Raw genomic sequence first — 72,089 nt, 5'->3', positions numbered from 1 at the left:
GTTCACAAAGGTGGTGTCTCTCTCAGACTTTTTTTTTTTTTTTTTTTTTACTTAAAACTAGTTTGAAACACCAATGGAATTAATCTTACCAGACTGTGATTAAAGGTTAACATTTAACATAAAACTGAATAAATATAAAATAAAAAGCTTGTAACAGCATCTCCTCACAGTGCAGATACATTCAGTGTAAGACTGGCTCTGAGCAGCTTCATTCTACAGTGCCAAGGAGCACAAGGTGTTTATTTAAATTAATGTTTTAATTGTCAAATTGTTTCCTATTTAAAATTACTACTTTTAGCATCTGGTCAAGCAATTGGAGTCTGTGGCAGCTTTTCTTCCAGCAAGTTCCAGGTCAATGATCAGGTGGCTCTAGCTCACCACAGTCGCAATCGAAGCTATCATCCATTTTACACTTCTGTAACCTGAAAAAAAGAAAAAACCGAGTTGTTTCCCTTTTGTCATTATACACCCCACTAAACCCACTAAAAATAGAAATAACCTTTTAATGGGAAGTTCAGAGGGTAACTTCCTGCAGGCAACAGATTTCGTTAAGCATTCATCTTCAGTACTTACACAATGCTAGCAATACCAATTCCACTTAAGACAGCTAAAGACTAAACAGATTTAGATTGAAAGGGAGGAATGTAAATTGGTGAAGGTGGTAGAATGTATGGAACACTTTTTTTTTTAACCTTCTTTAAGAAACTGATCTGGGTAACCTTTACAAAAAAAAAAAAAAAAAAAAATTGAAAAAAAAAAAAACTTACTAGCCACACACCAATTATATATCACTTAAGTTTAAAAAATAAAGTTCAATATTATTCCAGGAAATTACCAGAAATATGTTTCACGAGCTCTGGAAACTACAAAATGTGACGCCACAGTAGATACACCCTCACTTTAAAAAAAAAAAAAAAAAAAAAAAAAACTTACGTCACCATCTGATACTTTCCAAAACACCCTTAACACCGCATCGTTGGTATTTAATGATGATTATTTTTTTAAACATTATAAGCCATTGGACTTATTTTCAACATTTCAAACGGTTCTCTCCCACTTGTCTGAGCTCGGCACAGCGGCCACGTTGCAAGTTTGTAGGGTGGATTATATCTAATTTGCATTGAGCGCTGATGGCTGGACTGTTGCTCATCAAGGCAGCAGCACTACGGAAAATATTCAGAAAACTGACGACACATTCTTACATTAATGTAAACTACACCTAATGTAGCCATAAATATTCTGTGGACTTGCACACGCTATTCCTAAGATGTATTTATTTTATAGATTCATTTATTTAATTGTATTTTGCAAGTGAATTCAAATCATGATTTTAGGGATAAAGTTTTTTATTTTGTAATACCAACACGTTTCATTTGAGCGGTGTACTCTGTTCAGTACACAACTGTACCACGATGCAAAAACATGCTATACCACTACTGTGACTAAATGCATTAATAATAATAATAATAATAATAATAATAATAATAATAATAATAATAATAATAAATACCAAAATCTCACTGAATAGCTTTCAGCACCGAACAATGTTCACGCGAGAGATTACACTCCACCAACAATAATACCCATATCCAGCTCCCACCAAGAGAACGGCATCAAATGCGAGGCGAAAACCAAAAAATGTTTCAAAATACATACAACATTATTATTAGGGTTGTTGAACGTACGTAGCAGTCGCCTGCCCCTGCCTGTAAACCAAAGCGCCTACGCAACACAGGATAAAAATGAGTCGGTGTAACTAACGGTTCAATTAAAAACCATGTGTGTTTAATACATACTTTAAAATATAAGGTCCGACACATCAGTGTTTACAACAAATGATCTATATTGTTAAGGAAACGGAGTGAAGGTGGTCCGACGGACAAATACGAGGTGGTTATAAAAACCCAAGGTAAAAACAGGCAAAATTATGGCTAACGACGTCATCATAGTTACATATTAACTGCCATACTATATACGCGTACTGCAATAGCGTAAACATTTTCTTTTGCAGCATTAGTTATTACAAAATTGCCGAGACTAGAACAGAAACAAAAGGGCCCGTTGTGTGTTACCACGACAGCACAGTCATCACCAGCAACACAAAGGCGCTTGTTTGTCAAGAGCGATCGGACCGGCACATATACTAGAACACAAAACAGACTGTTTTACAAACACACCAGATACTTTTTGTTAAATAGTATGTTAGAAGAATGGCTTATCCTTCACTTACTGTACTTATCCGTCTCATATGTGAATTTTTTCGAACTGTAATTAGTCCAGTTTGTGCTCCACTCCCTCGACCCTGTGTGTCTGCCGCAATCGCCATTCAGACTGTATCGAGCGGCGTGCCAGTTGCGTCAGCCCTCGACCCTGTGTGTCTGCCGCAATCGCCATTCAGACTGTATCGAGCGGCGTGCCAGTTGCGTCAGCCACACACTCACAATGGGGGTGGTGCTAGCATGATGGCGGCAAATTCAAAACACTAGGCTGTCGCAGTGTGACTGGGAGACTTTTTTTTTTTTTTTTAAGGTATTGAAGTATACTTTTTATTATTACTTTTCATAATTAGAAACAAATACACTACATCTTTTCAACAGCATAGTTATAGGAATCACACGTAGAAAAGAAAACTACTGAACAGTTGCTTTAGTGGCTGTACATTGCGGAACTAGTATAAGACTAATACACCACCATATATTACCAAGTTCACACTTATAAATTCTTTGACTAAAAAATATACAGTAAAACCTGTTTAATCCAGACCTTGTAAAAGTTTTATTGTATAACCAGGTGTTCATGTAAGTGGTACGCAGGCATGGCCATGCCATGCAAACCAATACAAAAAAAATCGGACTTGAAAGCATTTTTCATGTGGGCAGCGAAGAGTGCATAATATTTGGCTGTGACCACCCATTTTTATTTTCTATTGAGTCTCTGGGATCTGACAACGATCTCTGGGTAACTTCACTTATTATCGCTGATCATAATTAAATACTAGTCCCCATATTTCACTTAATGCCACAGGGTTCCAATTCACCAAAAAGTCCATCCCTGCTAGTGTTATCATTAGCTGCTACAATTTGTAAAAAAATTGTAATAATTGCAATCCACACTCCTGCTTAAAGATTTATAAAATATTGTTGTTGTCTCGGATACGTCCATTAACCCTTTAAGGACGTGATCTTGTAAACACGATTATGATGAAATCATTCTGGGCACGTGATCTGGTAAACACAATTTAAAAAAAAAAAACGTTACTGGGCGACCATACCCTGCAGCACAGCTTGTTAACCATGGCGTTGGACAGGGAAGGGATGGAATTTAACATGTTTGTTTTTTCGTGTGACTTTCACTGAGACGGGCATTTAATTGTTAACGGGCGGAGACATTTCACAGCAGCACGCAGAGACAAAATATGACACAGGAACTTATTTACAGCAAAGAAACAATGGAAGCACTGTAAATCCAAAGATATCTATATATCCATATATCTATCTATCTATCTATCTATCTATCTATCTATCTATCTATCTATATATATATATATATATATATATTATATTATATATATATATATATATACCATACATACATGTTATGGTTCTGATACATACATACATGTTTTTTAAAAAAGCGAAAAGCTTTTATGGTTTCTGAAGTACTTTATAATGTTCCCCAGAGTGTTCTGAAAAAAGGACACCAATTCCAAGAAGCTACTGTAAAAAATAAATACATAAATTGTGAATTTTTATAGGAAGAGTCAACTACAGCCCCCAAAAAAAACCTGGTCCTGGGAGAGCATTCCACTGAAAAACACTTGGTCCTTAAGCAGTGCTGCTTGTGAAGGTGGATTTTCGCATCCATGTTATGCCCTGATGCATATTCATGTGCAAGATGACCACTGAAACCTTTGATCCTGAACCCAGCGTCCTGGATAGGGGTGCAAATCGTTTTGTAAACTGCTGCTACACTGTTTTGAAAGTTTAGTACCCGAGAGCCTACTGCTGCTAAATTATTAAATACTGCCTTAATCAAGCTCCCCTTACAACTTCTCACATGAATCTAGCTCTGAATTTGCACCCCTGATCCTTGACATCCCATTGTTTGAACTGTCGGAGGAGAAGGTTGAGCCAGATAGTGACTTGGATGATGACCCCTAATTTTGGTGAGTATCAAACCATTTCTGCTGGTAGGCCTACTCATGTGAAAACCTGATGATTAAACTTATGTGAACCCATGTGAATAATATTAAGGGAAAATTAGCTATGTTTTTAAGCCTATACCTGCACTGAGCTACAACAAAAATCTGAATGTGACTTAACATCTATTTTAGAATATAGATTGACCACGCCTGGGATATAGCTGCACACTTTTGTACGTGCCTCTGCATTGCACTTTGTATCATAGTAAAAAAAGCCACAGCGTCCATCATAGAATCTTCTTTGTTAGATATTTCTAGGATTTTTTTCTCCACTGCAATGCATCTTAATAAGCAAAGCGTTCTGACATTTTTGTTGACTCAACACTGCAGATTACTGTTGTGTTTAGGTATGCACCCATATATTGTGCATTTACCAAAACCAACGCAAAAGAGAGCTATGTGGAAAAAAATCTAAATTACATGGCAAACCATTTCAAACATTCTGAAAAGAATAGATGCCTACTTAAAATCAACACGAAGAAAACCTGAATAACAGCAGATAGCGCCTGAATCCCACTAGCCACTGCTAATGCCAGGTAATGAGGTATTGTTGTGTCTATGTTATGTATTATACTGACTACTGTGACAGAAATATAATGAGTTTTGGTTGTAAATCTCCCTCCTGACCTGTGAGGACGCTAAGTAGCGAAAGGGGAAGTCTTTGGACCGGCTGGCCTGACAATTCATTTCCAGGGTTGGGAAGTCGGTCAGCCTGAATGAAGGTGAGACTCTGGTGTAGGAATGTATTGACCCGAAAGGTAAACGATGTAGCAGCTGCAGGCAATAGAGACAGCTGCAGTCTTTTACCAAGGGGTCATGTGTGATAGCATAAAGGGGACGGAGAATCGCAAATCTTTTCCTTCGCTTGGTTTTTATTGAGAGACTGGAAGGACCGTGAGAGACATAGAGAGTTGTGTGTTAAGAGAGATATTTGTGAGTGTTTGTTTTGTTTGTAATTGTTAGTAACTGTGTTTTTTGAACCACCAGATGGCTAACACGAATCTGGAGCTGTCGTCTTGGGCCAGCACAAAACCGGATCACCATTGCACTAAAATTGTCACAAACTATTATAAATTGTTATCACCCACTACGAGCACTACTGCACGAACCGGGACGGGTGATCATGGATAGTATTATTGTGGGGCAGATAACTTGTCTTTATTATTTAGGGCTGCAATCCCTGTTTTCTGTTTCCGTGTTTTACATATTGCTGTGTATTACCAGAGTTTATTATTTGGTCACCAGGCCCAGATTATAAATCAAAATAAATCTTTCCAAACCGGATTAAAATGGTCTGTGATTATTCCTGCACTGCATCACCTCTGCACCTGTTCACAATCAGCAGCCACTTTGCCACACTATGTATAATAATAAAGTTAAAGTGTATCAAGTAGTTTTGTCATTTAACCTTTTGTTAGGTACAGTATTCGATTTTTTTTACAGTAACTCACAGAATAGCTTCTGTCAAATACCAAAAACTAATTTATTGCCTTCGATTGCCTGTCACTAGTATATATTAATACCAGATGTGTACATTTAATTATCCTGTGTGATTGGTCTACAAGATTTCCATACAAAGATACTGCGATGTAGTCAAGCATATCTACATGCAGTTGATTAAAACAAAAACACAAAGGTTATAGCATTACAGGTCATTCAATAATGCATGTTAGCTAATCATCAGGTTTATTATATCCTCTTTTGCGGTGAAGCTGACGCACAGTAAATAAGTCAAAATAGGAAACAATGTTTAGATAATTAGGACTTGATTAATCATCCCCAACCTAATCAGGTACAGCCACATTTAAGACCAATAGATCTGATGAAAACTATGTAATAGAAAAATCTATATGAACGTAAGTGTTATCTTCATGTTCTCCGCAGCTATGGGTGCATCAGAACAAACAGCAGTCCCAGATCTGTTATTGCCACAGCTGTCTGTAATAACCAAGCAGATCAGACTCCCCTGATTCCTTGACATAATGAACCTCTTCTCTGTTCATTCATCAAAAAACACCCAGTATCCACTCTTCGAAGATCAAAACATAACTGCTTTAACCAGGATTACCCGTTCCTATTGAGAATTATCCCCATAAACAGCATGTCTGTAAAAGGCAGTCCATCTGTTACCTAGATTTATGGAAAACAATTTGCAGGGAAGTTGTCACATCTGCTGCAATATTTTTTCAAATGGGATAAATAGCTCTTTGGTTAAAGATAAAAATAAATACGAGGAAAAAGATACTATATATATATATATAAGCTGAATGAAAACCTAGATGCTGCTGTGCACTTCCTTAAACTGATAATGTACAGTGAATTCAAATGGAAAAGCTATTAACAAAATGTGTTGACTGTGAAGCACCTCTGCTTTGCTTGCCACTGCAGACTCAAGATAATGAAACAACGCCAGTGGTGAACAAATTCTGAATTCAGAGCTTGTCACCAGCTGATGAATGAGCAGCAGTGAAAGCCAGATTCACATGACCGTGAGAGCTTTGCAGAGCATTAGCACAGATGGACCATGTGGGTGCCCATGTGCTCCTGAATGCAGCACAATGCTGCTACATAACCACTGGAGGAGGTCTGTGCTGTATACATGCGACAGGGGAGGACATCGACTGTGGGTGTACTGCTTTTAACCCAGGTTAGAATGCTTGTCTGACTGGATTAAGAAGGAAAAAAAAGGATGGTTATGATACATAGTGACACACACTGCAATATCAAGATCATGTACATTCTGGATTATATTGAAATATTTAACTCATTTAACTAACATATCTAATATGCATGCTTTATTATCTGTTCAGGCAGTGTCAATGATGAAACACAACATTATTTTATTCCTGAGACAGGCTAACAACACACCACTACAGTGTTACAGCTTAGATATGCTAATGTTGCTCTATTTAGTAAGAAAGTTGCCTCTGACCATAAAAGCAAGTGTTGCATATCCTTTGGGATTTGAATCCCTTAAAGATGCCTGGTGCTCTATAAGTGTAAGTTCTGCCGTATGCTTTTAGTTTTATGCAGGGAGCTGCATTTTCTGCTCATGTTACAGAACAATGTCCTCAATTCATCGGTGGTACAGTATATTTATAAACGGACCTAAAGGATTATGATGTAACCATTGAAAGGATTGGATTCTCTCCAAACGAAGACTTTACATTGTTGGCTCAGATGTACCCTGGCAATGCTTAATTTGATTCTTCCCAGTTGTGCTAAGAAGTTCATTGCATTTTCAGAGCCCTTTGTTTGTGCCTGTCAGCATGTCACACATGTTACTTGGAAAGCAAGCATCTTGCTGATGTCACTGGCAAGGTATCACTTTCTATGTGTCCTTTTCAAGCTGGCGCTGCAAAGCACTTTTCTTAGTGAATTAAACATTAGAGAGGCTTGACTTTTGAATATAATGTATGTTTATTGATTGTAATACACAATTACATAGATGTTTTTTTTAATTTCTCAATGGTATGGATGAATTTGAATGCGTCTAAAAAACACAAGTAGGTTGTTATTCAAATGGACACTGTGCACCTTACAACAACTCATTAACATTTTAAACATTCAAAAAGCTTTGTTTGTGTGAAATGGCTGGGTTGCCAGAGACCTGCTGGTTATGCTTCCAGCATTCAAATTCATTAATAGTATTATATCTGACTTAAAGACAACTTGGAATTCTCTTAATCTAATCAGGTCATGATTCCAAGCCATTGGATAAATGCCCATTGCGGTGCATCTCAGAATGTCATTTGGCCATTTCTCATTTGTTGAGTAAAACTGAACTTATGATTCAATACAGTAACTTTGATTTCCTGTTTTGTAACCAGGAGTTCAGTAGTGACCTGTCTAGTGGCTTGTGAATCAGTGTCACGGCTCCTTTAGATAGTAAGTGTTTAAATAAGTTCCAGTTGATTGAATGGTTACATATCTCTGGGCTGAGTAATGATTCCTATTTAGGTGTTCTACTGGACAACCAACAGAACTCAGGAGACAGACTCACTACCCTTACAGGGTTGCCTTACAATCTGGCAGTGTCAAGTGTACACAGTGTATTTAAATTATGCAGAGAAATGAAAATCAAAACCACTTGGTCCTTCTCAGAGAATTTGCTTGAGTCATCAAACCTTTGTTATTTTAACCAAAAGATCGCGTGACCTTAATTTCAGCCTTGTTAATTAGCAGATTTTCCATCCTTGATTGCACTGCCTGATTTTATGATTGTACAGCGTGTTTCTAGATTCATGCCATGACTACAGATGTCATGGGATAAAGATTGCAAGTGGTCCACAAGACACTTGTAATATAAACAACAGGTGTACTTCCAAACACAGGTACATTAACTACATGTACCTTTATACAAGTTTACCACTGTAAACACAGTAAGTTTGCAGTTTTATCATGCTTTTCTCATTATCGTTCTTTACATTTACCATTGTTTACCATGCTTTGCCATGGTATTCACTATGCTTTATTTATTACTAAGGTAAACTTTTATAAGGATAATTACAATGTTGTTACCATATAGAAATATTTACTGCATGCATGTAACACACAATTATGTGATTTTAAAGCTGAAACTCTACATTAAAAGCATGTATTAGTATTTTTTAAAAAAAAAACAACATATATTTGTCATAAGTATACGTATTAGTATAAATAAAGTTAATGTACCAGTATTTTGAAGTGAATCTGAAAAAACTATACACATCTTCCACTCTATAACTATATATTTTTTTGAAATCAAAACTCTTAAAGGATATTGTTTATCAGCATTATTAAGCTACTTCACAAACAACAGCTGTCCCAACTGATGTTGAATCCTCCATGCAGTAGTATATCTCAGAGCGTTTTAACATCATTTAGTTCAGTGTATGGAGAAGCCTGTGTGACTCTAACACCATTTTCACCAGTGCCATTTGAATGTAATGATACCCCCTCCTATTTCATTACAGTCTGCTTCACGCTGTTAGAAATCACACTGTCGTTACCAGGTTGTGAAATCCATCTAATATATATTAATGTTAGTTGATTTTTTACTAGCACGCTGCTAAGTTCTGCTATGAGATATGGCCTTTGATAGCCATTACTATGTGATGTGTGTTCCCAGAGCATATAAGTACTCAAATGGAAAAATATGAATATGAATAGTTCCACCACTAAAGACTTGGCTACCTTGTTTAATCACAAGCAAACTCGTCAAATAAGCAGAAGAGCTCATTCAAGACCTGGCAGAACATTGTGGAATCTCCTTACATTAAGACGTTTTAAGAGAAACCGTCTTTCAGCATTTCATTGGGTCAAAGTCTTGACGCAAACAAAGTAATTTAAAGATTTACAATAGTGATTGTAAGATATCAGGGTTCATAAAAGACACTTTGAAGATGTCTTGGAATCAATAGTGTTTGAAGGTTTATGTTTAATGAATAGATCCCCGAAGCCAATAGGGTGTTTGTTAAATAGGTGTTTGTTTAATAGGAAATGATAAATCTACAATGACATACAACAATCTAGTATTTTTAAGATGAGGAACAAGTACTGATTTTTAACACCTTTTGGATGTATGTGACTTTTTAAAAGGGGGATAATCAAATAAAATGACAGTGGAATATCACAAGAGTAATGTTAAGTAAGTGGTTTAAAATACATGTGCAGTATTTTTTTCTCTTTTTTCCATTTCTTGCTCAATACCTTTTAGTTGGATACAATATTTGACAAGATAACATTATAATGTATGCACAATCTGAAAACCAATAAAAAAGTAACAAAAAACAACCAAAAACAAAAACAAATACTTGTCTATGAATGAAACCAGTTCATGCAACCCTCAGGATTTTGAAAACCACAGTTTAACGTCAGTGTGACCAACAGTTCACATTGTTCTAGTTTAGCTGTAATTATGGAAACTGATTATTCTGTATACAGTGAACCTTATGTTTTAAATATGCACTGGCAAGTCGTGTCAAACAGAACTTGATCTCTTTAACATGATTGCTTACATTGTGCGATCTGTTTTATCTTTATAGTTTTGTTTCTTGAATAGTTACTGTTCAACTTAAAAGTGTGGTTTGCATCTAGCATTAATTGGTTCGTGAAATCATATTATAAGTCTCTTATAATATATTTTTAACATGCTCCACAAGTATATTTCTTTCTGTTCATACAGTAACCCCATTTTCACTTCAATGGAACACATTTGCTCAGCTTTTAATATGGCATTTAAAGAAAGTGGTGGGAAAGTGAACGCTGTTTAAAAGCCAGTGTATCAAATCTCAAATAATAAATCAAAGACGTTTATAGTGACCCCAGTAAGCAATATAGACTTTTAACTAACAACAATGTTTAGCCAACAGCATCTACTACCTGATGAACTAAAGAAATGGTCTTCTGATAAATATGAATTGAAAGTGCTTGTCATGCACAATATATATTCACTATATTACTATGAGCGATTATTATCTAAAGCAGATTAGGAAAGTTACACAGGTACTGTTCTATATGCAGCAATTTGTTCAACACTTGTGGGTGTTTATATTTCTGACATTTATAACAATAACACTTTCAATGTGAGGAAAATGAGCCTACAAGTAAAACTTATAGCAGTTATCAAATTATTACTATAGACCTATCTGTCTATGCAGGAGAAGGGTGAGTATAAAAATGACCCTTACCATTGTTTTTCTCCATAGTTCCTCCAATAGCATGAAAATCCTTTAATATCCCAATATGAATAAATAGCCTATTAATGATATTCTGGATACAGGGCAATCAGACGACTGGTAGCCAGAGGCTGAAGAAGTGATGTGTAAAGTGTCTGAGTGGGTGATGCTGTGCTCAAAGTATCATGTTCAGCTGTTGCTGTTGTAGTCCATCAGGGAATTAATATAGAATGGGAGAGGGGGAGGAGATTGTATTGCTCTGAGTTCCAGCCCCACTGCAGACCAGTCAGCACCTCTCTCTCTCTTTCTGTCTTTCACAGGCTGTCTCCACTCCTGCTGCACTCCTGAACGTTGAGCTTAATACCTGATCTTCCTGAGCAGCAATCAGGGCCTTGGCAAAATAAAGGGAAGCTGCATGAATGGGAGGAAAGACCTGTCGATTTGGATTGCTTCTGACTACAACAGCAGATAGCAAAGCTAGGCATTAGACCCAGCTGACCTGGCTGCTGTCATACCATGCCTTAGTGAATATCGTATTGCTGTTTATGCCATTTCTGTATTATTCCACTCCCCTGCTTTACCTACCAAGAGAGTTCTCTAGCTGTTAAAGGTATACTGCAATGTCGCACTTGCTGTTTGTCAGTGCAGGCTCCTATTACAGCAGTGTTTCACAGGATTAAACTGGGAGAGATATCATTCTACAAGACTAAAGGTGACTGTCCTCCCCCCCAGCTCCAGCCCATAGATAAAAAACTGACAATACACTGGAGTGTCTTTGGAATTAGGGGGAAATGCAGACCAGAAATACTACAGGGTTTGGATAACAGTGTAGAAGCACCTGCAATTTGTGTTTAAAAATCAGAGTAATTTGTTAATCTATTCTGTAACATTTAAAAGCTGCATCTCCTTGCTGCAAGGCAGTTTCAGTCAAACTGGTAAATGCTGCAAATCTGACATGATCGTAGTCGTTTCGTTGGAAAGAATGACCAAGAACAACCAAAACGTATGCACTTTCTGGAGACTTTATTGCAGAAGGCCCTAGATCCCCTTCACAAATACATAGCCCACAACAGGACTGTCCAAAGGATGGCTCGTGAGCCATATATGGTCCACTGGGCTGCACAATTTGGCTCCTGATTTAAAGGTTAAGGCTGGACTTTCGGTAGTTTTTGGTAGAAGCAAGTCAAAACGTAAAAGCAAATGTTGTATTAATGTTTAAGCATGTAACGAATACAAAATCAATGAAGTATGTGTAGTCCAGTTGAACATTCCATCTTTGCTTATTAAGGATCATACAGAACTTGTCATCAATATGGCTCTTTCAGACAAAAAAGTTGGTCAGTTCTAACCTACTAAATTATCTTATGTTATATAGGTCTCCCCAACAATTTCTTATTAGATCTGTGAACTAGTTTGAGCACATCAGTCACCTCATTATAGAAATAGATTGCTGTTCATTAATTATTAGGGGATGTATTTAAGATATTAATAACAGGCTCCTTAGAATTGCTTAAAGTAGATGAAAAGGTAATATTGTTTCTGGGTACTCTCTAATTGGGTTTTTGTGAATATTGAATTGCCTGTTTCTGTATAATCAGCATTACAAGGTCAATGTCACTTCAACTTAAAATGCAGCCTCCCCAGACCCTGTGAAGTACTTCTCCCACTAACTGACAAGCGCACCTATTGTGGTATAGTGTTTCTATATAGTCGTTTGCTTGGAAATATGTTTTACAGAAATGCCATTCAGAGCTATTGATTTTGTTCCATCAGAACATTTGGGACTGTTGAGATCTATTAACACACTTGACAATTATTCTGAGTGGTTAATTGTTCCAATACTGATATTTATTATTGAATATGTCTGTGATGCCCAGACAAATCAGACTTTGTTTTTTCAACTTACATCTTATATCTACAGGGTACATCGAGTGCATAAGGAAAGAATAATCTTCCTAGAGGATAAAATCTAAGACACTCAAGGCTTTTATCTATATTAGCAAGGGACATGGTTATCCCCAAGTTCACTAAATGTGTCCTCAGGTATTGTATTGTGACAAGTGCTTTGGATTGAATCAGTCATCCTGCCGCAGGCTGTGCTGTGAATCAGTGGGATCCTTTGTGACGTTTGGGACTGCACTGTGTCCTGTTGTAGTAGAAATACCATTTGAAGCTGTTAACCTTTAAAGGAATTACATGTGAAGCAAACTTTGTGGTTACTGTATTCAGAATCCAAATAATAAAGGAATGACAGCAAGATGAATCTCTAAGATAGATTTTCCCTACCTCACTTGGCATACCAAATCTGATTAGCATTGAGTATGCTGGGACAACACAAACCATAAAATGGCACAACACAGGCCATGGCAGGCCTAGATGCTGCACATGCATTCTTGTGTGTGAGTCAACAATCACTCATCTCCACCCTAGTAATTATTGTGAGTCATCTGTATATAGTATATACAGTACACTACTGGGTGGCCAGTGGATTGTTGGTGAAACTGGAAAAAAAAAAACTGAAAAGAGAATGAATCTGCAACAAAATGAATAAAAAGTTCTCAATACACAATGCTGGTTACTTTTGTTGGTGCAGAGGTGATGGACTGGTTTTGGTGGATATCAAAATAAATTTGGACCAATTGTTTCTTTGTTTAGTATTTGCTTTCCAATAGATGTGAATAGATGCTATAATGAGCTTTCATTATAGCAAGTCGAAATTAAAAAGCCTGTACTTGCGCGGATTGATTTTAAGTTTGATTCACAGTTGATGCTGTGATATTCCAGCCAGCATCTGCTTTCTGATAGAAGCCCACTAGAGCTGGAAGCCGATAGGCTGACAGTACTGAATCGATTTCTAATTATTTATACTAGGGGCGTAGGTATAGTTTGTGAACATTGGTACCTGCTAATTGGTCAACGTAAGCAATTGTCGACAGAGGTTTGGTTATTATGTAAACTTGATTGAGTAAACATTGATCACAACCCTTCCTTGAGTCAGCGTGGAAGAATGCTTATTGCTGGAGATATCCTGCAGCAATGAAGTGTTTTTTATTTGTTTGTTTGTTTGTTTTTTTCTCTGTGATGAAGTAGCTGTTGTCCAGCAGGAAATAATAACAGTTTATAAAGCTGTGCTTTTAATGTTCAGTTGCCAGGGATCATAAATGCCAATTATTTTCCACCATAATCTAACAGAAACCAGTGTATGTTTGCAGAACCAAGAAGTTATTAAATTTGACTTTGTAGAAAAGGATTATTTACTGCCTCAAAAATTATTTAGTGCTTGTACTGGAGACAAAGTTCTCCTAGGAAAGCGTATTAGTTCTTATTATAAATCGCATATCAGAAATCAACCAAATCACAGGGAAGTATTTGCCAACATTGCAGTACATCTTATCCTCTGTACAGATGTCATTGTGTGCATAAAACAGTGCATCTAATTCCAACATTCAAAAAGCTTTATAAAAATAAAAAGATTTATCATTAAAGCTATTCCTGAGTACAATCTCATTTGAGTGATCGTGTTTAGGGTGTCTGTATCAGAGATTTCGTTTCAAGTTATTTGAGCAGTTAGAACTGTACGACATCTCTTATACAATAAGAGACACCCTACACTTGACATGCTAACATGCTAAAATATTTCTTTTGGAAATAAAGGAAAAGTTTAGGAATGAGAGGAGATATTTTTGTCAGTTTTATTGGATAAAGTTCCTCTAATCAGGATGGCCCAGGGCTCTATCACGTCTTTTGTGTGGGTGCACCAAGAAAGTCTCAGTGTCTGTGTATATATTTACAATGAAACAAACAAAAACAACAAACAAAATCCTCACTCCCTTGGAGCACTAAGACAGTTTTTCTTTAAACAACCAAACACATATCATTCAAATACCTTTCGTCTGTATTTAGGTTTCTACTCTTCAAAACCCATACTTAATTTTCCTGGTAGTGTCGTCTCCTTTACACAACAACCTCAAACAAACATTGTTCTGCCTTTTACACCATGTGGTAGCAGCTGCACTTGTGTTTAATTGTTCGGGGAAACTGGCGTCCATTTTGACTCCCAACCTCATACGTGATATCAAAATGGCCACCAGCAGCCACTCGCTCCGCCCCTAAAGCCCCAAAGTTATGGTCCCGCAGATATACCCCAGGCCATCACAGACGTTATAAAGATAAAAAATATAGAAAATTGCCAGGTAAAGCTCAAAACAACCCTTGTGCTTTTCTTTTAACTCATAAAAGTAATGAGATATCGAGACAAAAGTACTGAGTTCATAAAAATGCATCATAAATGACTTTTCATATTAAACAACACAAACAGGAAACAGTGTGCTGTATTTAAAATAGGTGATTATACTTTTAATTGTTGTGCCTGGTCTATGTTCTGAGTACTTGTAATACCAAACACTTGAATTCTATATGTGTGTTTTGGTTGGGTGTGTGTTGTTAATAATAAACTGTTGCATCACATAACAAGTCACTTCAGGCTAACTATTGGTTCAATGGACTGACAATAGTTGCTTTGGATAAGGGTGAAACTACAGTATGTAACCTCTGTCTCTTTCTAGAGGAGTTATATAAGCAGCCTTTTATTATCCTCACATACTTGAGTGCTACACATCATGACGCAATTCACTGACCTTCAACTCACAAACCCCAAATTGTCTTAATAGTCTTTTAACTCCACCATTAATCAGTAATCATTTGCCAACCAGCTTCAAATCTGCTGGAATCAAGCATGTAAAGATTACTATTGAAGTCCTATTTGTAGAGTGGGAGGCTTCCTATGTTTCTGTTAATTCATTTAAGAGTCATACTATTGGTATACTATTTAATGTTGTTCTGTATCGTAGTGGCTGTGGGTGTGAACCTTACATCCTTCAGATAAATAGGGACCTGAAGACTGCATCACGCTCATTTGCTGTTCAATAAGGAAATAACGGTCAGGCCATTACTTTTATTATTCAATTTTATTAATTTTCCTTTTGTTACAAGGTCATAAAAGTTTTTTTGGAGAACACTACACTAATGCTATACGTGCCGATCTCAATGTGAAAGAAACGATAGATATGAAAGGTAATTGCAGCTATAGTATATAAAATGAACATTCTGTCATCTGTTTTTAGTAGCATCTTCATAGAAAATTCCAAGGAACAAATTGTTCTCAGGAAGGAGTGAAAAAAGTTTGTCATTCCAATCAGCAGAAAGCTTATGCTGAGTCACAGTTATTTTGAACGAGTAGGAGTTTGGATTAAATTCAGGTGGTCCAGAGTCAGGAATATGAAGTAATATCGTTTAGTATTCATGTATTTTGAAATGGTTTACTTCTTCATTTAGGACAGCAGGGAAAAAACTAGTTAATAGCTGAACCATGTACAGGAACCAAGAAAAAAAAAAAAAAGAATATGTACCTTGATTGAAATGACATTTCAATAGATTTCTCACATTTCCTGTACTGTTTAATACTTTTTTCAACCATTCTGAGTGGTTCTGGGCTCTGTTGCTCCAACATTATTTTTGTTATAATTTTAAATCTACTTTACTTGTTTTGTATATAAAGATAGAACAGGCCAAGTTGACAGTGGAATGGTCATAGATTAATGAAAAGAGGAAGGGTGTTCAGCCAAACTTAATGCATAATAATGTTATTGAAAACTTAATAAAATGAACTGTACACAAAGTATATGCATGGCTTTCTCAGTTAATCTGTCTCATTGCTAAACCACAGATTACAGTGGCAAACCTGTGTATTGTACAAAGTAGAGTGGCAACCCCCTTACCCCCCCCCCCCCCAAAACACACACAATCTTTCCAGCATGATACCATGCAGATAGTCTAGATGGAGTTAATTCTGCTAAGAGCACATGTGCTGCCTCTTGCCAAGCCTGTAAATTGCCTCTTTTTGCTGGCTAAAACCCATGGAGTGACAGTAGGTATCCTGTGTAGTTCTGACCTCCTACTCAAATTATCATCTGCTATTGGAAAAGACATTTTAGTGAGAAAAACAAATTATATTTGTAAATAATTGAATAGTATTAGCTCTGTGTGTGTCTTGTGTTTCCATGACTACCAAAAGACCACCCCACCCCCCCACTTGAACTTGGAAGGCCTTTGCTTTAGAAGCTTCAATCCTGTTGCTTTTAAAGTGCCATTGTAGCATTGAAAGAAAAATAAAATAGTCTTAAATCATTAATTCATAGGTAAATAACAACTAAAGAGGCTTCAGTGTGTGTGTTTAATAATGTCTTATTGTTTTAATGCATTTGAACCCTAAAAATGGCTGCAAGGTTTAATTGAAATAGTTGTTTGGGCTACTTAAGTGCTGTTCCTTTAAATTAATTACTGCTTTACTGTTAATCAACAGCCATTTCAGCAGAAGTGACTGGAGTTCACTTGGGTTCATTAGTGTTTGTTGGCCTTTGTGTTGTATCACAAAATGCTCACGGCAATGAATGCTCTGAGCACAACAGATGTTTCTATTGTTGTCCAAATCATGTGGGACACATGCTAACTTATATGGGAAATACAATTAATGTAAATTCCAGTCATTCCAAATGAAAATACAGGTATGCATAAAACTGTTTGTAGTTTTATATAACTATTTTACAACATTCATATACAATTATTATTATATTGAAAATAATTCCTATAAACATATATATGAAATGTGTAATTCATGTTCTGATAATTGATAACTGACGTGAATAAGAAGTTATTCAACATGTGATTTTCATACTGATACCCATATAAGCACAACCTAAATAAAGCACAGTATGATTACAATGCACTTTTCAAAATGTGAATCCTGCCGTTCTATAGGACAATGAATAGGGTATTATCTAGGAACATACTAAATAAATGTGCTAGCTCATGTGAAAAGAATGAGGTTTTTTTACTCATGATTGACTTTGTTTATTTTACTATGCAATTTCTATGTATACTATTAACTTTATTTTCAGTCCTACTGTTTATCTGATGAATTATTGAGTGTTCAAAGTTGTGCATGAACCACCTCATTATCTTGCAGGTCTGGGCAGCCTTCTTGTTTTTCCATTCTATTTAATTGTCTATTCTCTGATAAACACAACTCAGGTTCCAAGAGACTTATGATGTGGTTACTCAAGTCAAGTGAATTATAAACAGGAGAAAATGATTAGATTAGAGAGTATGGCAGAGCTTCATTACTTGGGGTCTTAGACTGCTTCAATGTTAATGTACAGCAGAAAGGGAGGTAATGCTGTCCTCTTTGCCTGCTTCTGTCAAATCACATGGGATGCAGTCCCATTGACAAAAAGGCTCATAATGATCCCCCAGTCCTCAGCTCCCAATAGGGGAAACGCTGCAGAGGGAGAGGGTAACAGGTGTTTACCAGTTAACTTCCCCACATCTGTCTGACTCCCGCTTGTACAATGGTGAAAACTGAATATGTTTCCTGTGAAAATATAATTGAAATTCAAACTTCATTTTTAGAACTGCTGAAATGTTTTTTTTTTGTTTGTTTGTTTGTTTATTCACATGTTTGTTCACCTGCTCCACAAGGTTATATGTGATTGCATTAAAAGTCTATGATATTTGAATTAACACTGTTTGGGAAAAATGGAAACTATAGAATGTTTATATACTTTTGTTACTGGACCTCCTCAAGACTTCTCTTTGTTGGTCATTAAATCTTGGGAAGCTAGGGAGATGTTTTCCTAAAGATTCACCAGAGAGTATTAGATAGATTGTGACATATTTAACTGCATTAAACTGCTGTCTCTTAACTCCCCTTAACTTCCTCCGATAGACTGATAGGTTCTGTGTTTACTGTGTATCCTCATGACACACTGAAACTGTGACATATTAACGGCAGTCCTTGTTAACACTGTCTCTGCCTCAAGGCAATAGGATTACTCATAAGCAGGAATGATTAGATAGTCTCAGAATCCCGCCTTCCTTTCCTGACAAAGGTGAACCAAACCTGGAAGATGGAGGACCATCACTCCTCAGGAAGGGAAATACATCTGCGTATAAGGTGCTAAGGGTGAGGAGGAGAAGAAATGCATAACAACATTGTGACAAAGGCAAGCCCTTTCTTTTAAAAGGTTGGGTTAAACCAGTAGGAATTAGCACATGCTGCTCCAGTTGTGAATTACCTAGGAAGGAATCCTAATTGCTTTGCCACGTATGTTTGGTCACACTTTGATTAAAGCACCTGATCTTGTATAACACAAGTTATGTTTGTATATGCATTTCTATTTCTGTGCCAATAACAGTGGCTGTTTCATTATAGGGTAAATTATAGATTTACAGTACCTTTGCCTGCAATCACTGTGACCTTCCATGCACTTCTGGGTCCTGAAGTGGCTTGAATTTCACTGAGTGTTCGAAATACATTTGTGCAATTAGCAAAGTTCAGCTGTATGCATCAGTTAATAAATAATTTATCAGATGATCAGACATTGCTAAATTCTCCAAGCTGTTTAAAACTGGGTTATGGGTAACATTGGAATATCTAATCAAATCTCACACTCTGTTAATTAGTAAACCAGGTATTGCACAGTGACGTCTACTGACTGTGTGAAGTAGATTTCCTATTCGTTTAAACTGATTCTAAATTTGTCATTTAAATAAATCCTAGATGGGTTAACTTTAAATTCAAATTTAAAGAGTAAGCAGCAAGGGTTCTAAAAAATTTAGCATCATCCCCAGGTGTTGCTGCATATTTCAATAACGCACCTGTAATTTTTCTTTTCATTGTTAACATCCTGACAGCTTTTTACACTTATAACTTTAAAGTCTGTTTCAAAGCTATTTTCAAAATGGCCCAGCTAGTGAAAAGAAAGTAAGATTACCATATCAATGTACCATATATAGAATCTGAGTTTTGTTTCCTGTTTCACTTGGAAGTCTGCATCCCTTAAAGATCTTGGGAAAGGCATCAGTACTAGTCCTTTTAAGAATATTTAACAATAGATGAGCTACATGTAATTTCAGTGCACAGTAAATGAGAATGGTATTTTTTAATTCTGTTTGTCTGTTTTCCACATCAGACACCACTGTGATGTAAAAATTCCAGGCTTGTCAGTGGGGTTGTCTGCCTGCAAAAGCACAATGGCTCAGCAGCACATCTCACTGTTGACAAGCAAGACAGATGGCTTTATACCTGGGTGTCTACAGGAAGACATGGAGTGGAAAGGGAATTTCTCAAACTTACTGCAGGAAGGGCCTCTAGACACTCTCAGAGGTTGCTTGAGAATAAGCTGTTCCTGGGGAGGAAGGCATGCTGATTACAATGGAAATGTCGTGCTGCAGAATGGTCTGGAGAGACTGCATCAAGGCTTAACAAACAGCAAACTGGAAGTGTTTTTGCACACCTCATGCATTGCTTGTACTTGTAAATCCTCCCGCTTATTCCTAAATTCTCTTATCCACACACATATATAAATGGAAATATACACCCAGGTGGACACAATAGATACACATGTGTACACACTAAAGGGTTTCTTTCCTGTTCAGTCTTCCAGACATAGGTGGACATGTTCCAAACATGCCATTGCATAAACATACATGTTTTCCATTTAAAACACATATACACGGTTCCTCTGGAAAGTGGGATTGAATGTTGACAAAAGAAAAAGAAAACAGGGAAAAAAACCTAGGCGCTATATTTTTATACTGAATCTTGAACACCCTTTCTCGTTCCATTCGAGTCAAGTGACAGTGTGATCTTTCAGTTCTACTAATGTAGCAGAGTAAGTGGGGTGAGCAGAATTGAATGATCACAGGATTTGAAATCCATCATCATATTGCTGTTATCAAACAAGACCAGGATGTTATTAAAATATGTAAATAGGGCAATACAGTGCCACCCTTTATATATACTTTCAAAACCCCTTATATATACTTACAGCCTGTTCTTAAAAGATCCAGGCTTCTTCTACAAGGGATCATAAGGAATGCCGGACTGTCAGATAGACTTTGCCTTGCAGAATTATTCTCCTGTGATGAAATTATATAAAACAATATAAGCTAGTTTCTTCAAGAATGGCATACAGATAAGTGTATCAAGTGTAAATACAAACCAAATGCTGGCTGCATGGCTGACTATTACAGCATTGCGGAACCCAGTGATATTCTACAGAAAATCATCCATGCACTGCATATTATATACCTAACATATAATGGGGTCAGCAAGGACGTATGCTTTTTGACCTACAGTGTTGACAGACAGCTGCAAACTGTACACTATGATAACTTACACTCTCTGCATTCCTTAATTCTACACTGAAGTTGCAACTATAAATCTGAGAAAAGTTGCCTTTGCATGTAGTCAAAAAAAATTCACCTTGGTTGGAAATAAAATATAAAATTACATTTTCACATCTGTTTCCCCAGTTACAAAGGACTCACCCCTTTTCCCTAATTTGTAGCTACAGTAATTCTAACCCCCTGCAGTTAAATTTGACTCAATATGAGTGATTCACTTGCCAGTCCACAGACATACATTTTTTCCCGAGGTTCATACAATCCCACAGGTTAGTACAATACCATATTTCTGAGGGTCCCTGTCGATTTAAGTAACATGATTCTTAGGGAGCGAGTAGAGAGCCTGGCCTCCATATTCCAACTGGTCTAAATATATCCTCTGGTAGGCATTTTAGGAAGCCATCCTTCCTTCTCCGGTATAGGCTCTCAGACGTGTAAAGTATAAGCTGTGTGGACAAATAAGTGGTATGCTGAATTATTTCCAGTGACAGGCTTGCTATTAATGTTTACTACAGGATTATTATTAGCTGCAGTGTAGGTTTTCAAGAAAGATGCCTCAGAATGTGAGAGCTCAGTGGATTAATGAAAGTCATCAAACAAGATCACTCGCATTATTGGGGCTGACGGAAAAGGAACTCTGCCCTGTTATAGCTGTATACAGCAAAGGCTAGGAACATTGTAAAACTCTTAGTGAATGGGTGCGGTGACAAAGAGAGAGAGACTTTTACTACAGTATTGGGTTGAGGTTGCTTTCCCTTTAAGGGGTTGTGGTTTCTTAAATAGAAAGTCAAGTTAAAGAGTACGTACAGACCTTTTTATTTTATTGTGTTACATGTTTCCATGTGTTGCTACAACTGTTTACGTAAGGTGTGTGTATTGTTTTCATTTTTTTTACATTTTGACCATTTTTATTTTGCATTTTTTTAAACTTAAATTGCATTCCCTGCCTCAAGATGGCTTCCCATGTATCCGCATGGACCTGTCAGAACTACATTTCCCATCATCCTCCTGCTCACATGTAACTGAGATGGAGTTACGCAGTGAGATGGAGGCTGATGGGAAATGCAGTTCTGAGAGGTCCATGTGGGTACATGGGGAGCCATCTTGAGGCAGGGAATGCAATTTAAGAGTTTAAAAAAGTGGTCAAAATGTAAAAAAATAAAAATTAAATTAAAACAATACACACACCTTACATAAACAGTTGTAGCAACACATGTGGACATGTAACACAATAAAATAAAAAGGTGCTTATGTACCCTTTAATTTTATGAAAAGCTCTATTAAATATTTACCAGATTCTTGAAGTCAAATTGAATAACAGAACTGTGTAAATGGTTTAGTGTAGTTTCACATAATACCAGCTTCATTTAAAGGTTAATCCCCAGCCAGGTTCTCCTTATCCTTTAATTAAACATTTCCATGACGTCATCCTTTTATCTTAACATGGAATACGGTATGAGGTAGGACTGAACTGAAAACTCTCGAATGGTCAAAAACTAACAAACTCAGTAACAGGATAAACAAATATTTGATTTAATGAAATCGGAACAGTTCCTTGTACCTAAAGGGTAGGTTTTTTTTTTCACAGGCGTTGTTTATTCTTTAGTGAGTACACTGGGTTACACTGCCTGCCTGTCCATATGGCAAGTAAAGCAAACCTGACCTGCAGAGATCACCATGGCAATAAGAGCTCTCTGTTCAGTCCCTACGCTCTTCTGTGGAACAGAGGACAGTCACCAGCGCTGTCATCAACTAACAGAAACTTGGCAGGGTGCAACACCACTGCGCCATCTAGAAACAGAAGAGGGGATGCCATTGCAACCCTAGACCAAGATTGCCATAGCATTATGTCAATGTTGATGACGTCCTTTTAATAAGCCAAGCTGTATAGATTTTCACATTACTCCCGACGGTTATTATGAAGCTCACATTATTGGAACATGGCTTTCTGTGTGAAAGAATCCAAATAAAATCTTGAATAATTTATACTCTTTTAAAGAGCAATTCCTTTTTTTTTTTGTATCCTTTTTCATAATATAATTATTTTATAAATTAAATAACCAAGCTAAATTGCTATTTTACAATCAGTTTCAAGATACCAATAATCTTGGTAATGTCCTAGCCTTATTAATGGTATCTTATCTTCCACATGCACTGGATGTGTTCTCTAGTTATAGCTATTATAGTCTTTTCTTATTCTAAGGTCCTGTTTCTTTTTTTTTTTCTGACGTGAGTTTGACTTCAATCAGTCATCCGGCTCTATGCTGTAAACGGACTGTATCATTTACTGCAGGATGACAGGATTTGGAATCTCAATGAAAGTGAATGGCTGAGAGATTCTACTTATAATATAATTTAAGGTAACACCTCTATTAGGGCAAAATATCTTCTGTAAGTTCATGGTATGCAGAAATGTACAGTTTTGCTTTAACCTAGAACTGACCCAGCTTGAGCAGCTCTGCTTAAAAGTAGCACCGTGACCTGCAACAAGCACTGAAAGCAGGCACCCGAGTTCAAACATCTCACATTAAGATGAGAAAGAACATTTCATAGGATGGTGCAAGAGCAATACATTCCTATCTCATAGAAAGATATAAATACCTACGGTATCAATAATGTATTCTGACATTTTCTTGCAGACCGTCTTTAATATAAACAAGTACTATTCACAAACGAATGAAAAGAAACAAAATCAGCAATATAGCTCTGTGTCCCATTGTTATGAAATTATTCCTACTAAAAAACAAACAATGTCTTTCTACAAGACTTGCAATAACTCATGCAAGCAGTATGTAATGTGCTCCTAGGCATTGCCCCCAGTGCTAGAGCACAGTGCTTTCATGCAGCAGTTACTGTAGTGGGCCTCAAGGGTGTTGTCAATGTAGAGGTGTGGGTCAGAATTACCTATAGTAAATGTTTAATCCTCTAAACTATGTGAAATGTGTATGTGAAACACTGCATGTGCATGTTAGTTTGAGCTGCCAGGGGAGAGGTTTGTTGAACACCTGCATACAGTATAGCGATACTGTGTGAACTTGTAAAACCTGTTGGTGACTCATTATTGCTGAGCAGGCCAGCCATTATTTGTTAAGATCATAAAAGCCCTCAGGTAAACTTATACTTTAGTCCTCCCTTAGATCCTTCCGCAACATTCATTTCTCAGGATCATTTTTAAATGCCATCAATTCTCGTTAATACGAATTTCAATGAACCATCAAAAAAAGTGTTGCCAGTAATTCTTATTATCAGGAATCTAAATCCAAATGCATTGAAGTTACAGTAACACTGACATCACATTTCAATTACAGAACAATGAAAAGTATTATACGTTTAAAAGTGTGTTTTATTGAAAATATGGCTGCAAGTGAACTTTAAAAAAGTATACATCGCAAATGAACTGCACTTGAAATCTACATGTCCCATTCTGATCACAGGCTCTCTTATTGTATCCTGTGTTTTTAGAATAATGAAATCTGTAGCAAAACCCTTTCTTTGTCTTGTGTAGTGGTGCATTGTCCACTGCTTTCAACACCTCCAGTTTTTTTTTGCAAAGACAGTGCACGTTTAGACAGTACCGACACTTTCATCAACTTTGATGCTCCTCAAAGTTTAATCAAATTCAAGCATACTCAGGCAGTCAAAATGATGACCTTCTTGTATTATGCAATGTCCATACTGAGTTTGTTGTATTCAGCTAAGCCTTTTTAATGCTAACGATGTTCCCTGCACACATCTGCATTGTATGAGCAGTTCTCATGATACAACTGTATTAGACATACATTAGACATAAATACATAAACACTGAATTTCCCATGACAGAACAAGTAATGCACGTATTAGAGTAAGTTTTGGATGTAACAAGGATGTTGTTTTTGCTTCACTAGAATTTACTTTACAGTCGTTTAGTCAGCTCTTGCTCCAGTTTGCACCAAAATGATTTTAAAAAGCAGAGTAACTGGTCTCACAGGGACTGAACATTTGTTAACTTTGTCTGCTTAAGACAGGTGGCACTTTATTCAAGGTGTTGGTCACTCACTTAAAATCTCTTAGTGCAGTTGTCTGTTGTGTAATTGTGTTATTGTGTTAATATGTCCCCCTTAGTAAAACAGTAAAAGACATTTATTTATGCCACTATAGTATGCCAAAGCAGTGTTACAGTAGCAATATAATCTTAAACCATATATAAGTTATGTTATATTACTTTACATGTGATTATGGCAGATAATGTTCTATTTTCAAAATGTAATTCCTTGAAACATCACAAGCAAATATTTAAACCTGCTAAAGGGTCAGCTGTGTTTCATAATGAATTTATATCTGCCACTGAGAGGGGGGGACACCTAGTGGCTTTGATAGTTATTGCGAAGGCAGGAAGAATTTCCATTGCGTGATCAGGAAAGGGGCACACTGTTAGTGCCTGAACAAGAACACATGGTTTAAATCTATTTTTTATTTATTTATTTATTTATTTATTTATTTTTTTAATTTAGTAGTCGCCGATTATTTTTTTACTTTCTCCCAATTTAGAATGCCCAATTATTTGTAGGCTCAGTTGAGGAAACCCTGCCTGACCTAAACTCTCCTTTTCACTGTTTACCCCTTACATAATCTGTCAGGATTAGGCTATTATTGGCATACTAATGGGACAATTTAATCAATTCACTTTGTGAACAATATACAGTCTAGTGCAGGGGTAGGCAACACTGGTCCTGGAGAGCCTCAGGGTCTGCTGGTTTTTATTTTACCCGAGCCTCTTAATGAGTTAATTGACTCAATGATTGGGCTTAATTGGTCAGAATTACCATTTGCTCCAGGTATTCAGCAATTGATGATTAAGAGATACCTACAAAACCTGCAGGATTGTGGCTCTCCAGGACCAGGGTTTCCAGCCCCTGGTCTAGTGTGTGTGTGAGAGAAAAAGCTAAAATAAAAAAAAGATTTAGAAACAAGAGGCCATGTCACAGTGGTAGGATTTAAACATATTTTGCATGCCTGGACTGGACTAGAGTATTTTAAACAGAAATCTGTAATCCTGATGCCTAAATCAAAAGCAGATCCTTATTTCGAGGATTAAGCTGTGCGGTTCTGGTACAGGCTGACCTAAATTATACCATTACTAAAAAAAACAAAAGAAATAGCTAATGGTAATAACAGACTATTTAAGAGGTTGGTCATTGACAATGTACCAAACTAATTAGTCATGTAACACGATACTTCGTGGGGGAGTGTTGTTCTTTTATGTGAATCCAATGACATCCATTGTGCCAAAGCAACAAGGCAATTTGGAGCTTTTAAGTATTAAATTTCATTTCTGATTATTTGCCATATGTAAGAAGCAAGGCGCATAACAGAGGACCGTGTGCTAGTTACGTAAGATCATATTAAAACCAGCACTAGAGGCTTTAAACATGTGCAGGGAACATCATTAGCACAAGAAATCTAAGTTGAATACCTCTGAGTGGAGACAACATCAGTATATAGTCATTAAAGATGGTTTCAATGAGTCCCCATGTGCTTTTCACTGGCCACGTGATTTCCAAGCCAAACATGAGACAATTATTTTTGATTGGCTCGTCTATTTCTGTGCTGCTGCTCCTGTTTAAAGCCTTCATCATAATGATGACATTTTCAAGGTCAAGGTTTCAGCTCATATCTTTCCTATTCATCTATGCTACTTTATGTGTTTCTGATGGACATTCGCCTTCTTACCTCTCTACCACTCTACATAAGACAAAGTCTTTGACAGACATAAAGCTCCAAGCATATGTGCAGTGTAGGTAGTAGGATTGCACTGTATTTTCACACAATACAAAGTGTAGCACAGCAGCTACGATTCTTTCCTTTCAACACATTTTCAACGAAAATAGATAGCAAATCTGCTATGATAAATAGCCCAGACTCTTGTTTCTATGGCCAAGCATATGTGCAGTGTAGGTAGTAGGATTGCACTGTATTTTCACACAATACAAAGTGTAGCACAGCAGCTACGATTCTTTCCTTTCAACACATTTTCAACGAAAATAGATAGCAAATCTGCTATGATAAATAGCCCAGACTCTTGTTTCTATGGCATTACAGAAGAGCGCTTCTGTAATCCAAGCATGCCTAGGCTAGTATAAACAGATACTGTGTGAAATGGCTTGAACTTCGTCAGTACACAGCAGAAAGTATCAATCATCTACAGAGCGGAAGCAGAGATCTCAAACAAGCTCATTAGTCATGCATGTCGTTCAGCGGCCAGAATTCAGTGCACGATTTCGAAGGACAAAACTTTACAAGATTTACTTTACAAGCTTTTGATTAATGGTCACTTTTAGTGGTGCAGTTCTTAAATTCCAAACAGAACTGGGCAGCTTGCATTTTATTAGTTTAGTTTTGCATTTTGCAGGCTATGTGTGGAGTTCTAAATAGTCTTTTAGAAAGCACATAACCAGTGACTTACAATTTAATGCATTTAAAAAAAAAAAAAAATGAAGAAAGTGAAACTTCTGAGGAAACGAAGCCACCTTTCAGTTCCTGCTGTGTTTTAATCTTAACCTGGAAATTCATGCAACAGGAGCAAGGGTTGCAAGGAATAAACCTTGGGATTTGAAACAGAAATTATGTGCTTGTGACTTTTGGAAGGTGACATGCTTTAGAAGTTGATATGCTTTCACGGAGGTGAGACCAAAATGATTGGGGCTCCAAGGATGAGGAGCATGTATGCTGCCCCCAGGGGGAACCTGGAAAAATAGAGGGATTGTTAAGATTTGTCCAGGGGTCCCCTCTGCCTCTCGGAGAACCTTCCTCTCAGCGGTTCAAGGCCTAAGGTTGGGAAGTGACATCACTTGCCCCCAGAGGGAGACCATTGCAGAGGTGGCGCTGCATTTGGAGGAGGGGAGAAAGGTGGAAAATGCAAAAAGAACAGACAGAGAAAGTGTGTTTGAACCCAGGGCTTAAAAAGGCAGGTTAATTGACAGATCGGCTTGATTAACTAGGGAGTAGCCCCTGCACCTGCTCCCCGAATAACACTTAAAGGTTACAAAAAAACTACACAATGATTTAAAAACTGCAATGAAAGATGGACTTCCAGATCCCTCTAATATCTAATCTGTATCTCCAGACTCAAGTGTTGAAAAGCGATCCTTTCCAATGTCATTGCATTACATAAGTGTTGGTACTTTGATTTTACTTGTCAAACTCAAGAGCTCAAATAGATATCTATTTTCTGCCTCAAGCCGCAGTCTAATGGCTGTGGACCAGATTGAAAGAACAGCAGCATTTTCAAGCTTGTTCAGTTTAAAAAATATTTGACCAAAATATATACACAGTCCAGAACTAAAAACTGTACTATATTTTAGAAATCACCTTTGTGAAGATTTGTTTATCTGACATCAGTTCCTTGAGTAAGGAACTGGCACACAAGAGCCTATATTAAAAATGCAGCTGCTTTATTAGAGTGTTTCAAAAGGAATTCAGCAAGTTAAGCAAAACCACAGCAGGATAATTGAAAATGAATGTTCACTAATGTCATGAAGCTAAGACTACCAATTCACCAAGACCCCAACTGATGTAGTAGCCACTCATTGGGAAAGTATAAGGATGTTAGTAAATTGCTGGTTGTCTTACAGTTACACTGTTTATTTCATGGGTCTGCATATTTTAGTTACCGAAGTGGAACTTAAATGTTATTACGCGACTGTCATGAGCATCTTTCAATGGCAACATTTCTCATTTTTGTTGGTCTACCAATGGCTTGCAGACAAATGCATTGGGTCCCAGGTACTTCAAACTGAAAAACAGGGTTTAAATGAACATTGAGCCATTTTGTTAAGAATGTTTTTCAATCACTCCAATATCTTTTTAATCGTATATAACATGGCTGCTGGTTCTGTCAGTCAAGTTAACATATAAATTGCCTTATCTACTTACAAAATGACAGTGGATTCTTAACTACTGCCATTCAAGATTTATGCACTGTAATGTGTCCCTGTGTACTCTGTAGCAACATCAAGTATATACACAACTTAGCTCAGCAAACAAGCTTTTGAAATGAAGAATGCATCCTGTAAAAGATCACAACAATACAAGGCTGCTTTTACATGTTACACAATGACCAATTTAAAAGTGGTCTGCTTCCCAATTTCAAATGAAGAAATACTCTGCTTTACAACAAATCTGTAGAATGTTTCCTTTTACTTCTAAAAAGTGAATTGGTTTCTGTATAGTTTCTTGAACACAGAAACATAAAACTTGCCTTTGTTTGAAGAATTGTCACTATTTTTTTGCTGTATTTGAATTAAAGATTTTTTTTTTTAAACTGACTAAAAATAAAGAAATAAAAAATGCTGGGTGTTTTGCTTTGTACATTGTTTTTTATTATTTACTAGCTGTACAAACAATTGGTTCAAAAAGATTTAAACAACGATTATCAAAATATTCTAGAACATTATCTACGTGGATGACAGAAACCAGGTGGAAAGAAACGGAGGATGCATTTGCGATGAGAATTACACATTCTAAACCTACTCATCCTCTTCATCCTCTTCGTCACTGATGACGTACTTCTTGGGTTTTTTCGTGGATTTCTCATGGTCGTCGTCGTCGTCATCGTCAGCTTTCCTCTTCCCAGAACTTTCACCTTCCTGAAAAGTTGAACAAAACCCAACGGCTCTTTACAAAAGTCATTTCAACCCTGAAAAACAGAGCAGCAACAGCAAACTCTGACTACAGAGTTAATACACATGAACATGTTATTTGTATGCCCTTACAAATTGCAAGACACTGTCTCCAGTGCTTAAGCCAACTTGGCTTGGACTGCATGAAGTGTTGGTATATAGAATTATTTCAAAGGGACAGTTACTAAACCAATAATACTTTAAAAATATATATAGTTTTACCAAATATTAAAAAAAATAAAATATATATATTATTTATGACATATTTTAAAGCACTTTAAGTTTAACAAATCTAAAAATAAACCTTAGGTCCCATCTACAGGTGAGATATGGGACTGAATCTGCATTATAGGACAAGTAGTAGCACAAAAGTCACACTGGGAAATTAAAAAATAAAAAAAATAAATCACTCCAAACCAAAAAAATACTAATATGACACCCATAGTAAAACCTGACAACAGTATGATGAACTCTCAATGACATTTAAAATGACCTATATTATATAAAAAAATATATATATCAAAAAAATTATATATATATATAGATATATATAAAAAAAAAATATTGTATTTGTAGCCAAACTTTGCAGCAAGATAGTGTTACCTATAGTGCATCAATCTTACCAGCTGTGACAGGCCTGCTTTACAAGTCCTCTAGTTCGGACAAGAGCAAGCTTTCTCTGCTTTCAGTGCAGCTGGTGGCTAAAATTACTCTCCAGAGTTATTAACTCTAATTTCACATCAGTGGGGAGCAACTGAATCTGGGCTAAACTGAAATATTCAAATCAGCTTTAAACAAAGCATTATGTAGTCACTGCAAGAGAACTCCCTGCTGTACAAGTAACTTGCAGTAAAGCAGGCGTGATCTTAAGTCAATTAAAGTATTGTGGCAAAATAAAACCTCTGAATGCAATATGTTCTAAAATTTGCCTTTTTTATTCTGTTTGCAGAAGTTACATTATCTTGGCAGTTTAATTATGTATTCACAAAAAATGCAAATTGCACATTAGAATAAAACAGTATTAAATCAGGATAGGGTGTTGCTATGACTTAAAAATAACCTATTCACTTTGTAAAGAACACACTGGTTTTATAAAGAGCTACTGCATACACACCTCATCACTGTCGAGTTTCTTAGCCTTCAACAGTCTCTGTGCTCGATCCTCATCAGACCCCTCATCACTGTCAGAGGAGTAAATTCTGGCACGTTCCTCTGTAAGAAAAACAAAAAAAACAAGCAGTGTTAAATGAATTACAATTCTTAAGCAAGCAACCCAATAGTGAGTTTAAGTGGAATAACTTTCAAATCACATATGGTTTTCCAGTTGAGGATGTAAGGCCCAGCCTGGGATTTTAACCCTTTGTGGTCCTATGTCGGACCAGGTCCGACATTAGAATTTTCCCTTTCCAGTCCAATATCATCAAAAAGACGTAAAGCACAGGTCTCTAGTCGTTTTTTCTCCAGAAAAAGCAGATAACCTTTCAATGGCCGAGTGAGACCGACAGCAGCCGACTGAAGCCGGAAAACAAAAAAAGGGGCGTATCGGATCTATCCATGCACCACAGATACCAAGGACATAAACAAAGCAGATAGTTAGTGTTATAAAACGCGTCATCAGGAGAGGATTTATCATATCTATAAAGAGGTATGTGAAAAATACAGCGAACAAGGGGTGGGGCTTGGCTGGAGATAAAGTACTGAGTGTCCTTTTGCGATTCAATGCCTTTTAAACCTGTTTTACTCTGAAAAAAAAAAAAAAAATAAACAGTGTGTGTAAAAATAAATTGGACCTATTGCGCCTGACAGATTGCAGAATTAAGTTCCAGAAATATTACCTTTTGTGAACTTTCATTCACTCTGCAGATACTTTGTGTAGTTGTGAAAAGAAGCACAAGTTACAAATCAACATTTATTCATTTGTTTAAAAAAAAAAAAAAAAAAAGATCTGGTACCACTCCCCAGACGAAAAGACCAAGGAAGCTCAAGACTATCTACAAGTAATCCAAGCTTTTAGCCAACTATTGTACCAGATGCAATCTTTTTTTTGTTTTTTTTAAATATGTAAAAGTGAACAGACAGGCAAGTGTGATCTCAGGGGTACCTCTCACTCCGCTGCCGCCCCTATATTTGCTCTTGATGGCAGCCAGGCTGATAGATTCCTCTCCCTCTTCCTCCTCCTCGTAGCGGTCAGGCTCAAGGTAGTTGGCGCTGAGTCCTCGCTGGTGCTGCTTCTCCCTCATTCTGCGCTGCTGGGACTCCCTGCGAATCGAGGCACGCAGCCTCTCCTCCTCTTTCTGAACTCAACAGAATCACAATTTTAGCTTCTGAGGGTTCGGCTGATCAGAAAGGACCATGATGGTCACTGGCTCATAATAAAATAACCAAATCCAACTTGTGGACTGGGACTGGTCTTCATTGTTTCCACTATTACACCTTCACAGCAATTCAAGAAGTTTGTATGTCCCCATTTGCTTAATCTGTATATTACCTCCCCATTCTCAGACGCGGATCTTCTGCTACAAAATGTGTTGCTAACAATCGTGGCAAAGCTCAAAACAAATGCAGCCCTCTAAAAGGCCATTTTAGATTGATTACGGTATTTTCGGCACTCATAATTAAATAAACATTGAAAAGCCCTGTTAAAAAATAAATGTCTGTTTTTAGTACTGTGGGAATGTTTTAACATCAACACATCAGATGAGCTACTGATAGATGGATATTCACTGTCAAGAATACTAACAGCAGCCGGGACACACCAGACCTCCTTATTCACAGCATCCTTACCTTTATCATCTCATTGCGCTGAGACTCTGGGTCCCGGCCTGCCATTGGCAATATTCGAATTTTCTGGGTCTTAGAACACCTGTCTGCTAAGGACAGCGTCATCTTCCTGTGAGTGGCACTGTCTGTGGAATGTGGCCTGCACAGAACAAGAAAGGGTTCTCACTCTCCAGTCTCTTAAAAAAAAAAACAATATCCCTAAAGCACTTCTTCAAAACACTACAATGAGGGGGACTCGGCAATTAACAGACTAAGAAGGGTCAAGTTCAATTCTTTAGTACTTTTTCCAACAAAATGAAACAGTAATCTACAAGGGGACGTTCCAATTTCAGAATCATGGGAATTAACACATTTTTAATCCAAATTAACTTGGTAGAACACAAACACACTGTTCTAAGCTAATAAAAACATTAAGAATCCACTCCCTAGCCACATTTTATCAAGTGTCACCTCTGAAAAATTTCAGGTAAAGCATTGCTAGAATGAATTGTGATACTAACGCCTTGCACTTAATACCTCCATATTGTGTACACTGGCAGGGTACTCACCTGAATGTCAATTTGGTCTTAAACACAGCCTGTCCCTGGAGACCAGTACCCTGTCTGATGAAGAGATGGTTGTGATCTCCTTGCAGTGGAGCCTTGTAGACATCAAACACTTCATTTCCCAAGTGCAAGGACATGCTGGAACGGAAGAACACACACTCACCGTGAACCAAACCAGTACCAGGAGTGTACATCTCTCCCCCTCGTCAGCATGTCCAAAAATAACCTGCAACTTTAAAACTAGCAACATTCTCAAGGCTTCTGCTCAGTTTTCTTCCTGACTTGCTTATAAAGAGCAGACAACAGTCAGCGTGGATATCAAGAAATAAATACATACATCCCATTATCCTGCATGCTTTTTGCTTATAATGGACTAAACATTTTAGCATTTTACAGATCACAGATCATTAGGTACGATTTATTTAGCTCAAAGCAAGATGGCTCCCCTGGTGTACTACTGTAGTTAGATCTACAATAACTAATTATGAGTAGGTACAGTATGGCAATATCCCCCCCCCCCCCCCAAAACAAAAAACAATGATAAAAAAACCCAATGTTTTCTGATTAGCAGATGAACCTATGGGTCACATTTACTTTTAGTCAATTTTCCTGAAACTCATTTAACCTAGCTAAATGCGGTGCGAACTGGGCCATTAGCAGCCATAACTGCAATCACAATATGCAATCTATTTTGTCTACTTGGATGCAACAGAGATTATTTTGACACACACACACAACTGTGGCTGCAGTTTATACCCACTGCTGCAAAACATTGCCTTGTGTACTAAAATCATGACCTCTTGACTAAAGCCACAGTTGTGAGTTCCCTGGGCTTGTTTCATTGATGATTATCAAAATGTATATATAAATGGATGTACTTGTCCACACTGTTACATCTACAGTGGATATTGGTCATAGTGATCTCCTTTTTCATGATACTGAAATATTTACAGTGCTACTGACGATTAGGTAGTAAGACATACTTATCTTGAAGCACGACACTAAATTGCCATTGTTCTGCGATTCCAATAAATATATATATATATTATATATATATATATATATATATATATATATATATATATATATATATATAAATCGGACTGCCTAATACATAAATCTCCAAGGGTAGCTTCCATCGGACCACTTCACAATCCGTGCATTGCTTTCACAAGGGAGACAGTAGAGCTTCAGATTGCCTCGCCGTCGGTACACTTGTAGGTACTTATCAATAATGTGGGACACGGATACCTGGAAGAAACAGTAATTTGCTACTTATTGGAAAGTAGCAGTTCTCTCATCATACAGATAGTGCAGTACCTGTTGATGATATACAAATAGCCCTGTGCATTTGTTTGCAGTTTCTTCACTTACCTTCAATTTAAGTCTGGTTCTTCCTTCTTCATCCAACATTTCCTCATCTTCAAACTCATCCTCATAATACTGAGGGTCAAATGGCCTGAAAAACAGAAGTAGAAAATCATCTAACACCATTTGACAGTTTTGATTTTATTATTAGCAGGACTGAATAAACAGTTACCTTGGTTCCACACTGAGAAAGTTAGGCAGTTTGACAAAGTAGAGGTCGCTTCCCAGGTCAGTGTTGACTTTGGGAATCTCTACTTCTATCCTTGTTTCTGGAACAGGTTCTTCCTCTGGATGATCAGCTTCCATTCCATCCTCATTGTCCTGGGATACCAAACATGAATTAATCACCTTGGACCCAAAGCAGCCAAAGTCAAAATATTCCTTAACATTTTAATCTGGTTTTAAACCTGTAGGATATACAGATAAATTAGCTTGTGATGCAATCAGCTGACACAAAACACAGACAGACAGTCACCGCCAACACTTATCCACATATGAAACTCTTGACGATATGTGCTGAAGAACGTCACACCAAGTTACCCAAAAGGATAATCTGTTCTCTAGATGTGTAAAACTAAACATACATAGTTACTGGCTGGGAACAGATACTGAGATAAAAATCAAAATACTTCAGAGCACTACACTCACAAGTGGCTGTCCTGGGGTGGTGGGCTTTTCAGTATCGCTGTCTGAGGAAATATCATCAGCTTCTCCAAAGAGGTCATCTGCCGCAGGTTTATTTTCTATAAGAAACAGTAACACAATCTCAACATCATGCATTCAGACAACAAGGCTGCATACAGGTCTGTAAAGTATTTCTCACTCAAACCTTGTATCCGACAAATAACTTTTTCATTCATTAAGGATGAATAGAATTCAACAACTTGTTAGCTGTGCTACCGATATGACGTGCAACATCAAACAAATTTTGCTCTGAATTGCAAGCCTATACACAAGCAATATAGCAAGGAGTCCGCTTCATTTAAAATTAATCAACTAAATGGATGCAATTTACCTTTGTGTCCTCCAGCATCACTGTCAGAATCAGAATCTGATGCTACTGTCTTCTTGTGCTTTTGTCTCACAAAGTCATCTTCACTGTCACTGCCTTTAGGAGATTCTGTAAGAAAAAATTAGAAGAAAATGTATAATGGACTTCTTATTTTGATTATGGGGTTAAGCAATGATTTTTTTCAGACCTTAAGTGATGCTTGAATAAATTAAAAAAAAGAAGAAAAAAAGATATATTTAAATTCATTTTAATGATGTGCATTAAATGTGTTATTGGGTATCACTATTACTCTGAAACTGAATTTTAATGTGTTTTACAGAACTGCCGACTGTCTCTCAAGAAGATATCTTCTACTGTAGAACTGCGACAATGCCAAACAGGCGACTCCTGTTGACGCAATGAAGGTGTAAGAAAACGATGCTTCAGGAAGTTAAGAACAGGTTTGTTTTTTGCCCCCTACCTGACTTGCGCTCCTGATGATGTTCTTCTTCATCATCATCAGAGCGCCTGTGCTCTTCATCCGAGTGCTGTGGTTTTGCCTCGTCGTCTGACTGATCACTTTTGGCCCACTTCTCATCCTCCGAATGGGCCTCTTTTCCTGAGCCCTCAGCCTCAGAGTGGGGACTTGCAGTGTGGGACCTGGGGCTTACAACCTCAGACCTGGGGCTCGCGACTTCAGACCGGGGACTAGCTGCCTCGGACCGTGGGCTGCCTGCCTCTGAATGGGCGCTAGCCGCCTCAGACCGGGGACTGGGTGCCTCAGAATGAGGACTGCCTGCCTCAGACTGCGGACTGCCCCCTTCAGACTGCGGACTGCCCCCTTCAGACTGCGGACTGCCCCCTTCAGACTGCGGACTGCCCGCCTCAGACTGCGGACTGCCCGCGTGAGACCTGTGACCGCCATCTTCCTCATCGTGGTGCCCTTCTGAACCACTGTGGTGCTCCATGTCTGAATGCTCACTGTCTTCCTGCTCAGAATGCACACTGGCCTCCGACTGGTTGTCTGACTTCTCTGACCTGTTGTCACTTCCACTGTGTTGGGAGCCATGCTCGTCCTCACTATCATCGCCAAACAGCTCCTTGTTACTGGGCTGTCCTGCATCTCTGTCGTCGTCGTCATCATCATCATCATCACGGTGACCTTCCCTTTCACTGTCACTCCCTGATGCATTACTCACAGACCTGGGCTGTTCTTGCTCAGAGTCAGAGCCAGACCCCGATCCAGAATCTAACAAGAGAGGGATGTTCTGTCACTGTGGATCTATTCTGAATTACAGATAATAGGCAAACAGAACAGCTGAATGTTGATTCACTATTTTAAACACTCAATCATTAAAGAGAAAGCGCTTTTATCTTCGTCTTTTTTTTTTATTTAATTTTTTTAACTCCAGTTACTTTAATATTGCTAACATTGGTATACTTGAATACACCAACATATTCAAATTACTGAGTCTATTGAAAGATTGTCAATTTAATATAATAAGACATTATGTTTTACAGATCCCGTGAAATGAACACAATTCAGCTAGTTGGTAAGGTCATTAAGCTCAATGTGCAAAACAAAAAACAATCATATCTTAGAATCAATTTTTATTGTCTATAACACAGTTCTTGAGAAACCTACTGTACTGCATTCTGATTCTATGCTAAAATAAGCAACATGTTCCATACAAGGCAAAGTACTGTACTAACGGGCTGCAGTAAAATTTAAAGTTTAATATTCGTATTTTATGCACTATGAGATTGCAAACATACATTTTCTACCATATCACGATTGGTGATTTCAATGAAACTATGTATTTTTTTTTTCCAGCACTTAATGGGACAAGACTGCTGCTGATAATACACGTCGTTTACACTCTAAACTTTTCCCACTAAACGCTTTAACCAAATGAACAATAATAATAATAATAATAATAATAATAATAATAATAATAATAATAATAATAATTTACCATGATTACTACATCACATACCACGTTATTACACCACGTTACGTGACGAGAATGTGTTTAAACAAAAAAAAAATTAAGCAAACACAATTAAACTAAACTCATAAGTAAAACCGTTAAATGTACAAAGAAATTATGTATGGAATAACTATTCCTCCAAAAGGAAAGGGTTACCTTTGTGTTCATTCTCGCTGTCACCGTCGCTCCCAAACAAATCCTCCATGTCCGCCATTTTTCAGAGTCACCGAGACTGGAAGTAAAACAGATCGTATTTGCTTCCTGTCGCTGTCGTAAAAAATGACTGCGCTAAAATGTTTGACCAGGAGATAGCGCTGCAGGACGCAAGGGTTTGCCTCTGGAATGTCTTTGGTAGAAAAAAAACTGCAAAGAAATACTTTGACCGAAGCTTATTGCTGCTACATGGAAAAACAGGTGATTATTGATTTTCATGTAATGATGTTCTTTTACATAGTTTGTAGCATGTTTCAATTTAAATGCTTTTCTACCATGACCATATTGGTTTGGGGGAAAAAGCTAATTCACTTCCCAGGAAATGCAGGAATGAATATTCAACAGTGTTCCAGTCAAGGCTGTTAATGGTAATATTTTTTATTTAAGATTTAAAACATAAAACATAAAAAATAAATAATGTATCACATACAAAGAAAAAAACAGGATCCGTCCTGTAATAAAAGTACAGTAGGTACAAAACAGTCCAATTTACAAAAATGTCAGGCTCACCATTAAGTGATATACATGTTTTTGTTAAGTATCAATTACATTATATCGCTGCATCTTGTAACGCGTTTTGTGATGGTGATAAAAAAAAAAAAGATTGATTGATATAGCCTTTGCAATTAAAATGTGGCGATAAAATAACAAAATTATAAGCAAAGCCATAAAGACAGCATATAAATCTCTCTCTCTCTCTTTTTTTTTTTTACTATATTAGTTTGTACTAAACTGCTTTGTATCTCGAATGTTTCCTGTCTTTTGAACTGTGAAAATACATTCACCACAATATTTCGTTTTTCTTATAAAGCACAATAAAAATGTGAACAATTTTATAGTATTTTTTGTAATTATTTTTGTATTTTATGTAATATAAAATGCATTCAGCTCGAGACTTAATTGGAGGTAGCTGAATTCTGTTGTCATGTGGATTCATATACACACAAATGCACTGTGTGACTGGGACTTTTAATCATGTAGTTTATCCAGGGCATCAATAAACTGTAGGATTTCAGTCAGTGAGCTGAAACCTATATCCTTTCTGAGACTCTTGAAGAAAAAATCTGGAGCCTAAATGGGAGAAGAAAAAAGAAAAGATTGTGAGAAACAACAGTGAAAGTCTTACAGGGGACAGTTCTATTTCACCTGTCTGTTTTCAAACTCACAGATTAAGGCTTTAGTTTAAAAAATCCTTAATACCTCAACAGTCTGTCATTGTGACATTTTTATGAACATTGGCTGTTGTTTATTACAGGTAATCTTTAGTTAGTTCACCCTATAGTGACATCTACTGGATAAAACCAGGTAGTGCAACTAATAAAGTCATGTAGGGTTCTTTTATTCTTTTTAATCTCAGTCAGCAGCATATCACAAAAGTCTCATTTCTTATTTGTCTCTTGAGACCACAACCTTTATATTACAGTCAGTCTTACCTCCTTGCGTAATTGCTGTAGCTGGTGCATCAATGGTCCATCATACGCTGCAAACAGGTTGAGACAGAAGTCAAGTTTATTTTCTTTTAACCACACGGCAACATCTTCCTTTGTCCAGGTGCTCACAACTGAGACACTTTTACTGGCCATCTGCTGGTTTGCATTTGAAGGTATAATCGGACCTTGTAAAAAAATAAAAATAAATAAATAGTGATATTATAATTACATGATAATGCAATGGTTCTGTACCAATCATATGGTAACACAAGAGAATATATAATAATTTATAATATAATAATAATTTATAATATAAGATTAATAATTTCACCCATTGGTAGAATGGGGCCACAGTGGTAATATTTACCTGTGTATTCATACCTTTTTGAAATATTACACATGTGAAATTCATTGCTGTGCAATACTTGTTCCACCTCAGTGGATGTGTGCTGCTGGTAATGCAGTGTTCTCTTATGAGGGGCCGCTTGTATTTTGATGGTAACCTATTGATATTTTTTCTTATCTTTTCTGTAAGGGGTATTATAATGCACCCACAGCTGGTTCATATCATAAGAAGCTTTCACCTCAGCTAAGGCAAGCTCTCTTTGAACTTTGAACTTTACTGCAGCCTGTTAGTTTTTTGTTTATTTGGTCCCTCACACAAATAAATACAAGTCATTTAGATTTTTTTCATTAGTTTTGCAGTTATGTTCAAAATTACTGCCTTCCCATCTTTACAAGAAAAACATTTTTTCCCATTCAGTTAGACCAACCATGATCCAGTTTAACAGATTATTGTTATTTGTTCATTTAGCAGAAGCCTTTATCCAAGGAAGCTTACAGAGACTAGGGTGTGTGAACTATGCATCAGCTGCAGAGTCACTTACAACCACATCTCACCTGAAAGACGGAACACAAGGAGGCTAAGTGACTTTCTCAGGGTTACGCAGTGAGCCAGTGAGTGAGCCGGGATTTGAACCGGGGACCTCCTTCTTTAACCACTGAAACTATACTGCATTATGACAATTTTGGTTCTCTTTAGCATGCTAAACAAGGGATCTGCCCCGAAGAATGATGTCGTTATATAAATATGAACTACTGATTTTGACCCTCGTTATATACAGTAGTGTTTAGGTAGTTGTTTGTGTTTAAATGAATAATGTACTTGCCCTCCTTTTAGCAATGCCATCTGGATTATCTAAGAACACGTATAAATGCAGCCGGGTAAAAGCATAGTGCCTTCAGACTGTGTAATGCAACTGCCGGTTGTAAGATAAATTAGGGAATTGGGTTTTCTTGGCCTCATAACAATTCTGATATCCTGTGACTTTCAAAAGCAGCCCTTAAAGGTCTAGTAAATTCACAAGAACAAGAAAAACAAGTCACTTCCTTGTTGTATTGGACTAATTTCAGCTGGGAATATGCGCACTGTGCCTGAAATGTGTCTCTAAACAATACAACCAGGCTACAAGTCTCAGTCATTCCAGTTGAATATAGAAACATCAATCAGTTGCTCATATAAAACCCCCTGTTTATTCATTATGAACTTGCACAGTACTAATATGTAAAGACATAAGGTTTCTAGTAGAATTTAGATTTTGAATGTATTTCTGCATCTGTGTGTTATAATTATATTGTCATATGACCAGCAATATAATTATATTGTCAAAAAGTTATAATCAAGTCTCGAAAATGATTAGAAGCATTGTAATGTAATGGATAGCTAACAAAAACATGCAAGAAAGAAAGAAAGAAAGAAAGAAAGAAAGAAAGTTTACCTTTAGCTGCATCATTACTTAGTGGTGCATAGCCCCCAATAAGCTTTATCAGCTGGTTCATGCTCTCCTCAAATATACTTTTTTGGGTGAAATCAACCCAAAGTTTGGTCCCTAAAACAGCTCCCAGCCACCCGTCTGGCTTATAGTTTCTTTGCATCATGAGTGGGATCATCTCTTTTCGTAATTGGAAACTGTACTCAGCCTCTACAAGGAAGACGGGTTGAGAGGTAGGGTTTCATCAGAAGTCTTTTCAATCTACTAGAAACATTTATTTATGAATTTCAAATGTCTAAATTATTTTTTATTTAACCAGGGTATTACCCTTGGGATATCTCATTTGCATGGGGGTCTTTCTGTTGTGATATACTGTATCTTGTTTATAGAATACCATGGACAAATAACAAGCTATATCATTACCATGGAAAGGTTGGGCCCCATACAGAATGGGGGTGGAAGTGAAATACTGTACCTGTTCTGCAATTAGGGCTTTCTTTGTATTTAGGAGAGATACATATAATAACAACATAGGCCTGCTCCACTGCCTCAGCCATGGCCTGCAGTGTGGATCCGGCCATGTTCTCCACATCCATCCACACCTTGATCCCCACACTCTGCAATACAAACCTTCAAGTCTTACATTCAAAGTAGTGTTGACATAGCAAGCCAAGACAGAAATATTTAGAAACAAAAACCATTAATCAGGATTTTTTCAGTTTTTGACGTATCAGTATCCAGAAAGAAAAGGAGTACAAAAAGTGTATAAAAGAAGACATTGCTATTTAGTGTGGAGAAAATCCATGAAAGAAAAAAAAACAGATAAATGCAATTTTATTGGGCTCTTACCAAGATGTGATTGATCGATCGATAGATAGATAAAAACAAATGTAAAATGGTTGACTAACCTGTAGTCTTTTATTCACCTCCAACATAACTTTCTGGTTTTCCCATTGGTAGCTGATCATCACATGTCCTGTTGTCTCTGGTTGTCATATAACCCATACAATATTATGAATAATTGGTAATGGCACTTCATCATATTTGCATATAGAGCACTGAATTAAATCAAAGTCTATGGCACTACCATATGCATCATTTACCCATAAAAAGTATCTTGATGGGTGCCACCCTTTAAACAGGTAATGTTGTTTTCACAGTAGCATTGCACAAACCCCTTTTTTATTTGAATGTACCTGGTTGTGAGCTCTCCCTCTTTGTCTTTGATTTTTCCTCAGCTTGCTTTTCTATCACCCATCTTGCTCCCTGGGCTGTGTTAGAAACGCCACTGTCGCTGTCTTTGGACAGTTCTTCCAGGAGCTTCATCAGATCGCTGTCTGTGATGTAATCATAGATACTGACTGTATATTACTCTGGTTGCAGGTTTAAAAATATCTTTTTTTTTTACATTTTGTCTTTGAATTTTGCCCCTACTACAATAATCAATCTTGGTGACAAGTGTCCCTTCCATATTAAAGGAGCACAAACTACACCTCGTTTCTCCTATTGGCTTCAGTGCAGAGCATACTACTAATATGCTACCCTTGTTTCCTCACAGATATCCTGGAAAAAGCTGTAACAAAAGGACTTCTATTAAAGGAATAGGTTAGATTTTTTTATCTCTTGCCTATTATTTTTATGTGCTTTTGAAAACTGCATTTGCAAAGTCTTGATGTGATGACAACTATGATTTAAGACTTCTTGACGTAGGGTCTAGAACTCAATTATAGGCCTTCTCCATATCTTAGAAGCGAGCATTATGTGCTTGTGGAGGCCAGGCTTATTTAGCAAGTGCCTAAAAAAAAATAACTGAAGTCTTGTCTAGTGCTCTGTTTGTTTTTACTTGAACCATACTTTCTTTTAGCTTTTCCCGTGTTGTTTGATGAAAGGCAAGCTGCCAAACAACCTTGACAGCAAATATCTTCTCTCGGCTGCTGCCACTTTCCATCATCAGCATTAATTTTGGAATCGCTCCAGCTTGAAACATCTAAAATAACATCAATAATGTGAGTGGGCATTATCCAAAGCGATTTACAGAGACTATGCATCAGGTTGAACTATGCATCAACAACTGCTACTGCAGAGTCACTTGCAATAGAACCTGGGTTTTATGTCTTATCCTAAGGACGGAGCCCTTCACATGTAATTGACAATAGTAGTTATTACCCTTCATACCTTGATTTTATTTTTCTCACAAGTTGCAATGAGACCCAACCCTTCAGCAATTTCTTCAGACCTGTAACCACGACAACGGCGATTTGGCGCGGTTAAAGCTCCCTGGAGCAGCCTAAGCATGTTCTCTATGGCACCTTCAAAAAGAAGCATACCAGTAATGAAATAATAGTACACAGTAGCTTTAAAATACCAGTTTCAGACAAATACAATCAGTGTGTCTGGATCAATACAAACAGATTATACTTGCTTTACTGGTTTAGTTGTATCTATGTTTAGTTTAAACTCAGGTAATGACTAAACATTGAACAATAGTCAACTTGAGGGGCACACATTTAAAGAACCTTATTCAGTACCTGATTCGTCCATGATAAGATCAGATTCATCCTCGTCGATAATGTAGCCCAACAGCATGATAGACACCACCTTTAAGAGCTCATCCTCTACTTTGGTGTAGCTCGAGACTTTCTGCACAGTATTTGCTTGACGAAGAAGGGGTCTGTTCTCGTGCACCTTGGCAACGTTATGCAGTATGCAGAGGGAAGCCTTTACTAAATAGTAGACATTCTGTCACACAAATGCAAATCTGTTAGCGAGATCGATGCACGAACCTTAATCTTTCCATAAAAAAGTACTGCTTATATTGACTTTGTTTAAAAAATAAACATGTCACCTACAAGGTCATTCTGCATATAGCTGTACTAACAAAAAACATACTGCAATGAACTGTTTCTAGGATTTCTCAAATACTATTGAAAAGTTCCCAAGGCTTCTTGTAAGTTCTGTTGAGTGAATGTCCGGTGTTCTAGAGTATACAGTGGCAACACTTTTTTCTTTAGGTTTACAAAAGGCAATACCAGTAATTATACCAACCTTCTGATCCAGTTTTTCCTTGTAGGGTGTATGATCAAGAATTGCTACCAGATGTTGTATTAGTCCAAGATTACCAAGCTCTTGTCCTGCAAAGTAAGGACATTTAGTGATATTGGTATTTTATTAATGTAATTTTTGAAGCACATATTTGCAGGTTTTTTTTTTATACCATTCACTTACCAAAAATTAGACTTGCATCACTGAAGTTCCATATTGCACTTAATGTGTAGTAAGCAGGGAACCAAACAGCATTGCTACTGAAGAAGCCAGCGTTGGAGAAATGAATCAAGAGCCGAACAAGCAATTCTACAAGAAGGAAAAGAGACACAAACAAAAACTGTAAACTCATAAGATCACCAAGAAGGTCGCATAAGCCCAGTGATGTAGTGTGTCACTGACAGGGAACTGATATTGAAAATACCCTTTTTTGCTCATTTAGTAACTGATTAAGTCATTTGCCAAACATGTCTCGACTTTGGTTTCATGTATAACCCCTATTTAATTTAGGCCTCTTCAAATCAATTTGTGGCTGAAAAAAACAGCAGTGACATGCATGCAGTGAACTGAGTCAATGTGGGAGGATATTTAGATTAATATATCTCAGACACACGTATTCATTTAAATTAATATTGCTATACATTTGCTTAACTTATTCACAAATGAAGGCTCCCCAATCAAAATAAAGGTACATGTAGGCTTCAGTATATAAATTCACTGGGTATTATTAAAGGTACCTGCCCCGCCTTCTTTGACCAGAAGCTCTCCAAGTGTACAGCGATCCTGATCAGCTTTGTATTTAAAATAGAGCTGACACAGCTGCTTAAGAAGTCCAAGGGCTTCTTCATTGTCATAGCTGAGAAAGCAAGTAGGAAGAAATACTTAGGCAAGGGCACAATTCACAAAGCAGCAACATTGTACTGACAAAAAACATGCACCCTTTGAAGAGGCATAACCTGAAATAAATAACTAATTAATGGGGTAACATGTAACATGAACAGTTGTTTATCTCTTTCCAGAAAAAAAATCTGACAATGAAATTTGGGAGTAAAAAGCTATAAATAACAAGGATTGTAAAACAATTGCCAAGGCAGTCAAATATGTATTAAAGACCATCCTTGTAGTGAAGGCGTTTGAAACGATTCCCTTGTACAAGATTGGGATATTCAGTGCTGCCCTCCATCAAGCATTTGAGCATGCCTAGAGATAGGATGAATGTACTAGTGCAGCTGTGCACGAGTAATGTATGTACAGTGTTAAATCACCAGTATCTTCACCAAATCCTTGTATATATGAAGGGATGCTGATTTGAGAAAATGAAACTTGAAACTTGAAAACTTCATATATTTAATAGATTCAGCTGAAATCCAGGTATTGTATCATAGACATTTTTAGTATATGTGAAACATTACCTTTTCAGATCCTTTAGTGATTTCAGAATTGGTTCCATCTCCTGTGCAGTTTCCATGTTGTGATTACTTCAAAGTATTTATTTTTTCTTCCAACAATCAAATAAAAAATCACGGACACAAATGTTTAATATTTAGTTTGTGACACAAATGGTTTGTCCTGGTTATACGCAATCTACAAGAAATCAAATAGCAAACAACTAAGTTGCAGTATTTTGTGTATTTGAGGCTACAGTATTGTTGTCAATGTAATTTACAGTTTTATTGCCAAACAGCGTGTGTTTTTCAGACACAAATGTCACAGTGGAAATGCATTAAGAGATCAGCAACCAAAATGCATGCTGTTAATTCAGGTCTAGAGAAAGACATATCAAATGTATATGGGTTGCAGACACATATCAAGCTGTGGTTAAATTTACCAAAGTGCAAATCTAAAATACATTTTTATATTGGTAATACTGCTGTCAAAAGACAATCAAGGCATAACAATATAACTTGAATAAGTACCTGTAATCTTTAGTACATGATACAGTACTGGTAAAGGAAAGTTTTTTTGTTTTTTTTCTTGATAAGAAAAAGCTCGTTTTCAGATACAATAGATTCACAATCGTATTCAAATTCCACATATTATCTCACAGTTGAATGTGACCTATGGGGCTTAATACACAATTCAATATGTGCCATATCAAAGCAGGATAGAGTATAACCTACCTCTGTTTCTAGTATTAAAAAAAAGATAAAATTACCTGCAGGATCCTATTTTTGTTGGTCGTTTTAGCGCAATGCTCTACGATAAATCCAGTTTTGTTGCTGTGAAAAAGACGCCTAGCAACCCTTCTCTGGAGACAGCAGTCTATTTTTCGAGCAATGCTTAGAGCAGATCCCATTTCACTCATTGTAAACTAAAGAAACGTTTGTGTTCTTCAACAGTCTGTGTAATTACACAGCTGTGTACTTACACTTGACTGGAACATCCCACCAATTTGAAAGAATTAAATGACAAGGATTACTTGGTGTTGGTGTTCATGGAAGTGTGATCTTAATGAATACTCTTGAATGTATATAATATTTTAAAATCTGTTTATCATCCCTTGATCGGCCTTCTTAATCATAATTACTTACATGGGTATTTTGATATCTGACACATGAAGTGACCAATAGATTTACTCTGAGCAAAGAGGATTCCTGTACTGATAACAATATTGCTACAAGAGTTTGCTTGGGATGTTCACTAATAATTTTGTAAAGATTTGCACACATATCACAGAAACGTGCAGTGATAGTATTTTAACTAACACCTTTGTTCTCAATATATAGCCTTCATTGGCTCCACAAGTCACAAGCCAAAAATACAGTAGGTCAAGGCAACTACTGTAATTTAATTTTGGCTAGTTTTACACTGGCTCCATAAGTTAACACTGTCATTATTTACCAGACTGTATAGACTGTGGGGTTCAAGCACAAAGTTATTGTTCTAGCCCTTTGTTTAACTTTGAAACCATTTGAAAAGTATCCTCTTGATTAATTGAAAACAGTTTCCTAACTGCAAAAGTGAAGACTGCATGAACTTTGACCATTCAATGTTATGTAACGGTCAAATGCTGACTGTCAGAAACGGTTACAAAGAATATAATTTCCTCTGTTGGCCAAGGCATAGAAACCCCCCATATCAGGATAAGGCACACGAAAAAAAAAAAAAAAAATCTTAAATGAAAACAACAAAATAGCTCTCTGGTGTGTCATCCAACTCAGATTGTTTCCAGATACTGCGAAGAGCTCTCTAATGTAATGCTCATTACATTCTTCCATTTGCTTGTTAAAGTCTGAAATGCTTCCTTACCTAACACGCTTATAACTTTCAATATTTTATTTAGCTTTTTTAAACGGTCAGATTTTTGAGGACTATGCAGCTACATTTTAATAAATCCACATAAGGAAACAAAAGTGTATTTAGTTGGCAAAAAACAAACAAACAAACAAAAAAAATGTAAATATAGTAATTATGGATTAGGTTTCAACCATGTTGTTGAATGGAAATTCATAAAAGTTTATACTGTATTTATCATATTTTTAAAGAAACTGCTGCATTGGTCACAAAGTTCAATGACAATTAGCTAGTGGTTATCGCTAGTGTTTATACGTATATATATATATATATATATATATATATATATATATATATATATATATATGCTTTTCAAATCTAGATTACCACTCAGACTAGACAATGCAAAAAGAACACATTAAAAAGTCCAGACAATGCATGTAAAGAGTAAATTAATAGACATTGAAATGATAAAACATGTCAATTTGGATCATTTTACAAGTAGAGGTATTACAAAGCCCTTTTGGTATGCTTTTACAATATACTTCCTGACAGACCAAAACAGTTACTATATTAGCAGTGCCCGAAACAATGGGTAGATGGCGCTGTAACTCGAATAAAAACTGTACTCATAAAAACTGAAAGTCCCAGACGGCCTTGTAACTGGGCACGTGTTACCAAACTGCTTTACGCCTGTATTTCAAGTTTTTCAGAATATGATTGGTCTAAAAAAAATAATAAATTAGGGTGCCCCTGTTCGTTCATTGGTGTATTTTGTCATGAGATTATCCGCTATATGATACGGCAGTGCGGCCAGATTTTTTTTTTTCTGTCTTCCTGTGTTACCGCCCTTGAAGTGAGGAAGGGACTGAAGCTTGTCATATAGGAAATAATTTGACATCGCGTAATAGAAATACACAGGACTTCTGTTCCAAGAACCATTCCTATCACTGGAGCATAACAACCTCAGCACCCTGCACTGTCGGTGAGTAGCGCATTTGGTCTAATTTGGGAAAACTGGTGTTTTTTGGAAGAAAGAAGGGTTGGCTGCATTAGTTGCAGGCACGAGTAGCATATTACAGTAGCCTAGACTGCAGAGATACTGAAAAATATTGGAGCAGTAAAGGAATGCTTATTTCTGTTAATAAATCAACCACTGCTGTTGTATGTAAAGACTTTAAATCATCTGTTTTCTACTTTACTTCGCGGTCTTCTAGGTGGTGAAAGAGAACGACGAGACAGTAAATGGGCAGCCTGAAAAAGCAGGGAGTTGATTCACTCTCTCTGTACGGAGTTAGTGGGAGTGATTTCATCGATGGCGTTTCACCAGAAGTCTAAACACACTTGTTGTGACATTAAATGCAGAAGTGTTCTCTACTGGCAACACGCTAAAATGTATAGGCTTGTGTCTAAAGCAGTGTTTTTATATCCTGTGGATGATAATAATAAATAATAATAATAATAATAATAATAATAATAATAATAATAATAATAAATCATGTACAAGTTCAAAACATGTTTGTAGTACAATTAGTTATTTTAACACGTCCACACCAATTGTTTATTAAGTTATATAATATATATATAATATATATATATATAATATATATAATATATATATATTATATATTATATATATTTATATTAACACACACAACCTCACCTAGCTCGGTCTATGAAAAAATTAAGAGACCACTGCAAAATTATCAGTTTCTCTGGTTTTACTATTTATAGGTATGTGTTTGGGTAAAATGAATATTTTTGTTTTATTCTATAAACTACTGACAACATTTCTCCCAAATTCCAAATAAAAATATTGTCATTTAGAGCATTTATTTGCAGAAAATGACAACTGGTCAAAATAACAAAAAAGATGCAGTGTTGTCAGACCTCGAATAATGCAAAGAAAATAAGTTCAGATTCATTTTTAAACAACACAATACTAATGTTTTAACTTAGGAAGAGTTCAGAAATCAATATTTGGTGGAATAACCCTGATTTTCAAGCACAGCTTTCATGCGTCTTGGCATGCTCTCCACCAGTCTTTCACATTGATGTTGGGTGACTTTATGCCACTCCTGGCGCAAAAATTCAAGCAGCTCAGCTTTGTTTGATGGCTTGTGACCATCCATCTTCCTCTTGATCACATTCCAGAGGTTTTCAATGGGGTTCAGGTCTGGAGATTGGGCTGGCCATGACAGGGTCTTGATCTGGTGGTCCTCCATCCACACCTTGATTGACCTGGCTGTGTGGCATGGAGCATTGTCCTGCTGGAAAAAACAATCCTCAGAGTTGGGGAACATTGTCAGAGCAGAAGGAAGCAAGTTTTCTTCCAGGACAACCTTGTACTTGGCTATATATATATATATATATATATATATATATATATATATATATATATATATATATATATATATATATCACACATGTATGTATACATACATACATGCATGCAGGTTGATATCAAACCAAACCAAGCTTCTGCAGCCAGACAGTGCAACAACCATTATTATATCGTTTATTTATTTATCTTTTTAAATTAAATATTAGTGGTGGTAAAGATTAAGAAATCTGGATCTAGTCAATTAACTGTGCTGTAATATCTTACATTATTGTGTTTTTTTTTTTTTTTTTTGAGATTTGTACAATGGTACTGCAGTGTTTTAATATTTAACAAGGGAGAAGACTAAATGCTGTAACATTTATTTTCTAATGAGAGGTGTCTTTGCAGTACACTAAGGGTAGTTGTTGTCATGGTGTGAACATACTATAAGGAAACCCCTTTTGTTTGCACTGAGTTAGTCAGTAGATACATTAGGCAAGCTGCATGAAGCTGAAAATACTAATGCCATACAGCTGTCTGTTTTGAGTTACATTTGGATATTGTTCTGTGGTTTAAAAAAACGAGAAACTGAGACCTTAATAATGTGATAAAACCTTTTTAAATTTCTTTGAAGGTATATACTGTATCAGGGATTGTGTCAAAATATCCTTTAAGCTGAACGCAAAGGATTGTAATTGTAGCTCCAGGGTCCTGGGTAATTTTAATGATGCAGTGTCCCTCCTACATTTCCAAAAAGTAGTTTTTTAAATGTTGAGATACCTTTTTTTATGTTGCGCAGTGTTTAGTCAAGTGCTGCAGTATTTAGATTTGAACAATCTTCCTGTCTTACTGAAATTCTTACCTCATGACACAACAGAGTAGTATTTCTGTGCATTGGAGTGTGTCTGGTATCATGGCTTTATCTAAATAAGCATAGTGATTTAGCAACTTAATTGTTTTGGATTCCTGTGAAACTGTCTGATTTGCAACAATGAGCACTCTGAAAGTGCTATTATTAAGAATGTTAAATATGAACTAATGTAGACAGTATTTTGAAGATTTGTCCAATTCAAGGAATGTTTTTATTTAAAGCCTGTTTTGATTGTTTAAATGTAACTTTTTAAATTTTTTTTTAACATAAACAGTTCTTAAAAATCTTTTAAACATGAAGTGTTTTTAGTGTAGGTTTTAAAGTTTTGAGAATAAGAGTAAAAATAAAGTAGAAAATAAAATTGTGTACTTGGCACCCTTTAACTTCTCTGTTGTGGCACAATATTCACCTACAATTCAATTCGTAGTTCACAACCCTGTTTCACCCAGGCACGCTCTTTCTTAGGCTCTCTTCATGAATCTGGTGATTTGAAAGCCCAGGGTTACTGGTATTAAGCAGCTGGAACAGTTTCTATGCCTTCTGCGTTTTTGATTAATGCCTGCATTCAGATAAACCGAAGTTGGCAGACCCTAAGGCCTTGAATAATTTATATGCAAAGGAGGTGAATAAGTAGATCCTAAAAATGACTTTCCCATCTTCCTATAATTTACACCAGTGGTAATCTTAACATAAATAACAAAATTAAGTGAACCCTAAACGCCCACCTCGTTGTCCATTCGTTTTGAAGATGTTCTGCTCCCTTCAGGGAGTGAAAAGGGAATAAGGCATATTTTGGCAGAAGTCTTTGCCATTAGATTTTTGAGTTTTAATAGCTGTCTGTTTAATTGCCCTACTTCTCTTGGTTTGCTGAGGGCCTCTCTGTGTACTGTGCAGCAGAGCAGGGGTGCTTTCTGTATCGCCCGTTCAGAGTCTGGAATCGGTGAGTTGTGAGGTACTGTCACAGGAGAAAGGGAGGCCTGACTGTCACGCCTTGTGAAATCCGAGGTATTTTAAAGACTGGCATCATTATTATGTTGCTTCCCAAAAAAGTGTGTTGCTAAGGGTTTTAATTAAGAGTCAAGTGGGAACTACCATGAACTGCTGCGATTCTGTGACTGGGTTCTTTTATTTTTTACTTCCGCTGTGAGAGAGAAAGGCAACCCCTACAGGCAAACCAGAATTAATTTCTTAAGTTTCTCTTAGTATTTATAACGGAGGTACTGTGCTGTGTATTGCATTATGAGTAGCCTAACCTCTTGAAAATATTTATCACTGTTTATTATTTAAATAAGTAAATTGTTAATGATCCTTTAGGATGTTTAACAGTCTCTCATAAATCTAAAAACACAACAGACGCATTAATTTTTATATTACAGAAAACAAATGCTCAAGCAAAAAATGAAGACCTGACGAACAGTAATCTGTACAGGCTGTAGATTTAAGAGTACACAGAGAATTGCTAAGTGTTTCCTGACTGCAAGTCCTAATGAACACTAGGGTTACTGATAAATGGGCACCACTGGATAGCTGACAGGAGGAACACTCAATCCTTCATTGGGCATTTGGAATACATCTTTGCTTAGAAGGGTAACAACTACAGGTTTTTTTGTTTTAGGAAAACCAAGTTAAGAGGTATGCTTGTATGTTCATGAACTGAATACAATCAGCTGTAAGAACCTCTGGGGATATGAGTTTTATACTGGACTGCAACACATTCAAGTGAAAAACAGAAGTAAAATATAACAATTATATATCATTTTTTTTTTTACATTTTTAGTGGGGGAGGGGGGCGGGAATACAACAAAAAACGATTGCAGAGAATTGAAAAATAGTTTGGTATGCCACAGTTAGGCAAGAAATAGTTGGAGGTTTAAGGACCCATGCCTGCTGGGCTTCAATTAATAGAATGATATTTGAAGTAAATCATTATAGTACTATAGTTACAGTAAGGGTACTTAACACTCACTGTAACTACTGTAATACTTTTGTGCCACTAACTTTATAATGGCATGTGGCTTGTAGTGAAGCAGGTTAAAGAAGGTTTCTCAGAGTAAGTATCACTGCCCTAAACACCTAACTGTGGAGCTACAGTTTGTTTTTACTGACCAGTGTTTTCAGACTCACTCGGACTTGGTCTTGTTGATCCCAGGATAAAAAAAAAAAAAAATAATAATTTCCACCTGCAGCAAGTTGCCGACCTAAATATTTAAGTAGAAACACGTGATCGGAAAGGGAACATGGAGGGGTAAGGAGTTTAAGATCTTTGAGCCTCCAGCCCAAACTACTGGATGATCTTTTTTTTCCCAGTTTAATCTGACCGCTCTGCTCAAATCATTCTCACCAAGACCTGCTTGCAGAGGGTGGGGAGGACAATCACTAAGGTAACAGCAGTGCAGGTTTTGGTCAGTGGAAACACGTTTTAAAATTCTAAAGTCATTATCCACAGCGTGCACCAGGAACTGTTTAAATGTTTTTTATATATAAACTTTAAAACTTTGGCTCTATGGATCCATAGGATTATAAATGTATTACAGATGTCATTAGTTTGATTAAATTGACGTTTATTCATTTATTTGTAAGAACATTATGTTTATTTAAATAGATTAGCCTAATCCATTGTTGGCAGCTATTGTATCTAAGCATCGCATGGTCTTGCGCTGCCTTAGTTTCTCCATATTATTGACATGTGTAATGGCCTAATATTTCTGTCAACCATCAAATGTTGTGAAACAAATACTGTAAACAGCATCTCCCTGGGAGATGTTTATAGACTGCTGTGGAATGTTGACCGCTGATCAGTTCACTGCATGCAAACCCTTACGCCTTTTTCCAACATTGTACTAAAATAGTAAACAAGGCTACCAAGATGTTTAGGAAACGAGGGGTCTGAGTGGGATAAAAGCCATTGAAAGTCCAACTCCCAATTGTTTGTCATACTCAGTTAATGGATCACATTTTGGGGTACCACTGAACCTCTAGGGATATCTTATCAAGGGTCCAGAGATATTTAGTAAACAAGCTGTCTGAGTTAAACTGACAATAAATGTTCAACCCCCAAGCACGACAAACTGCAGGGGTGGCACAAGACCTTTTTTCCAGGTGCTGTATATTTTTGCTATTTCATCATTCGTTTTCCATTGATTTTACCTCTCTTTCCTGCTAATACCCCTTAATACTGCCAGAGATTTCCTATTAAAAGTATTCATGGGGTGCAAGACCTCAGCACTGGCTTTCAGATAGAAGGCTGGATTTGCTGTATTGTAATTGTGGCCATATAGGAGACTGTGTCATCCAGTAAAGAAACAGGTTTATAACCAGGAGGTCCCCAGTTCAAATCCCAGCTCATCCACTGACTCATTGTGTGACTCTGAGCAAGTCACTTAACCTCCTTGTGCTCCATCTTTCGGGTGAGACGTTGTTGTAAGTGACTCTGCAGCTGATGCATAGTTCACACACCCTAGTCTCGTATCTTGTAAAGCTCTTTGTGATGGTGGTTCACTATGAAAGGCGCTGTGTAAAAATAAAGAATATTATTTACTTTGAATTCCAAGTAAAGTACCAAGCCATTTGAGGTTTGGGTTAGTATTTCTTGAATTGTGTATTATTTTCTTTCCTATTTAGTGCGGTTTACGGTGGAACATCGAAAAGCTGTACATATGGTAGTAATTTATCAGAGCAGTGTGGGGTTTGGATAAATAACCTCCCCTGCCATTGACCTGTAAACTGCAGAGTCGACGCCAGGTGTTTGTTTGTTTGGATCTTTTTCCCTTTTATGTTTTAGAAAAGACATTTATAAATGAAATATACAGTACATTTTACTTTTTAATGTCATCCGATGAAAGGTGTGGACTGAACGTTGTATGATTATGGTAATAATTAATTTATAAGCCAAGTTGTCAATCCATAAAATACTTGCTTGCATATCGTATCATTGATTCAATCTGGTTGATTCCTTTAACAAGATGTCCATTTAACATGACCTTCTTGTGGATAAAATAGAGTGTACAAGTGTTATTTAGCCCTTGCAGTGGGCTGCACAGCATATTAGAGCAGCTGTCACACAGTACTGTTATTGTCACATTTTATGAATTTGTGCCAAACTCCCTGGAAGGAGAGTTAAATTACACAATAATCATAAGCTGGGAAGAGCCTGAAGCATCGGAAGACCATTTGGAAACGATGCTAGTGTCTGGGCTAAAATATGGAGGCTTTTATAAACTATTCTGCCTGGGAATTAATGGATGTTTTTGTTATAAAGTTCAGTTTTTAAATAATATTATGCTGCACATAAACAATTTACATTGAGCTCCAGTTGTATTTTTTGTAGTCACTCAATGCTGGTGCTTAATTGGGTTGTGACCGTGACAATTTACCAGGAGACAGAATTACTGTTTTGTTTTATTTTTCAATAAAACTCAGTACAACTGCCAAAAACTGACTATCGATATAATTGTAAGTTTTACATTATTGATGGTTTTTATCTGCAGTGTGTGTACAGTAATACATTAAACCTTTCTTCCTGTGTCAGTGGTTGGGATATAAGTCATATACTCCTCTATTCCTCACTGTTGATTCTCTTCTGAAGTGGTAATCTCTGATTGGGGGGGATTGACTAACTAGTGTACCAGGGTGTGATGCAATGTATGCAAGTCCTCAAAATTTCATAGAATACACAGTAAGAGTTCTGCTGTACAGTGTTGTACAGTGGATACTGTCTGGAGTATGTCTCACTAGTTTTATTTCATCATTTGTTAATGGTTTTCTTGCATTTGCTTCTTTCAACAGGAAATCTGAGCCTGGCTGGAGACGTTAACGGTGACAAGGTTTAAAAAGAATTCTTTAGCAGACAGTCACTGCAGTCATGGCTCTGCCATTCAAAAAGGACTCGGAAAAGTACAAGGATATTGATGAGGACGAAATTCTCAACAAGTTATCAGCGGAAGAACTGAAACAACTGGAAGCCGCTCTCGAAGATCTTGACCCAGAGGTGAGTGTAAAGAGTGACGAAAAGAGAAAAAAATTTGTGGAATGTAATATATAACCATGAATGTTTATGCTGTAGATCAGGGGTGTCTACACCAGGCTTAACAGGTAAAATTATATAATTAACTACTTCAGGGTCTGGATGGAAATTGAATAGGAAAAGAAAACAGGGCTGAAGAGCTGTAGATAATTACTGGTTTAAAAGCTTAATTGTTGCAATAGTTGAGATTTTATCAGTAGTGATTGGTTGAAATTGGCCATGCATGAGCTGTACCTGACAAGAATCTATACAATAACCAGCTGAGTTTGCAGGACCTGCTGCTGACGAGGCGAAAGTGATACACAATATTCTTGAGGTGAAACCTGGCCTACAGGAGTCTGACCAGAACATTTCGGTTGTACAAAAAAGGGGTTGATCAGTATAGGCCTAGATGTGAAATAAAAATGTGAAACAAGACACAACTGGGAATAGCTAAGCCTCAATTTTGATGTAAGGAAGTGAATTGGGAACAACTTGACCCGCATTTCAATGTCAGTTATTTTCAAAGGAGGAAGGGGAAAGGAATCTCAATTGTTCTCCAGTAGCATTCAGGTAACTTTTCTTTTTCTTGAACTGACTTGTTGAAGGTCATTTTCAGTAAATGAAAACTTCTTCATCTTTTAACTTTTTGAAAAATCAATCAAGTTCTTGTCCTTGAAAATGTCACCTGCAATTAGTTGCTTCACAAGTTATGTTGCGTTTCGTGGCCTTCAGAGTTTTAACAGTGGGACAGGGGGACAGGATAGGATGATATCTACAGGCTCTGATTTATACCTCTAATTACACAAATGTAATTTTTAATTTCAGAATGCACTTTTGCCAGCTGGCCTCCGTCAGAAGGATCAGACCGTTAAGCCAGACACTGGTCCCTTTAACCGGGAACAGCTGCTTTCCTTCCTTGAGAAAGAAGCCTTGGAATACAAAGACAGGGAAGATACACTGCCTTTCACTGGCGAGAGGAAAGGTACTGTTGCCTGCATTATCCCTGTGAGAAGAGCTATCTTTTTGCCTGTCTGCTTGTGGGGAGGAGTTTCATAGAATTATATTTGTGACAACTGCAGTTAAAAGTTAGAATCATTAGTCTGCTTTCAGGCTTCCATTAAATTGCCTTTTAGAAGTGCACTGCATAATGTAAGGATTAGGAGCTTAGAGGGCTAAAGAAGATTATAATGACATATGGTGATTTTTGAAGTTGCTTGACTAATCCTATACTCTATATTGATTCCTGATTACATGTTTTAAAGCCCTTTTGCTGTTTTTTTTTTTTTTTTTTTTTTTTTTTTTTTTTACAGTGAAAATATATGGAAATGTTACATAACATTACATAACATTGCTTGTTCTGTTGACAAATCAAACGTAGTCCATTAGTTTTAAAAGTTATTTACCTTCCCTACTTTTTCGTATCCGTAGAAATGATCGCTAGGGATTAAATTCTCTGTTTGACAGGGATATAGTGGAAGCATGCATGTATTTTTTACATAGAGAATTGCTGATTTAGTTATGATGAAAACTAGTTTAGAACAAACAAAAGTATCAGAATCTGGGGGTATATGGAGGCATCACTCCATCTGTCTGTCAAACTTTCATTTTTTGCATGTGTGTACAGTGGATGCACTGTAGGGTGTTGTGATTTACTTATACTGGTAGATCGAATTTTGTATTTACAGAGGATGCATGTTAATGCAATGTTTCTATTTACTATGCAAATTTTTTTTTTTTTTTAATGAATAACAAATCAATTTGGAATGCTAAGGAATGTACTTGGGAGATCTCCAGCAAGGAGAGAAACAGATCTTTGGAGATGCAATGTGTTAAAACAACTATACTGTACACACAGTTTATTTATTGCTGCTACATACGATGCACAATAATCTCAGCAGTCATTGGGCTATTGGTCAGAAAATAATGAGTTAGCTATTTTGAATACATGTTGCTACTGTATGTTTTATTAATTTGTGCATCGGTCCTACTCCGACGCTTGACTAGTGATTTTATAAACTAGTTATTTAAAATGAACTCCTGTAGTCATTTTATTATGATCTGTATCTTCGCCTTGTCTTCTGAAGATTTATTACAAGGAAACTGCAGCTCTTGCACAGTTATGTGCACAGGTATGGAAAAGTTATGGACGATGGACTGTGTCATCTCTTTACTGTATAATGTGAGCAACTAGAGATCAGCAAATGCTTTGCTTGTTATTCTGCTCAATCAAACAGATGTTGAGGCATGCTCAGCTTATTGCATTAAACCAGGACACAAAAATGTAGTCATGAAGATTGTATCATTAAACACGAAACTCCAAAACACTTGGGGGCTCTATTTTAATCTGATAAAGCTCACACAGTTTATTACTCATGGGTATCCCACAGACTTGGACTCAATGCAATGGAGGCTATTGTTTGTTTGTTTGTTTGTTTGTTTATTAATTTATTTTACATGCTGGTTTAAGGGTCAAACGTGGAAGCAGTATAATCCAATGAATAAGATATTCCAGCTCTGTGGTGTATTATCAAGATAAGGGCTGAGTCTGGTGGGGTAGATTCAGTAAAAGGGCGGATGCAAGCTTGGTTCAGGGAGTGTGTTTCCTGCTTACGACGTTGCTCAGAGTTATTAGGTCATATATCAGTTCTGTAAACAGTGTGTGGGGTGTGGTGTGGTTGGGGTGGATCGAAAGTGCTGAAGTAACCACCGTTTCAAAACAGATTACGCATTGCAGGGTATACTGTGATTCATTATTAGTAACATTACAAATACTGTTGCGAACTCTCCTAAAGAACATCATTCTTTGTTTCTATGCAACTGCATGTGCACATGCATATGTATTACAGCAGGAATACCTTTTTTGCATTTTCCATTGGTATCATCCTGGTCTGCACTGCCTGATTTTAATAAGGTGTGTCATGCTTGCTGATTTTAATAAGGCAAGTACTGTACTTTTTATAATAGACAATCATCAGATACATTTTTCCATGCCTTATTAAGATTAAGTACCAAAAAAATATAGACATGGTTTAAGTTCCATACATTGTACTCGCAAACAAAAAAAAAAAAAAATATATATATATATATATATATATATATATATATATATATATATATATATATATATATATATGTGTGTGTGTGTGTGTCTGTGTGTATATCTTTTTTTTTCTTTTAAATGCATTCTGTAGTGTTGAGAAAAACATGTGTTTTTTATTAGGTTGCACTTTAGCCAAATAAATTCCTAAGCCATTAATAAAACCCTGAAGGGGTCAGACTAGAGGAAGAGTTAAATACTCTAGAAGGAAGAGAATTCTGGGATTTTGACTTTTACTAGGGTAGTAAAAGGGTTAAGAAAATTCACAGAAGTAATTGTCAAGCTGTGCATTGAACATCCTGCATACATTAAGTATAGAATAAGAGCAAGACAAACTTTAAATTACAACAGGGCAATCTATGTACAGTGTCAGGCAAAGAGAATTATCTAGGATTATCAGTTATTTATAACTAGAACTGTGAGTCATGACAAGTTGACTTTTCATGTGACCGAGATCCGAATTTATAATAAAAATAACCACAGTTTGGACTGATTTGAATATACACAGTGGTACTGTTTTTAACTAATTCTAGTCGCATTTAAAGAGATGCAAGAGCTGTATTAGGGTTGTCTGCAATTTATCCAGTGCCAAATATTAACCTCTAACAGAGGATTCATCATGTCAAAGGTTAACAATGCCTTACAATGTTAGCTTCTACTTATTGTAGAGTAACTAGTGCTGGGACGAACACCAGGATTTTTATGTTAAAAAAATCGCTCACCTATTTTCAAAAAGTAATGAAAGCCGTTACATTGCTCAGAACGCAGGCAGAGACAGCATAGCAGCAGGGGTATGGTCCCTGTTTGTGTGTCTTTATTTTACAGCGAGGCATTAATATGTATGTAACTTGTTAAAGTAGAAATGTATCCCAGAAGTAAAGAATAAGTTGTGTAGGACTTGCTACAATGTAGTGCATTAACTGCAGAACAAAGGATGCCACATAGCAGTTCAAGTTAAGTGTTTATTCCCGAAGTAAATAGTACATAAAGTTGACACCACATTTTATTGTGTACTTTTTTTTCATTCCTTGCCATTGCCGTTTCTTCGCAGTAAACAGTGATGATCGACACATCTTCATAAAGTAATAACATCAGGTTTACTTGTGCCTTTTTGTAGCTGAACAAGCAAACGAAAACTGAAATTTAACTTTAAACACTTCAAATAAAACAAACGTGGAAATGGCGTTGTAAAATGAAGGGGAAAAAAAACCTCACTGTTTTGTTTCTTGTTTATTACATTCCACATAAAGTCAAAAAATATGATTGTGGCAGAGCACAGCTCTGCTCTTTAGAAATTGGCAGGGATGGGGTTAAATTTCCCTACCTGCCTGGGTTCGTTGTGTTCAGGTGGCTGGGGTTGATTAGATGATTAGTTTAATTAACGATCAATCAGCGCCCAGCCACCTGACATAAAAGGAGGCCTCTGCTTCCCATTAAAGAGGAGGGAGCTGAGGAAGCAAGTTGGTTTTTTGGTTGTTTTGAAAGTTTGAATCCAGTGAAGGCATTGCCCAGCCTGGAAATTGTTATTTTTGTAAGTTTTGCTTTTTGTCTTTTTGTGTTTAAATTGCTTTGTTTTGGCCTTTGTGCCCTTCCATTTTTGTGTTTATTTATAATAAAATAGTTATTTTTTTGAATTGCAGTCTTTCTCTGGGCCTCTATCCACTCGCCAGCCTGCCACAATGGTATATAAAATCTATTAAAAAAAATCACTACACAACATTTCCAGCAAGTTGGCAAATGTTTAAGTGAGGCATTTCAAAACGACTTGCTTGCCTTTTTTTGTCCCAAGAGATTCTGACTCTCTCTAAAGCAGCACAATGCATTTTTGACCCAGATGGTGTTCCATAGAGATCACTGGGCGGGCTTGCTGTCTAAAACTTTTTTAAATAGAGGCCCAAGAGCTGCTGCATTGCTCCCGTGTGTTTCTTTTTTAAAAAAAATACATAAAAAAAAAAAAAAAAAATTATATATATATATATATATATATATATATATATATATATATTTGGATCACATATCACACGGCGCTTCTTTTTTATTTGCCGTTTTTGAATCTGCCGCGCTATTTCTGGTGAGGTGGTAAATAAGTGCAAGGTATTTTGTTATTTCTAATGAATAAGAACATCTGATTTTTGTGTCTAAATACATGTCAAAAAATATTTGTTTGAATATTCAGATATTTGTCCCAGCAAGAAGTGCAACTACAAGGTTGACTGACTGTATTGCTAAGCTAGCTTTTAGCGAGCTGCCAGGGAACCTGTACTGTGTGTTCAATTATAATTACATTTTCCTAGGTGTCATTCCAGTGACTATAGTAACTCCTTTAATCAACTTGCTTGGTACAACTTCCCAGGTTATTGCAATATTTCAGCAAAGCAATATGTGTACTGTCATATTGTTTGCACTGGGATTACATTGTGGTCCATTTTGTATGTTGCCAGTCCTTCTTTAACTCTGTCTATGATTTCTCCAGTATTAACTGCAGACGAGTAAACAAATGCTTGTATTTTAACATCCAAGTCCTGAATTAAAAATTGTTTCCCCATTTGCTCTTCAGTACATTAGGAGCTGTCCTGGATCTGAGGGAGCACTACGTTTGAACCCTGATACATTAAACTATTGCAAAATATGGTACTGTAACAGCGTAATGCATTTGCTGTTATCTTAGTTTTGGTTTGCATGTTTCAAACTCTCACAGGAATACTACTGATTAAATCTAATTGCTGGGTTGGAGACCATCGGGAAGTAGAAGGTCCCATGGTGACTCCACCACATTCCAAGAGTTTCATATGCTAGCCAAGTTTGTTGCAAAAGAAGGCTTCAAAGTATTCGTGTCCCATAACTGTTTCTTTCGTACTGTCAGGCTCCATGGCAGCTTCTTCAAGTTTTGTAGTGGATCTGCATTCAAGTCGATTTGCATTTGTCTGCAATATGGTTGTTTTTGTTTTATTTGAATGTTGTATACTATCAACAGGGAGTGCCTCTTGAGCTTGTCATGAAATATCGAGGCGTCTAAAAGCATTTTGTTTCTGTTCTGTCTTCTGTGTCTTGCTCTAGAGGCTAAATATGTAAAGCATAACTGTGAATGACACACATTAATAAAGTGAAAAAAGCAGTGTTTAATATGTACCAGTAACTATTTATACAGGTAGTATCTTTTGATTTTTTTATGCATCTGTCATCTGTTTCATGCAATACACTTGCTAGTCAACCCCATTTTATGTAATAATAAAATACAGTATACGTTTGCAAGGGCAGTAGTAGGTCTTCAACCAGTGCCTACCAGTTCCCAGGCTAAATCAGAAACCAAACTGTGTTGTTGGCTGAGAGCGATCTCCAGTACAAAACTCTTGTTATCATTACCAAGGAAACTGACCACTGACTCCCACAATCTATGTGAAATAGGCAAGGCTGTGTTGTGGAACGCTGTTCTCTTGCAAATTATACTGATCCATCTGAGACAAGGCAGTAGTTTTAGTAAGGTTTCTGATTTTAGGGTGCTGTCTGATGTAGACAGATTTCTAAAAATAGCCAGATCTGATTGTACAGCTGGCGTCTGCCCAGCCCCTGCCTGTTGCAATTGAATAGGGCTGTGTGTCTGTTCTAAATTAGTATCTCTGTTTAACTGGCAGAACTAGAATTTGAGTCAGTGACTGCCTACAGTACTTGTGTGCCAGTTCCAACCACATTTTTTTCAACCCCTTTGTTACCTTTTTTGATCTTTTAGAGGTAATACAATACAAATACAATCCTGTTTGTCAGGTATTTGGGATCAGCACAGCAGGAATGTATACAGTGCTTACAGATCCATGTAGATCAGGCAGCTGTCCTGTATTTATCACCAGTACTAGACTTTAGGAAATTCATCCTGCTGTCATTGACTCCTCTTCATACCCTTGCCTGAAGGGCTTGATCTGGAGATTAGAGGTTTTCTCGCAAGCCTTTTATCTACATTGTCAAATGTGTTTTTTTAATGAGAAAAGTAAGCTTTTCTTAAGAAAAAGGACAAAACTTTTGTGTGAGTGTGTGCATTATTTGTTCTTTTATAGGCCTAGATCACTTGGAGGTCTTCAAATTGATGGCAACATAAATGTGGTGTGTTTAAGATTTCTGAATGGTTTTTGCTATACTGTACTTTGGCAACATATTCTTCAGGAAGGCAGTGAAGCCAGTAGTTTTGACTGTATTTGCATTGAGGAAACTGGACATTGTGATAGTAGTTAGCATTTCCTTATAAAGGAACCAGGATATTTGTTTGAGGTTAAATCAGCTTTTTGTCTCACTAATGTATGTTTGGGAAGATCTTCTTGAAAGTCTTGTAAGTGTGGGAATGATAATGACATTAGTTAATTTATTAGCTGGCGTGAGTTCAGAAGAATTCCAGGAGGGGGTGCTTTAAGGGGGAATTCAGCAGATTGTTTTAAACAGACTGCGAGCGAGCTTTATTGTCCCCTGTAAGGAAATTATTGGAGGGGTGGTTTGTATATGAGCACATGTACTGCAAGTAAAACTAGTTTTACAGTAGATGCATCTAGAGGACTTATTTTTTTTTTTTATTGAAAGTAATCTGGGTATATAAACAATCTGTCCATACTGTGTCACATTTTTCCTGCTGTAATATGGCTGCCTTGTGAACCAGTACACTTTGAATTATTATGTTAATGTTTGGTACACAGCTGTAGTCTGATTTCTCAGTTCCGTAACTGTGTTGTCCAGTAGCAATGAACTGTTCCACTGCCAGTGTTGTACGTACTGTAACGCATGCTTTTTCTCAATTTCATGTTAACGAACCAATTTCCCTCAAGTCCTCTTACATCCTGGGGATGTTTATATTCACACAAAACGTTTTAATTTGATAGTCATTTTGGAGCTATCAGTGGAAAATCTAACAGACTGAGTGGATCAGTGAGCATAGGTTATAATCAGCTGCTCTTGGAAATATTGATTGCTGCTGCAGATGTAACCTTTCAGGCAGCGAGAGCCTTGAATCTCTCTCAGGAGGGTCTCTAGAATGCTTTGTTTCTACGAGTCTTCCTTAGTGTCAGTCTTTGACAAACTGTGGCTAGCAGTTCAAAACCACAGCAGCTCTAATGAATAACCTAACCCGAAAAGAATAGCCGGCTCCAGTAGTGTAGAATGTTTAACTTCTCTTTTAGTTACCTTTTTAAAAGTTGATTTTTTATATGCTTCTTATCCTTATAGGTGTTTTTCACCTTCTTTAAACAAATACACAAAGCATTAAGCACTAACTGACTGTTAGATTTCTACCAGTACAAACGTATTTATTGCTACAGTGGTGTTTAAACATGCTGATGGTGGTGGTGTGTTGTACATCTAGGGAAGGTTCAAACAGTAAAATTAAAACTCTGTGCAAGCAGTGTGTCCTTGGCTCAAGGTTAACTTTTTCCAGTTGCTGTAAATTAATTTTACCTGTGTTACACAACCACTGTGTCTGTAGCCTTGTTCTGAAATGAATGTGGTCATTCAGCAGATCTGTATGTGTAGAATTTGCCAAAGGAACAGCTTTATATATATATAAAGAGATTATTTTGTAATGGTTCTGCAAAGTCTTAATTTGAATTATGTTTTTACAGGCAAAGCATGGGTGCCCAAACAAAGACCCATAGAAACACGACAAGAGGAGGTGACCACCCTTGATCCAGAACTGGAAGAAGCACTTTCTAGTGCAACTGATACTGAACTCTGTGATCTAGCAGGTAACTTTTCCCTCAGATACTGCATTGTGTCATCTGTGGGAAGTGGAACAGCTAATCTAACATTTAAACAAACAGAACAAATCCTAGAATGTGCCTTTTCAATAAAGCCGAAACAGAAAACACATATGTTTGGAGGTACACAGGTTGGCTTTGAAATTTAAGTTTTTAAAACCCTTTTAAACAATTTAGAAATTACAATACAATCCAGGACACTAGATCCCGGCTGTACATTGTCTCTTCTGTCTGGTGCTCTTAATTTAATACTGTGTCTTTGTTCCCAGTTCCCACATTCAGCACTGCTAAACATTAGGGCCATACTTTCAAACTAATAGCTCAAGTATGGGTTGTGCAGTACTGCATTAAAGTGTGCCCTGTTAGTTAAAGTTTTGCACTGTGTCTCTCCTCCTTTCCCATGAGACTGGTGTTTTATATTCTTAAGCAGTTGAGCCATCAGACTTCTTTACACTGGTGTCCTGGGGTGAGCTGTAAAATACGTGCATTCCTGTGTTGCTCATTTTGTTTAATTTCTTCATACTGTTCTAGTTACGTGTGTATATTTAGACTGGTAACTTTATAACTAACTGGATGAATGTTTAGCAGTGTCGTAAGTAAAATTGAATTCCTGTTCTGTAGAATCATTAATTCTTTTTTTTTTCTTTCTAAAAAGCTATTCTTGGTGTTCATACGCTGGTGACCAGTAAACATAGCTATGACAGCAGTGGCAATAAAGAGGGCTGCAACAGTAAGTGTGTAAATGTATCAAGTGTGTATTTTACAACACAATAGTGTTTTTTTATATATAGTGCCCCTTACACCATGGCAAAATAGCTCAATATACAATACCCTCCAGTTACACCCAATTATATCAAAGCACATTTAATTTTTTTTTTTGTTTTTATACTTGAAAGAATCCAGTGTTTCAACCTGCCTAATGGTAATGAAATGGACTAGAGTTCCACAAACAAGACACACAACAGCAAAAAGCTCTGGCTCCAGTTGACTTGAGGACTTTTTGCAACAACTAACAAGTTCTGCATTTGCTGATATCTGAGAGCGAGTAAGAGTATACAGAGTTACCAGGAATCGTCATTTTTGTGCCTCTACCTAAAAGTGGTTGTATTTGGGTCCTTGATTTTATAATGTCGAGTACCGTAATATCCACTCTCAGTAACACATATGTAGTTAAGATAGAGTAATGGCATGTGCATGTTGATGGTTTTTTCTTTTTCTTTCTAACAATTCCTTAGCTGGTGTGGTCAAAGGTGAACAAATCCGTCCAGTTTTCGATGAGCCACCTAACCCTACCAATGTTGAAGAGACTTTGCAGAGGATAAAGGGAAATGATCCTGCGCTGGTGGAAGTCAATTTAAACAACATAAAGGTGTGCTTGTGCAACGTGTCCCGGTTATATAACAACTGAGGAGGTCTAACCTAAAGAGAGCACAGTGTTGTAGCATCTATGATTTTGGTTCTCATTGAAGCCTGATTATTAAATCTGCCGAACAGGCTGCAGTCAGAGCTGTTTTTTTAAAGGACTTTCAAACATGTAAACAAAGGCAGGCTAATTGCCTCGTTTAAATGTTAAGTCATGCACCAAGGATTATACATAAAGCATTAGCATGCTTGAAAATGTGTTGCTGTTCTGTGAATGTATTGCTCTGAATGTGCCCCAAAAGTGAGTAATGCATTAATATTTTCCTAATGTTTTACTTTTGTGATATAAATGTAATCTTATGTATTTTAGAACATTCCCATTCCAACATTGAAAGATTTTGCAAAGGCGATGGAAAAGAACACACATGTAAAGAAATTCAGCCTGGCAGCAACTCGAAGCAATGACCCTATAGCTGTTGTAAGTGTTTAAAAAAATATATTTATTCCTGTGTTTGTGTGGTTTTTTAATTGCTAAGTATACTAAGAACAAAAGTGGCTTCAAAGATTTCTTGTTTTATTTTCAATCGCTCGTAAATAGTTAACTTTTTATTTATTTTTACTAAATGTCTTTATATTTTGCATTGTTGTATTTTGTCTTTTTTTTATAGGAGATATTTTTGTATGTTATAGTAGCATTTGTTTCTCTCTGTCTGTCTCTCTCAAAGGCTTTTGCAGACATGCTAAGAGAAAACAAGGCACTAAAGAGTCTTAATCTGGAATCCAACTTCATTACTGGAGTTGGTATCCAGGCTATAGTCCATGCCATGAAAGAGAATGACACGCTATCAGAGATGAAGATTGATAACCAAGTAAGAAAGCACCTTTTTCATTGCCAAATCATTTTTTTGCATACCTTCATAAGCAGAGGTATTTTTTCAGTCTAAAGTCAAAATATATTTGCGATTTAGCTGCAGGCAGAGGGATTATTCCAAATGTTCTATATATGTATGGATTAAGAGAGACTAAAAATGTTTAATTGAGGTGGCTTTTTAGATTTCCCTATTGGAGAAAAGTGGCAGTTGCTGTGTATAGATTCAAAACGGACATTAGGCAGAGCATTGAGCCTGTCCATTGTGCAGTTCAAAAGGTCTGTTACTGGGGGGGTAATTTGGTTAATGATTTAATGTAACATGTAAATTTTGAGGTCTGTACCATCTGATAACAAGGCAACAATAGATTTCTTCACTGAAATATGCAAACTGTCTGCCCTCCAAAGCATTATACTTAATGTGTTCAAACAAGGATAGAGTGTTGAGTCGGCATCATTTGTGCTGTTGTATGAAGATCGTTGGAGACAACCAATTTGATTCAGTTTGTATGATTTCTCGCTTGACAGTAAACCACACCTTTTGGATTATTCTCGTGTACAGTAAGAACATTTTCAAAGCTGCTCTGCGTACTTTTCCACTTGACTCCTACGCCAAAAAACTGCATTCCAGATAAATGACAATGTCTGACTTCCCAATGTCTAACTATCCCAAAACAGAGGCAGCAGCTGGGTGCTACAGTGGAAATGCAAATAGCCAAAATGTTGGAAGAGAACACAGGTGTCCTGAAATTTGGATACCACTTCACACAACAGGGACCAAGAGCAAGAGCTGCGGCAGCAATCACAAAGAACAATGATCTAGGTAAGAGCACAGAGCCAGAATCCCAGATGTTTACTGAGATTTGTTGTTCTGCACAGGTACAGCCAGCTCCAGTGCAATGACTCTATGTGGAGTATGCGAGTTTAAATGTTCTGTGCAGTCAAATGGAATGTTCCCCTTTTGATCCTTATCAAATGGCAACCTATAAATCATTTAAGCCTTTTAATGACAACATCTGGCTGCATATATTCAAACAGTGGTAACAACTGCTATAATATAATATGCTTCACTTTTACCTGATCTAATAATATTTATTGCTAGTGTATTTTACTGTTGCTGAATGCAGCAGTGCATTGATCTACAGTATTTTGGAAAGGCCCATAAACATGAATGCAAGTAAAAACATATTGCAACTAGTCTTCAGCTGTAATGCATAAGATTTGCTGTATTTCTTTTAAATGCTCATCCTCATGTTGTCCTCACCATTTTCCAAGCACTTGCATATAATTTGTAAATATTCTTTAAACAGAACTCGGCAGCTGGTAGGATACTATATTGGCTGTTTTTAAAAAAAAAAAAAAAAAAAAAAAAAAAAAAAAATCTCTTTTAATCTCTTTCAAAACCCAAAGTACTACAGTACAGCTCTGTGCTTTCAGTATTCCATAAACGTTGGCCCTCTACTTTTAGTTTGCATTATGTGTGTTCTTTTTTAATTTTTACCACTTTATTGTTATTATTATTATTATTATTTTTTTTTTTTTTTTTTTAGATCTTTCTTTTGACTGCTCTGTTTTAATTTTTTCTTTCCTTTCTTCAGTCTGGAGTGTTCGAGTATGTAATTGTACAGAACCCTTTCCACCTGTTCACCTGTTGACTCTACAGGACACAGACATGGTGTTAGTTGTGCCATGTTGGGTAGTCAAAACTGCAGAGCTGCTTTCCAAGGTCTAAGATCTTGGATTATGCATCTTCCTTTTGTGATGTGCTTCTGAGCATGTTTCATTAACCCTCTAGTTTTATTGCGTTCTGAAGATTTGTGTTTATTTGCATGCAAAAGAAACCCAGTAACACACCACGTGTTTGCTGTTTGTACGGCAAACATCTAGCTTTTATAGGAGTGTGTTTTGTTTGAAACTTGTCGAATGCAAATAAGACTGCATCTATCCACTTGCCTGGTGACTCACACTATTCAGATAAGCAAGGTTCAATAGGAAAGGATGTAACAGATGAGACTTGTTATCATTGCACAGCAATATTACACATTTTAGACTTTATACCTGAGTTTAGACATATCCTACTGATCACATACTGACTACTGAAGCGTCTAGTAAAACCTGTAATCACAAGCAATGTTATGCACTTTTTTTTTTGTCTAATTTTTAAGAAGTCTTGGTACAGTAATTCTGATTTTAATGGACATTACACTCTAGTCTGAGCTTGAGTTTTTGAATCTGAATTTCATTTTGTAAAACTGCAGATGAAACAGAATACCATACACTGGTATGTTTTAAGTAGTATTAAACTTCATATTGTTTCATGTGAACCATACCAAATGGGGTTGTCTTTTTGTACTTTTATATTAAAAAAACATTAATTGAACATTGATTTGAAAATAAACGCAATGTACAAATGAGTCCCATCATTTACACAACCTTCCTCACACAAATATTTCTCCTGCGATTCTAATCAAGTTAAGCATACAGCTTATATAAACCAATATTGTCTTTGTCTTTGGTTTTTTTTGTGTGCAGTTCGCAGAAGACGAGTGGAGGGCGATGTGTAGACCTGGCGTGTTTGCCTGCCAAATGCTGTGTTACATCTTGTGGAATAATTCCTCTACAACAGTCTTGTGCCAAACCCAGGACAAGGCATCCTCAAACTTCAGCTATCTGGGTAGAAGGGAAATGACTGGAATAGCCTTCTCCAATAATTTAGCAGTAAATGTAGTTTAGTCTAGTAATTCATTTGAATAGCATCCATTTTGTTTTGTTTTTTAAAACATAAAACCTCTTAAATATTACCAAGTGTTTTTTATAGAGTAAAACAATAACATGACAGCTTAACTACACCATAAAGAGTAGCATCTCAGTATTTGCACAACTTTTATTTTCTAAATATTGAGAGCGTTGTTTAACTGATAAGTGCACCCTGGTGACGATTCAGCTTCGCGTCACAACAGAGAACGGTTCAAACTGATTGAAGGTATTGGATGTTTCTTGGCTTTTTACATTTTTTATATGATTATTGGGATTATTTTTGTGTTAGGGATGCTGTTTATACACATATATATATATATATATATATGTATATATATATATATGTGTGTGTGTGTGTGTGTGTGTTTAAAATAAGTCTTTCATTCCAAGTCGTTAACAGGCACTCCCTTTGTTAGTACTTGTATTAAGGTTGACAAGTTTGACTGTGTAGATTTTTTTTTTTTTTTGTGTAGCTAAACCTTCAGGCTGTGTCACAGGTGATTGTTTTGCATGACCTTGGCTGTAGGAATGATTATGTAACTGAGTTGTGGAAAGCTGTTCTAAGAACTGTCATGTTCTGTAATGTAATTACAAACAAGTTCTACAGAACTGCACAGCATTGTTTCAATGTCACACCTTGCCGTTAAATATCTCTGTATCAATCATTGCTACGGTGATACTGATGGTGCAGTAGCTTTGGAAGCTATATTATAATCTGTAAGTTAATGCCAAAGCAGTTTGTCTATCGAGCCCTAATTTTATATTTTTACAATAATAGAAATTAAACAAAATTATGCATCTCAAGCATCTTATCATTGAGAATGTATTATTTTGTCCTATAGAAACAGAATGTTTATCATTGCCAGTAATTTACTTCCCTCTTAAATAATTTCTAAATATTTCACTTTTCTAGATCCATACAAATTCCCCTGATTTAAGTTGTTTTTTTTTTGTTTGTTTTTTTTAACTCAGTACAGTTTTTGGTAAAGATTATGCCAAAGATTGCTAATAAATATACATTTTAATTTCTAATTTGTCTTTAGAAACCTTGTACTAACTCTATCATATATAGCAATTATACTCCCTATGTCAATGTGCAAATACTGAAACTGTGAACAATGAAGCATGCTAGTTTGATAAATAAACAAGCATAAAAACAACAACCAGATATATACCAGAGCATGACCAGTTATCAGAAACAATCCTCAGATTTCTGCATAATCAAATATTTACCCAATTTGTATGGCACTTTGTTTGAGCTTTGTAATTTTAAAAAGGGATGTTTCCTTATTGTATAAGCGTGGCTGTTTGCAAGACCAACTGGATGGCACAGACCAAGTACATTTGCATGCTGCAGCAAAATATGTGAAAGGTGCTGGGATCAGTCCCATGTAATTATGTCTGTAATAAAAATCTTGTGGAAAGTTAGCGTTGTTGAACACTCATTTAAAAAAAAAAAAAAAAAAAGTCCTGAGGTTTGTGTATTTTTGGTTTGTGAACGTATGCATTATAGTAATCTTAGGTATAAATGTCCTTGTCGGTATATTCATTATCTGAATTTGTTGATTGTGTGTCCAATTGCAATATGAAAATTGGACATAAAAAAAAAAAAAAAAAAAACTTTTGGAAAAGGAATGTTGCCCTCCCTTTAACCTTGTGAATAATCACCTGTGTTATTATAGTGTAATATATATATATGTGCCCCTTCTTCCCCTCATTCATACAAACATTTCTGTATAGTACTAAATGTCTTTAAGTTACAAACTGCTGAAATTATCATTTACGTTTATGCCACAGGTTTTAAACTGAAGACGAGGAAAATATTTTATGTGCTGTTATTTACCAGCTTAATGGCACGACACAGTATAAAACCCGCTGAACATGTTTTTTATATATCCCTTTGTGACTCTCCACATTTGGATCGTGTTAAAGCATGTTTATAAAAGTTGACAGTGTACTGTATTACCTGTATGCAAAACTGGAATTCACCTTTCCTCTTTACGCTGTGTTTGTGTTTTTAACTTGGAATGCAATGCCTGCCTGCCTTTGGGATTTTACAAAGCTAAAAAGTTTACTTTTTGCCCCAAAAGAATGTAATTCTATTAAATATACAGTACTGATGTTGTGCTCTGCTTTCAGCTTTTAAAAGATGTATTTGTATCTCCTGTTTTGTGCAATACAAGACTGTGGTACACTTGTTATGTATAAAATGTGAAATGGCATAGAACATGGAAATAAAGAATCCTTTCTGAGAACTCTGTGTTAGAGGAATATCTGTATTGAAGTCTGAATTTTGTCTAGTCTACATATGACATAGAAGGACCAGCAGATGAACAGATCTCTTATTACAAACATGTAGGTGTAACTAGTTCTGTTTCTGGTAATATGAAGGTTCAAATACAATTGTGTATTGTAATAATACAGTAGGATTTAAAATGTAGTGTCGTCTATGCAGTTGATTTAAACAGATATAGATCTTAATGTAATGATCTGTCATTTAAATCATTATAATATCTTTCCTGAGTTTTTTTTTTTTTTCTTCTTATTGTACAGGCATAAATAAACTAAAGAGATTAATGCAATATGTTAACTGATTGTTATAACCTTGAACCCTTTATTTTTTTAACAGAGGATAGTATTTAGATCTGCTACAGTTGAGATCAATTGTATAGATCCCAGAATCTGGTTTATCAGAAGCAACTACTAAAGAAAACAATGCACTCTTTGATATCTTGCCAGTCTACAACTGTTGGACATATCGTTAGTTATTCTGTATCATCGTTCAGCATACTCTGAGTTCAGAGAATAGGAGGGTTCCTCCTACATTGTCAATAACTATAGGTTAAAAAATCAACTCCCAGTATGTACTGTGAGTTTCCAGACGGTCTCCAGTTTCTGTATTTATTGTTTTCAGATGTCTGCTGGGTGATGTAATTGCAATACCTCAT

At 36.6% G+C, this 72,089-nt stretch overlaps 3 protein-coding genes across 4 annotated transcripts in view; 1 reads left to right on the top strand and 2 right to left on the bottom strand.

Annotated features, from left to right (window-relative positions):
- The window catches only part of LOC121294439 (mitogen-activated protein kinase 6-like), a 20,482-nt gene extending 9,501 nt beyond the window's left edge, over positions 1-10,981 (bottom strand). The window contains exons 1-2 of one of the 2 annotated variants that reach the window (XM_041218124.1): positions 10,873-10,981; positions 1-422 (exon numbers count right to left, since the gene is read on the bottom strand). The exon at positions 1-422 is cut by the window's left edge and continues 812 nt beyond it. The gene's annotated coding sequence lies outside the window, so the exon portion shown is untranslated. Of the gene's footprint in view, positions 423-2,230; positions 2,337-10,872 lie in introns of those variants that run through there. The other variant, XM_041218123.1, reaches the window with a different exon arrangement.
- An 18,452-nt stretch (positions 10,982-29,433) lies between these two features.
- LOC121294958 (RNA polymerase-associated protein LEO1-like) lies at positions 29,434-37,690 on the bottom strand. Its single transcript, XM_041219210.1, has 10 exons — positions 37,595-37,690; positions 35,929-36,696; positions 35,472-35,576; positions 35,105-35,199; positions 34,629-34,777; positions 33,092-33,226; positions 32,547-32,682; positions 31,864-32,056; positions 30,877-30,974; positions 29,434-29,729 (listed from the first exon to the last, which is right to left on the bottom strand). The coding sequence occupies exons 1-10, from the start codon at positions 37,650-37,652 to the stop codon at positions 29,610-29,612; spliced, it is 1,857 nt and encodes a 618-aa protein (XP_041075144.1). The 5' UTR covers positions 37,653-37,690; the 3' UTR covers positions 29,434-29,609.
- A 10,259-nt stretch (positions 37,691-47,949) lies between these two features.
- LOC121294728 (tropomodulin-3-like) lies at positions 47,950-69,463 on the top strand. The gene is made up of 10 exons (XM_041218773.1): positions 47,950-48,114; positions 55,109-55,310; positions 56,154-56,310; positions 64,020-64,142; positions 64,810-64,884; positions 65,390-65,523; positions 65,887-65,994; positions 66,242-66,385; positions 67,063-67,207; positions 68,917-69,463. The coding sequence occupies exons 2-10, from the start codon at positions 55,185-55,187 to the stop codon at positions 68,946-68,948; spliced, it is 1,044 nt and encodes a 347-aa protein (XP_041074707.1). The 5' UTR covers positions 47,950-48,114; positions 55,109-55,184; the 3' UTR covers positions 68,949-69,463.
- Positions 69,464-72,089: the final 2,626 nt, after the last annotated feature.

Source organism: Polyodon spathula, chromosome 19 (assembly GCF_017654505.1).
Source record: "Polyodon spathula isolate WHYD16114869_AA chromosome 19, ASM1765450v1, whole genome shotgun sequence".
Lineage (NCBI taxonomy): Eukaryota > Metazoa > Chordata > Actinopteri > Acipenseriformes > Polyodontidae > Polyodon > Polyodon spathula.
This window is presented reverse-complemented; position numbering and strand designations above follow the sequence as displayed.

Bases quoted from the DNA above. Each gene is read 5' to 3' on its own strand.
- LOC121294958 (XM_041219210.1), bottom strand. From the start codon at position 37,652: ATGGCGGACATGGAGGATTTGTTTGGGAGCGACGGTGACAGCGAGAAT. The intron at 35,577-35,928 runs GTAGGGGGCAAA...TTTTTCTTACAG, and splicing joins TCATCAGGAGCGCAAGTCAG to AATCTCCTAAAGGCAGTGAC. The intron at 34,778-35,104 runs GTGAGTGTAGTG...TTGGTATCCCAG, and splicing joins CCACCCCAGGACAGCCACTT to GACAATGAGGATGGAATGGA.
- LOC121294728 (XM_041218773.1), top strand. From the start codon at position 55,185: ATGGCTCTGCCATTCAAAAAGGACTCGGAAAAGTACAAGGATATTGAT. The intron at 65,524-65,886 runs GTGTGCTTGTGC...TATGTATTTTAG, and splicing joins TCAATTTAAACAACATAAAG to AACATTCCCATTCCAACATT. The intron at 66,386-67,062 runs GTAAGAAAGCAC...ATCCCAAAACAG, and splicing joins AGATGAAGATTGATAACCAA to AGGCAGCAGCTGGGTGCTAC.